This window comes from Empidonax traillii, unplaced genomic scaffold, assembly GCF_003031625.1.
Source record: "Empidonax traillii isolate 1590-97213 ecotype Southwest subspecies unplaced genomic scaffold, ASM303162v1 scaffold513:size879593, whole genome shotgun sequence".
NCBI lineage: Eukaryota > Metazoa > Chordata > Aves > Passeriformes > Tyrannidae > Empidonax > Empidonax traillii.
This window is the reverse complement of record NW_020955706.1, coordinates 303,961-375,795: the sequence shown is the minus strand read 5'-3', so window position 1 is coordinate 375,795 and position 71,835 is coordinate 303,961. Positions and strand designations below refer to the sequence as shown.

Sequence of the window (71,835 nt, the reverse complement as noted above, 5' to 3'; positions counted from 1 at the left end):
TAAAGAATCCTTTGCTTCCTTGAAAAATGGAAAAGTAGAAACTATTTTTTCAAAACTCTTCATTGAGTTGCAAGGTTTAAACAGAAGAAAACACCTCCTTGAATAAGGGGTGTTTCGGATGTTCTTGCTTTCTCCAGTTCAGCTACTATTCAGATGTGATTGACGCTAATGTATGAGCACACCTTTTTGCTCTGTGCCCCTGTACAAAGAGCCACCACCTACAGAAGAGGTGGAGTTTTGGCTGCCCTAGGTAAAGAATGGGTGTGGGACATCCACAGCTGAATCATGAACTCAGAACAAGCTGTTGAGGCAACAAAAGGGGGAAAAGGCATAAGCCCTTTCAATAACCTTTGGATTAGTCATTTCTTTTCACCAGAGGGGGAAAAAAAAAAAAAAAAGAAAACCTACACGCATTCACAAACATGTCATTCAACGCCAAGTAATTCGTGCTTTGGGAGGAGTTTTGTTGATATTTGAGTGGGCCAAGATGTTTTTCTGAAGTAGCCAGTTTCTCTAAGGTCTACTTAGGCATTGTGCCAATTTTATAGCATCAGACCGTGGGGTAAAGGCACTGCATCCATCCATCAGTCCATCCATACACTACCAGCCTATGAGCTCAGCTTGTAGGCAGCCTCAGTGCCATGCCACAGAAGAAGAAAGGCCCAGGTCTCAGAGCTTAGAGCTGGGGAGAAGCCTGCAGGACCTCAAGCCATTGGCAAGGATCAGCCTGGATTTGAAAGGTTACACGAGGATAGGAGTGAAACTAGGAAAAAAGATGATAAAAGCATTCAGAGCATGGATCATGACTGAAACCTCCTTTCTAGGGATCTCCAATTAGAAGCTGGCCTTTTTTATATGGAAAAGGTAGAGGGCAGCATGTTCTCTCTTTAAATATAAATAAATTGCAGATGTTTTTGAACATAGTGGTCAGCTCTCTCCTGTTAAAGAGAGAAAGCATAAAAGATGATCAACTATTTCACCTTTCAGTCAATAAGGTAACCTGAAGAGCTTAGAAAAGCTAGAGCTTAAAAGTGAGTCTGTAAACAAGAGCTGATCGCTGAGAATCAAGTATTAAATCCTTGTCCATAATATATTTTAAAATGTATATAGACTCCTCTGTGAAATTGTTGTGACTTCACTAAGCCTTCCACTGGTGGGCCAAGGCAGAGTTATTAGTAATATAGTACTATTATCTATGTACTAGTAACTCCAGACCCAACTTTTCTGTATACCACATTTTGCATGAAAGAAAAGTACTTACTAAGTTGTTATCTGTATGCATGGATAAGTTTATGCATCTGTCAGTTCAAGGTTGGCCTTTGCAAATAGAATGAGATACATCTCTGTTCGTTTCTTCTGATTACTTCTGATAGTAAAACCAGTTATGCCCTGTCACTGGTAGCAAGTGGAAGATATGTTTATCAATGTACATATTTGCAGGTTCCCAGTGAATTCATTTCACCTTCTTCATTCTACTGTAATGACAGTCGTGCTGCATCCAAATAACTGAAGGGAAGACAAGCAAGCTTCTTAGAAAACTCTGCATAGAAATGTATATCCCTGCCCAGTTTCCACTATTCTGCAACTTACGTCAAAAGCCTTTCAAGAGAAAAACTTTAATATTTATTTATTGAGGCAACTCTGTGAAACCAAACATAGTTACCACATATGGCTTCTCGCAGTGTGGTTGGTGAAATTAAGCATAATGTGACATTTACAGACGGTTAGCTTTCAAGGTGCATATCCCACAGGAGCTCCAGTGTGGATTGCACACTCTTATACAGTGCCACAAGTCTTTCATTTCCTTCCCTTTTTTTAAGAGAGCTGTCAGTTAAATTGATATGTATCTACCCAGCATGACAAGGGAGCTTCTGTAGAAACTATTTGCCTCTACACTTTTCTGGCTGTTGCAGCTCCTGTATACCTGCATTTTGTCATAGTGACTTCATCTCATGACTATTCTCAGTTCTCTTTTTTTACTTTCAGAACGCCCATGTTTTCATTCCAGCTTTATGCCCTCCTGCAGAAGAGTCTGGCAGGAAGTGTTGCAACACTGAAGATCCCCATTTGGGAAGGAGCATTGCCTTTCTTAGCCAACTTTATGAATTTATGAATAGAGTTGGTAGTTTCCTTTTGAGAAATTTAATTCATATAATTATGACACTGTTCTAATTTGGATAGTTACATATGGTTGAAAAGATTCCCTTCTATATTTTCCAAAAATACATTGCTTTAATACCCAGCAGACAGTAGGGAAGCCTTCAGTGGGGAATTGAGGTAGAAGAAGCTGGATGTAGTAAACACTAATCAAGTTCAACAATTTGTGCTGATAGTCCTATATCCTGTCAATTTCCTGTCCCCTGTGCTGTAATGTGTATGGAATGTGAGATCAATTCAGGATCCTGCTAGGATTTCTGTGGACATCCAATCCCCTGGGGAGATCTTAGAATCACAGAATCACAGAACAGTTGAAAGGGACCTTAAAGGTCATCTAGTTCCAAAACTCCTGCTGTGGTCAGGGACACCTTTCATTAGGCCAGGCTGCTCAAAGCTCGGCCTAGCCTGGCCTTGAACGCTTCCAGGGGTGGGGCAGCTTCTCTGGGTAGCATGTTCGAGTATCTCACCAGCCTGACAGTAAAGAATTTCTTCCTAGTGTTTAATCTAAACTCTTTCATTTCAAAGCCATTACCCCTTGTCCTGTCACTACAATCCCTTGAAAGAAGTCTCTCTCCATAATGGAAAATAGAATATATTACAGCATTTTGTTAAATAATCCAGTCTAATCCTGTAGTTTGATGCACTAAAATGTTTACACTACAATTCTCCCAATCTGCTGCAATTTCTCTGAATTTAGAGGAGGAAGAAGAAATTACCTAATAATGGAATTTGCTTAATTCTGTGTTTTCCTTGTTTATGTCCCTAGATATATTGGTTCTAATAACCATTGTTACTCCTAAGGGTATATAACATATAAACTGTGTTGTGGAAGAGAATGCTGCATGTGTTTTACTTAGAAACTCAATCCTTGTACATTCTTTTGAGAAGATTATAGGTATGACAAGAGCTCTACAACTTCTGGGTGAGAATAGCATCTCAAGAGGAGGAGAAACACAAGGGTGTGAAGAGTGCTTGAATGTAGTTTAAGTCAGTTGGATTTTTACTTGCTTAAATAAAATATGAAAAGTGTGTTGATGAAAATCCTAGTGTATTTGTGCAGTTCTTGACTGAATCTTATTAGAGAGTTCTTTACTGCTGGAAAAGGACATCAGATAACTTGGCAGAAACATTTGACATATTTCAGTTAAAATTGTAACACTTCAGTGTTGTGGCTAACTCACAAGAACCCTTTCCTGGATCAGATAGCAAGGCAGCCAAGGCAGCTTAACAAACAAATAAGCTATTGCAAATCCTTCCTCAGAGTTTAATGAGAAGGAACAATTTCTTCTAGTGTTTATTACATTTTAAGACAATTCCCTAAGTATGCTCTGGGGAATACCAAGGTATGCAACATCAGACACAAAATTAAGCAATATAAGTGTGTAAACACCATGTTTGGGGGAGGCAGAGTGTTTGAACAGACCATGCAAAAACTGTTCCCAAATGGACAAATAACTATGAGACTCTTTAAAATGAACAAACCACACCTTAAATATGCATTGCATTGGATTCTATTTCTAGGGTCCCCTTCACAGTGCCATTGGTTTGGTCACTTTTCACGTGAAACAATTTACTTTTCCTTTCTTAAAATGATAGGTTTTTCGTGATCGTGAGGGAACTAGATGTCAAAGCAGAACAAAACATCTATAGCTTAGATTAACTCTGTCCCAATAATTTTTATATCATCTTATATTACTCCATAATTATCTCCCACACAATAATACTATTGTCCTGTAAAGGTAGCTACTAGTGGAAAGGTAAGATTTTATGAGAGAATATTATTAAACATCTGAATTTCCAGTGCTTTGTGAAAATGGAAGGCAGTGTACAACTACTCTGAGACATCTGCATTTGTTCTGATATATTCAGGCAGCCATATCTTTTTATAAGTCAGTTTCACAGTCTTTCAATACACAGCTTAGCGTGAAGACTATTGCTGTCATTTAAGGTCTGATGGGGAAATAGGTTAAGATCAGTCCTGATATCCTGCAGCAGATTTGCAGTTTATGCACTAAGCTACATACAGTCTTACACAAACAGCCACTTTCTCCCAATTCCCTGTACTTGTATTTTTTTCAGCCCTCAGTGATATTCAGTCCCTTCTTAGTCTGTTCTCTCAAAGTTTCCTGCAATGCCATATTATTCCTTGTAGTATGGCCCACCTTCCCTCTGACAAAAAGTGTCCCTTCCCTCTGACAAATCAGAAGCGCTTTCTGACAAATCCTTGTATGTGCCAAGGAGATAGAGTGGACTTACTCAATTTTTCAGAATGAAGATATTCAAGAATACATTCAAAGATGATGAGAAAAGATTGGATGAGAATCAGGCAGACTGTAAACAAAAAAACCATAGTGATATTAGGCATTTAATGGTTTCTTCCTGTGCTGTGCTAAGGGGGGATTGAGCACCCAATTACACGGCAAGACAGTGGAGGCAAACTGAACATTCAGCAGTGGTTTTTTTGAGCTTGTACCACAGAAATCTTCAGCAGGAGACTGCCAATGCCATGAGCATAAGATGTTCTGTGTCATTGTACCATGTTTCTATTGTACCTCTACTGTTCCTCAAGGAATGGAGAAACAGGAAGGAGGAATCACAGTCAGCAAAAGAGGAACCAGAGTCTCAGAGCCGTGAACAGGGAACTTAACCACAAGCTGATGAGCACCATCCACTGTGTGGTGTTGCGCTGGTAGCCAGCCACAGCAGAAAGGGAGTGATTTGATGGTTTACATGCAGCTAAATTATCATTATGCCAGTACTGTACCATTTGCATTTTGTTTGGGGCAGAAGCATGAAGCTGGCATGCCTCGTTCTCATTTTCCTTGGAACTGGAGCTAAAAGTTCTTCAGTTTTGTCCCTTCTGAGAAAGAAAATACAGAGGGAGGAGACATACTGAAGTCTGAATAATGAGATCAGGTAGTAAATCAAGGAAGTTTGAACAAATGTAGCTAATTCTGTCATTATGTGAAACAAAACAAATGTTGATTCAACTCTAATTTAGGCTGGGGCAGTCAGAGACAGCTGAACAGAATATTTGTACAAGTAAAAGAGATATTTCTGCTCAGATGCAAATGTGTTGCAGTTTTTAAAACACAGTTTTAGCACCAGAAATGCTGGTAAAAAGGGTTAATTTTCAGCATTTTTCAAATTACAGCGCAGTATATTAAGAGAAATGAGTGGCAATTTATCTGAATATGCAAGGCTGTAAACTGGAGCAGTTCAGCAGCTGCTCCACAGGCAGCTAAACTGTCTTTGTGAGGAGAGAAAGACCCTCCCAGAGAAGGGTAAAGTGGACAGTAATGGGTAGGAACCACTAAAAAGCAACCTTGCCTATAAGTAAGCAAGCACTGCTAGAGCAGACTGAATGGTGGGAGTCACTAGCAGGCAGCCTGGCAGTCTCTCTCCCTTTCATTTTCAGAAATACTGGTTATTTGTTGAATTTGACTTTTAAAAATGTTGTTTCCTTCCTGATGATGATGTGATTTGAATTCATCTGCGTATTTGATTTTCTTCTTGTACAAGTTTAATTAAGTATATACAACTAAAGACTGGTGTCAGTTTATCTTGTGTAATTTGCACCAGCAGGACACCTTAAATGCTCCTACTACTGCTGCCTTGCCAGACCTGAGGACTCCAGTCTCGGGCACTGTCAGGCCAATGCCGTTCACCAGTGCTTTGTTTCAGTAGAGAAATGTGGCACATAAAAGGGACAACAAAGGCAGCTCCTTTTTTGAAGAACACAAAATAGATTAAGCTGGTCTCAGCTGAAAAGGATGCCATCAATTTAGACAGCAGCCTGCTCTTTCAGCTGAAAACACGGGAAATGGAGCAGCACAAATGGGTGAACTGCTTGATTCTCCAAAATATTTGTGAGATAATTAATCTCTGCTGCTTGCTTTGTTTGATAGGGGACCAGCTTACTGCTCCATTACATGCAGTGATGTCGCTGAGGAAGGTAGGCATTTTCAAATGAGAGAAAAACAGAATTTATTTTCTCTTTAACACAACATTCTTTGTGTGTTGAGAAGTGAAAAAACAAGCTGTCCTTGTGTTCATGGCTCCTCAGCACTGCAGCACTGGAAGTTTAGAGGCAAAGGAACAGTTGTAAAACAGAAAGTGGGGGCAAAGAAAGCAGTGCCAGACTTTGTTGGAGAAAGTACTACTGTAAATATACCTAATGACTAGGCATAAAAAGAGGTGCTGAGTGATTCCTCATGCTCTTGTGAGCTGAAAGCAGCTTGGTGAGAAACCTCAGGGCAATCATTCCCAAGCTTGCTGGAACATCAGGACTGTGGGATAATAGTGTTGGCTCCCCTGCTAGAGCACTCCCTCCTGGCCAGTATATGCATTAGTTTTAAGAGGGCAGTTAAGGAAAATAGTACAACCTTGTGACTGAAGGAAGAATAAAACCATGATAATAAATTCAGCAGAGGGATTGTCAGGACAATTGTCTTGCTGTGACAGTGGTAGCACTTACCTTGGACATTTTGGTACAAGGCAGCTCAGGCCAAGGGCATTAAGACTGCCTTACTCCCATTAAAATATCAACTTTCAGTTGGAATGGAGAGGGTGAGACTCCTGGTGCATAGGAAAGTAAGAAAGACAGAGCTGGAATTCCTGTTCTTGATTCCATAATTTGAGTTTTTCTCCTGTGTTTGAATTTTTCCTTAAATGGCTAGAGATCATTTCTTTTATTCCTCCAGTAAGTTGTTTAAATTCCTCATTTACTGCTCAATACATCATTCAAATTCTCCAGCTCTTAGAGCAGAAAGCACTGGGTTTGGATCTTTAGTGGCTTTTACAGAAAGCTTTTTAGCAATTATTTTGTAGTCAACTAAAGTGTATATTTATATATCAGCAGAGTATTTTCTAAACATTTTTGTTATAGTGTCTAAATATACTTCATTGCAGCTTCTAACCAGTTTCTAAAAAACATTAGAAATTAAAAAGGGAAAATTATTTGCCTCATATTCATTTTCCTGGTGATACCATGTATCCCAGAATTGCCAAGTGTTCCTGCCTTCCATAGCTCTTACTTGACTTGTGTGGCACTGTTGGCTATGTTAAAACAGTCACACTTAATCCTTATGCCTTGTCAGTCTTACTTGAGATTCCAGTCAGTTATGTTTTGACTGAATTTAAAAGAAAAGATTTCCAATTTTCTATTTTTTTGCCCTGTCAACCCTTCAGATCTCACCCCATCTTACCCTGTACATGCTCCCAGGACTCTTCAAAATGTACTAAGTAATGGAGCAAGACTCCAGAGGCAGCAGCCCAGCTGCTCAAGCATCTCTCAGACTTTTGGAGTGCTGACCTGTGATGAGCTGATTCAATTCAATGCCTCTTTAGCAAAGTAGTCACAGCACAGGCCAGACAGGGTCAGTGGTGGGTCCAAGAGTCCTCACCTAGTGCAGACACCCCTGCCTCATGGCCTGGAACACAGAGGCTGAAGCTGTACTCTGAAACCTGGTGACATCATCTCATTTGACTGACATCATTTGGGGGCAGCAAAAATCTTACATAGACAGCATCTCTGTGTGAAAGCCGTTTGAAATTGCACAATACTGAGTTCTGATCTAAGGAGAGCTGGTAAACTAAGCTGGGTGGATTAACAAAGCACTTCCCGATCTGACACAGCCTAAACGTGTCATTGGCTGTTTGTGACCTTTGCTTCCAAATGCACCAAAGAACAGCCTTCCTTTTACCCAGCAGATGGCCAACTGTTCTTGCTAACACAAAATAAACCTAAGCAGAGGCTTTCTCACTATCATTTATAACCCTGCAGATGGACACTTGAAAGGAAAGGCAGCTTGGTTAAAACATAAAACATAAACCTATGAAACTTTACATTCAAGGCCTGTTGTTTTGTGCTCCATTGTGGATCTTCTTTTTCTTCAGGCAAGTATCCTTGAGTAGTAAAATACATGGAAGGCCTCTGGGAAGTTTAGCCTGTGCTCCAGGGATATAGGGTAGTTTACTTCTACCAGGAGTGCGAAAGGATGCAATAACAAAAATGGTAGGCTTTGTATCCCTCGAAAAGCTTAGAAATATTGAGCTGAATTACAGGAGAAAACATAAATAAATGCTTTGAAGTTTTGTTCAATTGAACTCTATTTGTCATTCCCTGATGCTTTCCTTTCTCTAAAAGTTCTTTGATGTTCCCAAGGGCACTGCTGGTTTAGCTGGACCCAGCTGTGCCCAGTGGTTGCAATTTTGCCTAATGCCTGTGACTTCAGGCACCCCTAGTTGGGAATGTGAAAGTCGAAACTTGAGCTAGTACTTTCTCCAAAGTTCACATTCAGGATTAACCCAGCAGCTCACATGTGGTGCTGCTGTAACATGGTCTAACTCATCCAGAGGGGATAGGTTCAACTCACATGCTTAGAACTATTCCTAGTGGTTTGTCTCCCACCATTAACTTTCAGATGGTAGTTAGTTACCAGCATGGGCAGGCTGATGGACAGGCATCTTCTAGCATCAGTAAAGGTCCCACAATGACCAAATGAACTAGGTAATGGAGAACAAACTGGGGATGGAAACAACAAACTTTCATCCGTTGCTAGGACATTATGCAGTCTAACTCAGTATGGCAACTCTTGGCAGGTGTTCAAAAGCTGGAGCATGGGGTGCTTGAGAGGCTCAGACTGATCAGTCACAGACTTTGTCAGCTGACATCTCCAGGAACTGAGGACACAAAAGACATCAGTTCTCGTCCCAGACCTGCTCTGTTTGCTGTAGTTTTTCCTCTTCTGCTTTTGTTGTAACTATTACAGCCAGTGTTATTCAATCGCTAGAGAGGTACAAGTACACCCCCTCAGAGGTTACAGTAGAACAGAGATTACAGAAAACAGTTTCCTGCTTTATTTTGCATAACTTCTATCATGATTTGAGTTACTGTTTTATTATTCCTCATATGTAGCCAGTTAGCTTTTTCTGTCTGAAAATCTCTTGGATAATAAAACAGGAAAGAATATAAATTAAGAAAGTACCATTCTCTACTAGAAAACTAAAAAAACTGGCATGAATCTTAGGGGCAGATAAAGTAAATAAAATAGCATTAACAATCTTAGCAAAGCATTCCAGATTTTGAAATGACAAAGCCTTTTTTAAGTAAGCTTTTCCCATTACTTAAACATTGACTGCAATGTGTTGTGCAAACAGTTTTAATGTTTTCCTCTTACTGAACAGGAGGTTATGCAACCAGACCACAATGCACACGTTACTTTTTGAAGACAAGTTTAAAAAGCAGTAAAGTATTATACAAGTATTGTTACAGAAGCAAAGGCCCTTTCAAATCATTCTAACTGCTCATTTCACAAGAAAGGGAGGTTGCTTAAACTCTGTGTCATGGTATATTATGCATGTAAGGCATTAAAAAATAACCTTGGGAGACAGAAGGCCTGCCTGCACCAGACAATAATGGGTGCCAAAAGTGTTTGCCTTTCAGAGATGGCAAATAATACTATAAGTTCATGTACAAAAGTATGTGCAAGTGGGCTAACAAATGCCAAACAGGTGGAAAGAAAAGTTTCTGGCATGGAAAGCAACTAACCTGAGGGAAATTTCTGAAAGAGTAAGGCCGAGTGTGCTTCTCTCCCCTGCTAACGTTCTCTACCATTCTACCTTGGCATCTGTTACCTTGATATGCTTTTACTATTTCCTGCCCTGCCCGAGGTGTCTCTAAGCTTAGTATTTGAGTTTTGGCACCCTTTTCCCTATCTTGCTTATGCTTGTTTCAGGCAACAACAGCTGCATGGAATAAATCCTTTGGGGTTTTATAGAGCCGTTGTTCCTAACTCTGTTTGAGAGTGCTCCTACACATTTGCAATATTAAACAATCAAAGAAAGAAGCTAAAATTAATAAAAACATAATAAAAAGGCAGAGCTAAATACTGTTATACAGTGAAAGCAGTTGGAAGTATGCAGGTACAAAAATACTTCTTTGATTACCATGTTAAGAAGGAATGATCATTTTCAGAGGAAAAACATGCAGTACTTATTTCATCTGCCAAGATCAGTTATTGTTTGGGGTTTTTTAATCCAATTTTGAATAAACACCGTGGATCAGGTATGTTAGATTCACTTTCTTCATTTTGCAAGTAAATGTCATTTTAGGTCATCTTGCAACCAAGTCACCAATCCTCTGGTGCGTACTGGAACAGCCTCAGCAATGATCTAGTTATGCTCAGTTGATAGTTGCTCCAAAGGGAGAGATTCCAGCTAAAAAAACAAGTCCTCACCCTTTTCTATCACACTCCGTTTTTGCAGAGGAGAAGCATTTGGCATACAACTTATTTGGCAACTCCACACCAGCTCAGAGGCTGCCTTGCAATGGAGCTATACCTTGGAATCCATATAGGGCCTTATTACTGTGAAAAAAAAAAAAAAAAAGATAATGGCTTGTTACCCATAAATCACTAACTAAAAGGAATAGGTTCTTAGAACAGATGAATTCAGAGTTCAAACTTGCTATTTTAAGAACTATTTTAAATTTTATAAGAAAGAAAATAAAATTACAGTAAACATCGTTTGATAACCTTGCAGATTCCACTCGTATAGCCAACTCCTATTTTGTGAAAAGCTGTATGTAGAGTGCGCATTTTTATATTATCTAGAACTTCAGAACACAAGATGGCAGTGTACTTTCTAGTGATTCAGAATTCAGTTTGAATGCTCTTGCTATTCAAACTGAACACATAACATTTTATTCAGGCCTATATTAATCTGGTCATGTAATTTTGCTATTAGAAATAAACGTAAAAGTATTTATCAACAGCAGAAACAAATGCAATTTGCCAATAAACGAGTATTGCATGAACAAGTGTTAGGTAAAGCTTAATTCAAGATTTTATTGTACACAACAACACTCTGGAGACATTAAAAGCCTCTTATGGAACTCCTCAATTGCAATAACAAGAGGGTCTCCCTTTATGAAGGAATGGAAGTTGGCTCAGTTGTAAGAGCTTCCGCACAAAATTGGCTGCTGGGGAAAAGCACATAAGAGAGCTGGCAGCCTGAAATATGTGATGAGCTGAGGGCTCTCGGAGGGATAGTGCAGACCACTGATGTGGAACAGGCTGAACAGTAGCTGAAATAGAACAGGTGCCTTTCTGGGAAAAAACCAACAAAGCGGACAACTGTTTGGCATGACAATTCAAAAAAAAAAAAAGTGTCCATCGAGAGGCATCAAATTAGAGGATAGGTCTGTGGCTGAGGAGGAAATTGCTAAAGAACTACAAGGAGTTGAGCCTTTCTGTGTGTAACTTCTGAGGAAGTTCATTCAGAGCCTCCCTGGGTACCAGTGGGCAAAGAGAACTGCAGTTTCTTTTGTTGGGTTGAGTTGAATATTAGAATAGTAAGTGTAGCTGAAAAGTTGTCTGTCTTTCTGCTATTGGTTACACAAATGTGGCCTTACTACAGAGTAAAAATAGCCCTAGGAAAAATAGTAATATTTCAGAGTATAAATAATCCTAGAAGTCATTATCCCTGTGGGGTTCCTAATGCTGACAGAATTCCAGGCAGTCCTGCTTTCTCCCTGGAGAATGTTCAGGTGACATTGCCTCCCTGTACCTAAGCTCATGGCACTAAAGGGCAAGTCAGACTGACCCAGGAGATCAAAACTCAGCATCAGGGTTCATAATTTCTGGATACAGCTCTCAATTTGACATAGTTATTTGGAATTAGATCATGAAAATATATATATTTCTCTCAGACAGGTGTGATAATAAGTACTTTCTATTTTTATCTCCAGAATGGGAATATTTTTCATCCTCTGTTACTGTACAATGGAGATCCTCACGGCAGTGTCAGTGGAGCATGACATACAGACCCTGACTAGTGTTTCTGATAGAAGGTGGAATTTTGGGAATCCTGGTCCTCAAGTCTACTTTTCTTGTAGTCATTATCTGTGTGAAAAAACATCTCCCCGTTCCCAACCCCTCAGTCACAGTAGCTCCAATGAAAAGTTGTCAAATTTTTCATGGTGGTCCACTCCTGTCGCTACAATTGGATCAATTGCTGCTTGTTATTGCATTATGTTCCCACGCATAAATCACTGGGTTAATACCAAGACTTCTTTTCCCTCTCTCTTTCTGAGTTTGCATAAGATTGAATTTGGCATTGATTCAAATCAAATAATTCAAATGCCTGGTATTTAAACTAAGGCTGGGTGTGGGTTCGTGACTAAAATAAAGTGTATTACCTAGCAGTTTCAGTCATTTGGTCTATTTGTCACAGTAGATTATAAAAAGTGCACAGAATTATGCATGCACTTTTCAACCATCTAAAATGGAGGATAAATTGAACATGTCATGGTTCTAGGACAGTAATTTATATTAAGTACAAACTAGGAAGAGACCAGAGCCAAGACCTCAAATCTAAATTAACTTGAATTCCAGGGAAATTTTAATCCAAATAAAAGCTTCCGACTGTTCATTATATAATTAAGTGAAGCAACAAGAGACCATGTCTCAGAACTCACTCCCAAGCTAAAGAATTTACAGCACACTTGAAGCTGTATGGCTCAATCCACAGATGCCCTATACTGACTATGATCACCAAAGTTCTCTGTTTGAAATTATTGCCAACTGTCTGTTGTAACCACCCCACATATCTCTTTTGGCTTTGCATGTATCCCTGTTCATCGAAAAAGAATTTTTCCAGTAGTGTAATAGTTCCTTGCTGAGAGTGTGTTATGAGAATTCACAAACTCAAGGTTTTTCATACGTGGACTATCAAAGTTTGTATCATTGCCTGCTTTTCATTACAGGTGCTTATTCAATATTTGACTTGCAAGGTTTCCTCTTCCCCTTGGCAATCCTGGAAATTACCTGCATTTCAAATTTCTGCGAATAAAGATACCGCTAGTAATGTCCAGGGTTGAGATGAGAAAGGAAGACTTTTTCTTTTCTTTTCATGGTCTTCCCTACAGTCTGTTCCATCTTCTTTTGCCTCTAATCAGAACCCAACTATTTCTTTTATGGCAGTAGCCAGCTCATATAGACATTCAGTGAAACCCCTTCTTAGTTCTTACTTTTCTATTCAGAATCATTCCTAATCCAATCCTCTTTTACCACATATAACCAATTTCCCTCAAATCAAAGATAATCTACCCTTTTTTTGCAATAGAATGTAGTTGTAACAGCCCATCCCAAGATTAGGCCCTCCCTCCCCAGTGTTTCGCAAAAGCACCTCTTTGACCTGACCCCACATAAATCAAAATTAATTTCTTTCCCATAGTCCAAAACAACTTCTTCTCACCGAAATAAACTCTTCTCTTGACATTAAATTGTAATGACCCTTGCAAATTCAGAAAGTCATGGTGCAGCAGAATGATAGTAGTCCTAGAGACACTTTAACCTTTTCATTTGCTGCAAGCGTCATCCTTCTGCCTGTCACCAACCCATAATGTAAAAGGTGAGGTCTGGACTATTGGGGGATGGAGTAGGAGATGTCAGCAGACTGGAGATTGCTACCTTGTGGTCCAGCAGAGGCACACAGGCTCCAGCTGGGGCTTCAGAGCTGTTCAGAGCAGGGAGTTACGGTGGAAAAGGATATTGGTGGTTACACTACCACTGATACATGCCCCAAGCAAGCACTGATGGTAATAATGAAAGCAAAATTTAAAACTGGCAAAAGTAGTACTTCTGTGAAACATGCTGGCAAGTAGTATCTTTGAAGCCAAGCGCTTAGCAGGATTCAGGAAAAGGTTATACATACATATTCATACATTTGTGCAGGGAATTAGATTGTACCGATAAAAATTCATAATGGATATAAATGTTCACAGTTCAAGGCATAAATCAACCACCAGCCTGAGGTTACAAAATAACTTCCCCTACAGTCAGGCTGTTACATAATTATCCATTATAGTTGCAGAGGGGTGAAAGGAGGTTGAAGAATAGGGCAATTTTTTTCAGAGACATCTGGGAATTACTATTGGCAGACAACTAATTTAGATTTTATCTGGTAGGGAAGTTCTTATTACATCAAACAATGTAATTTAGAATTAAAGCATGTGATTTATTTTGTATTTTTTACTATTAATGTAATCAAGTTCATGCCTGGGGGTAAGTACAGGCCTTTCCATTATAAGCCAGCCAGAGTTAGTGAAATTCACTGTGCTGTGCTTTCTCACTGAGTCTCCTTAAAAACAGCTTCAAATTTTGAAAGGAAGTCAGGCAGAGTCTCAGGAATTTAATTTGTCAAAGCTAGCCAACTAATACAGCCAAGTAACTGTCTGTATTAGCAGAGAAAAAAATTGTATGTATGAACTGCAAAAAAAAAATCTTGTTTTCAAAAGTTCTCATTTTGGTTAAGTTTGCATAACAACCTATTAAGACTTGCAGAGGTCCTGAACATCACAAATTATAGCACAGGGGCTACTCCAGGCCTACTGGAGTTATCAACTCACCTAAGCAAAACATACACATTCAGTGGACTTGTTTCCATCAAGCAACACACCTCCATCTTTTGTTGCACTTGCAAACAGTCTGTGAGCTAATGTAACAAACACACCCTGCACACTAGGAAAAAAAGCTTTTGTGACCTTGAAAACAGAGAGCTTGATTGAAAATCAGATTCTTAATCAATTAATTAAGAAACTGCAAAGGAATACAGGCAACCATTTACATTTACTGCACTGGTATAGCATCTGCATTCTGCTATAGTTTCTAGAGCATGTGTGATACACTTCAATTACAACAGAAATTATCATCACAATAGATGTGGGAAACTGAGAAACATCTATTAACCAAATTTTCACAAGAAAAAGGAGTGGTTCTTGGCCGCAGTCTCTCTTAAGCATAATTTCTCTTCCTAGTGAGTAGTACTAGAAACATTGCACAGTGATTGCTCAATATCTGGAATATTCTAGGGCTACAATCAACAAACACTAAGGTCTAATTAAAAAAATCTTACTGTGTAAACTTGAATGATTTGTTCAGACAGACTTATAAAAGGAACGGCTGAAGAGAAGACAGCAGATGTATTGCATTTTTTTAAAGGTTTCAAGTCATATTTTATAAAGATTTAACTTGAAAAATTAATTCAAGCTGGCTTTGCTGGGAAAGCTGTGAGTTGCTATGGACACCCGTTCCCTGACAGCAGGCAGTGACTGCCCAGCTCCATGCCCAGTGCTGTAGGTGTTGGAGGCAGGATGCTTTGCAGCCTCTGGTTACCAGGCTGCCCTCGTGTAACACAGGGTTTGCAGATGTAATGCCACTGTTTTATGGCTTGCTAGGAACAAACAGGGAGACTCCTTTAAGCACAATTACCTCTTAACAGCGGCAACAGTTATCAGCCCTACAGTTGAATCCCAAGCGAGGATTGGGATTGGTTGGGGTGGGTTGTGTTGGGACCATTTGACACCAGTCTTCCGCCAATCACAAATGCAGTTCTGTTGTATCTCCTGCTTCCTTATGTCCTGCTGCTGCTACTACTGACAGCCTGCCAACAACAAGCCATTTCTCTGGGAAGCTCTCTCAGGCTGCTTACAGCCCAGCTGCCTCATTCTGCCAGCTACCGAGCTGCTGCTCCAGCTACCGTTCAGGCTTCTCACTCTCAAACACCGTTTACAGTATGCTGGAAACCCTGGTATATACAGGGACCCTCAATTCAATGTTGCAAAGACATAAGATATATTGAACTTACTGAACTGTGAGGAGATGTTTGGGGTGTGATAGATTTGGTTGTGAGGACTGATTTTTTTTTTTTTTTATCATTTTCATCAGGATAATAAAGTAAACTTCAAAATGCTGCTGACGTTTACAATTGTACGTCTCAAAAAGCTGCAAATACCAATGAAAAAGAATTGTAGATGGGGTGTAAAGAAATGTTGCACTCAAAAGTAGTGGTTTAGATCTAGAACAAGGAAAATTGATAAATAGTGAACAAATAATCCAAATAATACTTCAATGGAAGAAATAGCCTGAAAAGTATGAACTGGAAAACAGAGTGATGGGACTGTCCTTCTCCACCCCTGGCAATTAGATGCAAGTTTGCACAGGATATGGCAAAGCAAAAGAGCAATGTCATTTCAGACTCCACATAAGCTGTAACAGCATCAGGTTAAGTAATTTTCTTTTTCATTTTGGCCTAAAATATTCAGTTCTATTCACAACACTGTCAAAAAAACCAAAAGATAAATGAGAAAGAGTTCTGAAAAAAAGCCAGAAAAACAATCATTGACTGGAGACCAGATTTATTTGGAAATATATATAGATGTTTAACTTGCCCAAAACTTTAAGGGTGATTAAGGGGAACCCATAATGGATGACTTCTTCTGGAGCAAGGTACTTAAAAATAAAAAGTAGAAAAAAAGGATTATCAGGTCATGGGCTGCCAGAGATACCAACACTGCTTTGTTAGCTGCTGCTTCTGCTGAGCAGGTCCCAAAAGAGTGCATGAAAATGATAGTAGCATTTATATTCTGAGAATCCAGCTTATGTTTTGTTTTGTCAGAAACTCACTCACAGAGGTTTGTTTCTACCACATAATTACATAAAAAGTAAGCACACAGTCCAGAGCAGTGCTAGGGATCACAGCAACTGTCTGATATTGCTTCCTATTCAAATATAGTCATTGTTCCCTAGGCCTATGTGTTACCCTCTCACTATCACACACCAGTGGGGATGAGACAAGGAATGAGGCTCATGGGTGGCAACACCATGTACATAATGACATATTTAGAAGAGGAGAAAGAGATGCAAAATGGGGGAAAAAAACAAAACAAAACAAAACCAACACAAAAACACAACAGGCAAAAAACAACAGAAACATTGGGACTTCAGGGTTTCTGCATTGCTGACTCTTGCCTTCATACTGAGGCATAGAGGACACGCTGACATTGGAAGCCAGGCTGTAAACTTGGCCAAGTGTTGGCTCTGCTGCCTGGCCAGCAGTGAGGCTGCACAACCATTCTGACACAGCATGGGTGTCTGCCCTCTTGCCTGATCCCATCCTCACAACCCGGAGCACCCCTGAAGTTAGCACCCCCCAGACAGATCAGGACAGAGCTAACAGGCTGCCTGCATCACAGCCCTGCGGAGGAGACGCAGAGCATCCCACGGGTGTGAACTCGCGCAGAATTGCGTGAATAGACACAGCAGGTTGCTTGGATTTTAAACGTGGTAAGGGCAAACTGCCTGCTGCATTAGCAAAATATATGGGGCATGACAAGAGGCTGAAGGAGTAAACAACATATTATATTCTCATGTCATGGGACTACCAGGATGAAAATGTCAAAAAAGAAAGAAGGCAAGAAAAAATAAGGGGCAGTAAAGCAGCCATCTTGTCCCATTCTCTTTGAAAATCAGAACAGTAAATAACATGGGGTCTCCCCTGTTTAGCTAACACTTTTGTTACAGCAGAGGACATAAAGAATGAGGAGTTAGAAGATAAGGAAGGTATTTCCTAGAAGAAATTATGAATAGACCATAGCTTAAACCCAATTTCAGCTATATGTTCTATTTGTATAGATACTGCTAAAACACTTCGATAGGACAGATATTAAAATGGAAGTCAAAGAGACCTCAGTATTATTGTTGCTTTCACACTTTCTGGATTTTTTTGGGTATGGAAAATCCATGAACAAATTATAGTGTGCATTTGAGAAATGTCTAGGCTGTCAGAGCTCCTGCAAATGCTTAAGAATTTAAAGGGAAAGACAGGCAGGAGGTGTGTCAGCTTACCTAAGGCATAACTCTATTCCAACACTTAGAGGATGGTGGGGAGTTCAATGGCATACCAAACATGGTGTTCTGCCAGGGGAGGTTTAGGTTAGACATTAGGAAGAAGTTCTTTACAAAGAGAGTGATTGGGCATTGGAATGGGCTGCCCAGGGAGGTGGTGAAATTACCATCCCTGGAGGTGTTTAAGAAGAGACTGGATGTGGTACTTAGTGCCATGGTCTAGTAAACAAAGTGGTGTTGGGTCAAAGGTGGCACTCGATGATCTCAGAGGTCTTTTCCAGCCTGGTTGATTCTGTGATTCTAAAGCACATGATGCACTTTAGACTCTTTGTAGTATGTTTATTTATAATTAGTCTGGCATCAGCGGAATCACAAAATTAAGTCTTTTAAAACTCTTCCCAATATATCCAGTGTAATGCAGGCTGCAAACATTTCTATTCACACAATTTAACTTGTAATTTAAATAGTTATATATACATGGTCATTAATTCTGGAACAAGCTCTTTCATCTATTTTAACTTATTTTATTCTAGTTACTCTATTCTAGACTTATTCCAGAATTGTCTTGGCTCCAGAAGGTCATAGAAGTATCTTCCACCAGACATACAGATATTGCAGTATGCCCTAAGTGAATCAAGGTTTAGGATTCTAGTTGGGTTAGGAGCACAGCTCATATCATTTATTATTGGCAGATGCCAGGACATTAGAACTTTCAACTGTTTTCCCACCAAACTGAATTAGGCAGTTTGTAATACAATTACCTCTGTATAATTGGAAACTAAATCAATGATGACTGTGTGATTTGAATGCTACTTTAAATAATTTCATTTTTATGATGCTATTTTGTTGCACATGGTATCACCAAAGAGTTTATTCATTTTCTTGATGACTGTAATTTGAGTTTCTGTCTTTCTCTGTGATGGAAGAACCACATTTTCAACCTTTGTAGTTTTCTTAGATACAGTGTGCATTGCTTTTAATTATTTAGGCTGACACACATTAACACTAGAAGTCCATAGTCCATGGTGAGTGAATCAAGAGGGAAGGACTGGGTAGATTATAACTGCCCTCAAAAAAGGAGTAGGCAGTAGAGGTCTTTGGCAAGGTCCTTAAAGGAAAACAAGAATGTGGGGTAGACGACCAACACAGAACTGAAGTGTTGTGAAGAACTTACCCTACTCCTTTCAGAAGAGCATCCCTAGTCACTGCTCATTTGCTTTTGGTTTTAAATATTTAGACAGGTAAGAGAGAGAAGGGCTACAGACTACTCACTCTGTCATGGTCTGTTTGAATCTTTCAAAATCACAGGACAATGTACTTTACAAATTAAACTTTGTTTTATAAGCTCATTAGGAAAGAAAACAAACATGATGAAGAAGGGCTCAGTCCCCTTTGTACAGGCTAGTCTAGTACATGAATTCACTAATTCATCACTTCAGTCATGAGGTTTCTAACCCACAAGTTCTCTAATTCATAACTTGCAATTCATTAACTTCTCATGCACATATAAGCAAAATATTTATCCAAGTGTAAAAGTGCTTATCCTTCCTCCTCTGTCACTATGCAAGCATTCCCTGTTATCACACGGGAAGCACAAACATTAGTGTTTTATCAACACTGTTTTCATCACAAATCCAAAGCACAGCACCCTACATGCTACTATCCCAGAAAAAGCCAGTACAATCTCCACACCTTATTCCATACCATTTACATCATGCTCAGATCCCACTCTATCCAACAGATCCTCATAAGTACCTTCGCCTTTCTCATCCTTTGATGTAGACACAGATATTATTTCCTCAGTCTATGGACCACCCCTGTAAAATGTCCATAAAATATTCATGAAATGAGTTCATTAGTCCAAGACACTGGACTCCAGCTGTTCTGGTGGTCACTCAGGACAGGAGAGGTGGTGTGTTGTGTGGAGTTACTGGGCACCAAAGCCAGCTCAGGTTGGGTCACTGCTGCACATGCACCATACTCCAATATACTCCTACCCTTGCCTCTGCTCCAGTGTGGACTTATCCATAGACACCAGTCCCTTAAGGGTGGATCTGCTCCAGCGTGGACTCACTCATGGGCCACAGTCTTTTAAGGGGTGTACCAGCTGTGTTGTGGACTTACCCATGGCCCCAGATGCTTCAAGGTGTTTCTTCTCCAGTGTGTCCTTGTCCCCAGGTCACAATCACCTCAGGGTACACCCTGCTGCGGGATAGACATATCCGTGGCCACAGACACATCTGCTCTAATATGGTCTTATCCACAGCCATCAATACTTCAGGTTGTCCTGCTCCTGCACTTATCCACTTCAAATTCAAATCCCTTCAATTCAAACTGACGCTGGAGCTGCAGCCTGTCCAGCCCAGCAGCATAGAAACAGCAGTGAAGCCCAGGCCATGAACCAGCCCGGGCGCATCACCACGGCTGTTATCAAAATGCTCCCAGGCGCAGCTGGGTACGAAGATAAGCCCTACAGCAAAGAACAAGAGCCAAAAAAAAAAAAAAAAAAAAAAAAAAAAAAAAAAAAAAAAAAAAAAAAAAAAAAAAAAAGGCACTAACAAGCACTAGATTAATGCACAGCAGGGCAAGCCCCATGGCAAGCACAGCACCCTGCAAATTAATAGCTAAATAGCACTAACAGATATAAATTCAGTCTAGCAAACTCCAACCAAACCTGTTGTTACCTCAAACCTTTTAAACCCCAAGTTGGGCAGCAAAAAGGACTGTCACTGTTTAACTCTGGTAGACAGCTCAGCCCCACACAGCCACACGTCCTCTTACCCCATTGGGATGGGGGAGATAATTAGAAGGGTATAAGTGAGAAAATTTGTGGGTTGAGATAAAGACATTTTAACAGGGAAAGCAAAAGCCCTGCACACAAACAAAGTGGAACAAAGAATTAATTCACTGCTTCCCATCGGCAGGCAGCCGTTAAGCCATCTCCAGGAAAGCCTTGTTTCGTTGCATGTAATGGTGACTTGGGAAGAGAAACACTCCAAATGTCCTCCCTTCCCTTCTTCTTCTCCCAGCTCTCTATGCTGAGCACAACATCGTATGATCTGGAATATCCCTGTAGTCGGTTGGGGTCAACTGTCCAGGTGTGTCCCCTCCCAAGTCCGTGTGCACCCCCAGCCAGCTCTCTGTCAGGGCAGCCTGAGAAACAGAGAAGGCCGTGACACTGTGCAAGCACTGCTCAGCAACAGCGAAAACATCCCTGTGTTATCTTTTATCTGTCTTAATGCATTGTTCTCAAGAACTTTTCGACTTGAAAGGAAATTATTTCTGAGGTTGTCATTGAGCCAGAGCAAGACAGAAACTCTGACAATCATGCATTCAAAGCATATCAATGTCAGTTTATTCTACAGGATGAGACAAGTAGCAGCAGAAGATAAACCGTTCCTGATTCCTCTGAGTCAAATTTAAAGTTGAACTTTCCTCAGGAAGATTAAGGGTCTATAATCTTCTTGTTCATACTCATGTACAAAGTCTTACCAATTCTTGTATTTCCATGGGTCCTGGGAATAAGATCATAACCAATACTTAACGTCTGGGATGCGGGGAAAGGTTGTGGGTATATGCTTACTAGCACTCTAGTACTAGAGACAGGGTTTTCTCCATGAAGAGAAGAAAGAACCAGTTACTCTACTTTTGACTGTATGTTAACCTCATCCAACTTTTAGATGGTAAGGGTTAGAGCAGATGAATTCCTGCCATCATGGATTAGAACATACCACCTTATGCCAACAACTAAGCAAGGATCTATGGTCTATCTTAAGAGTCTGAGATGTAAGAAGAGAACAGAGCTTGTGTCACATGTGATGCAGATTCTGGGGTGCTTGGTCTACATCTCCTGCAGAGCTCTCTGCAAAACAGAGGAAATGTTTCACACCACCGAGTGAAACATAAATTTTGTTTCACTAATGCTTTTCACCAGTGTTTTTCTAGTGACATCGCAGGGATAAATTTTAAAATTAAATTCCTTATTAAAAATGTAACATCAAAGAAACTTTAGTCAAAATCTCAGATCCTCAGAGTCACTTCTCATTGGAGTCACTGATTGAAAGTTCAGAAATTCAGTGACTGAAATTAACTTGGCAAGTCAGGACTTGTTACTGACATTTTTCAGAAGTTGGAAAGTTGTTATTCCAACAGATATTTTCTTCCATTGCCTTTTTATTTGAAGGTACGCAGACTAGCAATGTTTTAAAAAGGTTTATTTTCAGCAGTAGGTGGCACTATGAAGTTTCATAATTATCCCAATATAAAATAAAATGCTAAGCACATACATTATTTTAAAAAGAACAGGAAAATATATCAGAATAAATTCTGATAATAAAATAAATACTTTCCTAAATATTACAATTGACCAAAAGTCTAAAGCAGGAATAAAAAGTTCTCTATATTCTTTATAAAGTACCACCATAGATTGTTCTTGAATATACTATTTAATCTTCTTTGAGTTTCCTGAAAATTATTATATCAATCTCATTTGCATATAAGATGTAATATTGTAATAATGACTATCAATACATATAGACTAGGTATGTATGTTTCATAAGGTAAATGAATGTATACCAACAGGAATACACCAAATCAAAATGAATTTTTTATTTTTCTTGCTTGGTCAAAAGCTCATATTTACAAGCAGAGACTAAAGCATTACCTGTGGGGCCATATCCCTCTGTGTATGCAATATGGAGATGTTACTATACCCCAAATAATCTCCAGGATTAGAAAGATGTTCTCTTCAAACTTTTTCTTCAAAACGTTTTCTTCAAAACTTTACTACACAAAAATCTCTAAAGGGCAACTAACAAACAAACCTGTGCTTTCAGGTATTTCAGGTTGTCTAATGAAACAAAATAACAATATTGCACAAGTGTTGTGGGTATTTTGTTTCAGAAAGCTCTCAACACAATACACCTTGTTCCTCAGTGGTGTATGGCAGGAATAATGAGATGCAGCATTTTTATTAAGCTCATTTTTGGATGACTGCCTTCTCATTAAAAATCAAGTGCTGGTCTACCTGAGCACAAGGGGTGAAGATAAGGAAAGGAAAAAAGAAATTAAGCAAGGAACACAAATGAAATATACAGTCAATATTCTTTTATCTGGCCTGACCAGGAAGTGTCCTTGCCTTTTTTTTTTTTTTTTTTTTTTTTTTTTTTTTTTGCACTCCAGGCTCCAAGGAAACTACTTGGCTTTGCATACTATTTCTGCACTACAATACAACCTAACACCTAAGATTCATACTTGCTTTTATTTTGCTTTCTATTAAGTAAAGCATGTAGAAAAGACACTTTTATAGCTTCAGGACAATTTTTCAGGGACTGACATTGTGTATTACTCATTTTGTGCTAATGTGGTCTGCTTCCTGTTTCTTTTATAAGACTGAAAAAAGTCAAATGCTGGTACTTAATAAAAACATATTTTGCAAGGAGCTGGCAGCAAAAGGTTTTTTAACTTGTAACAGCCTGCTTCGATTTCTCCAGAATCTCCAACAAGAGTCCTTTCAGTTGGATTCAGTTGGGGTTCACTTTTAGACCACAGAATAAAGTGGTACTACAAAGATAATACGCGGGAAGATACTTTAAATTTTCCTGCTTGTTCTCCATTGCAAATGATTCATTGTCACCATGCACTCCATGGAATCAAAGCCATAGAATCATAACAGCTACTTCAATATACTTACCTCATTCAGCACATCTCCTGCTTAGACCTCTGTAATACGTTTAGTGGCTCTCTGGAAGGCCAGCGCTCCCACTATATCTAGTACAGTTATCATATATGCATATGAGAAATCTTAAATTTCTTTTTCCTTCCAAGGGATATATCAATTTCATAGACATCCACCTCCAACATGAAGGTGCAAAGAATGTAATTATTAGAGATTTGTCAAATTTATACACTTGTGCTATTTTTTTAAGTTATAAAGTCACACTTTTGTACCTTGAAGGGCAAAACTGAAAATGAGATTTTTCACTGCAGCTGTGTTTAAATTGCGTGGTGCACCAACAGCTGTGTTGTTGTACATACCCAAAGCAGGTCCAGTGCATCAGTGTTAGAAACCTGCAAAGCACCTGAAAAAGTAGATCTATCAGGGACAGTAAGTGTTCTAATTCCACTCTATTTGGCTTTATTAGATCTTTGAAAGTAGCCCCAAAAATGTGCTCCAGAAGTGACCAAAGGATCATCTGAAAGGTATATACTGACATATACTGTCAGCCAGGCTGAATACACAATGGCAGTGGTCAGACCCTTTTCAAAGCTATATTCAGTGCACTGAATTGATGAACTATTTGACTGCTGCTTATATTTTCAAGAAGAATCCAACTAGCTCTCTGAATAATGTAATTTATTAAATACCAACAGGTGCTCTAAGATAAGACACTCCAGTTATTTGGCAACTGACACTGGGGTAGGGATCTTGGCCTGTCCAATCTAAAGCCTTCCCCCCTACTTTTAGGCGTGTTCTGGTACATGCTGTCTGTTACCCCTGAGGAGTAGGACGTGTTGGTGGATGTGATGTGCTGTATATTAAATAGCTCGAAAAGCCAAAAGGTTGACAAAACGTTATCAGGACCAGTGACATTGCTGCTCTGAGCGAGACCTCGCCCGGGGCTACCAATTCCGAACAACTCGTGTGTGCCGAGCCCCAGACCCCCTGATTTCTGTTTTGGCCGGTCGATGGCTCGCTCGGGTTCCCCGGCCCAGCGCACGCGGGGCTGATCCCGGGGCTCTGCTGTCCCTCTGGGTCCTGCCGTCCCGGCCGTCCTCCTGCTCCAGCGCCGAGCTCGCACCGAGCACGGGGCTCCCGCACCCACTGGGGACAGACACCCCGATCAGGGGCTCCCCGCGGACCGGGGCACCGGGGCTCGCCCGGCGGGGCTGAGTGCGGACGAAGTTCCCGACGCCACCGCCGCCGCTGCCGGGAAAGCCGCCGCCTCCGCGGGCCCCGCGGGCGCTGAGTGGCTGTGCGGCCGGGCCAGGGCGGAGCGCGGGGGCGGCCGCCGGTCCGGCGCGGCCCCGTCCCCAAACGGCGCCGGAGTGAAGCGGCGGGCGGTGCCAGGCCAGCCGCCGCCGCGCCGTGCCGGCCTCCCCGTGCTTCGCGGCCCCGCGCCATGGAGATCGAGCTGCCACCCGCCGCACAGGTGAGCGCGGCCCGGAGGTACCGGAGGTGTCCCGATCCCACCGCCCCCCGCGGGCAGAGCGGCCCCAGCCCCGCCGGTGCCGGGCGGGGGCGGGGCCGCATCACGCGCCCGGCGGAGCACGTGCGGCCGCCCCGCCCCCGCGGCCGTGCTGAGTCACGGTAGGGGCGGGGCCGCGCGGGCCGGGCCGGGCCGGGCCGGGGTCAGGCGGGGCCGTCGCAGCCGCAGGAGCGGAGGGGTCGGGTGGGCGACAGGGGCTGGAGCCGCCCCCGAGGGAGCGGCTGGGGCGGCGCCGGAGGGGCTGCCCGGGCTGGGCGCAGCCGCGTGTCGTTGCCCCCGCGGGCCCGGGCGCTCCCACTCCGCACTCGGGTGAGTTACCGCGGGGTCCCGCTGCTGCTGCCCGGGCTCGCCCGGGGCTGTTGCACAACAACGCAGCGCCCCGGGACGGCTTCGGGTTGGGGTCAGCCCCGCATAGGCAGCCCGAGGAGCCCGGTCCGGGGGTCGGCGCGGGGCTGCGGCCGGTGCGCCCCTCGAGGGGCTCGGGCACGGCGGGGCGCTCTGTCAGGGCACTTCTCCTGGAGGCTCGGGGGTGTTCGTGGTTTGTACTTACGTGCTCAGAAAGCTCTTCTCTCGAAGCCCGGGGAAGTTGTGAACCGTTGTGTTGCAAACTAGTTGCACAAGAGCGGGGTGAATAACTGAAAACATAATTGAACTCCATTTTAATTTTATGTAATCATGTTTTTCTTGGGCTTTTAAGTGGAAACCTTATCAACAGAGTGTTAGCTTTAAAGAAGTAATACTTAAAACTTCATCTCGATATGTTTTAATTCTTTTAATACTCTAAAACTAAAACTCCAGTCTTCTGGTGATCTTCCAGTGTATGTTGGTACAATATATGCTATGTAGTGGAGTTCCTTTTAACATTGTTCAGGATATGTAAGTTGGTGCTTCCTACAGGTAATATCACTTTAGCAGTATTGGATATACCTTTCTCTGTTCAGTGGATACAGTTGCTTTTCCGTGTTAGGCTCTGCTTGGCCCATCTGTTTTTCTAGCTGTTTTTCACGGCTGTGACCTCCATTTTGCCTCCTTCTCGGTTTCTTGGAAAATACTGTAACAAAAATCAATTTCTTGGCCTGCGCTATACAAATACCCTATGAATTTGGTTTTGCTTATATTATCGAGATACTTTTGCTCTCATTCCTGAGAGACCATTGACAGACCAATTTTCACATACCTGCTTTTCTACTTTCTTCCTCCATCCCCTGTGATTTCTCTTCCCCAAACCTTACTTTTGTTACTCATTTGCCCACTTTGCCAAACCCTTTCTACCAAGCTGTCTGTTGCAGTTTTCCTATCTGAGCTCAGCAGCTGCTGGCTTCTTCTCTTACAGACCTAGCCTCAAAAGGCACTGTGCTCTTTAGATAGGAAATAATCATCATCTTTGAGAAATAGTTTTAAATTTATTTATTAAGTGGAAAATTCATGTATCCTTTCCCATAAAATGTTCACTCAAAATGAGCAACGGGGAGCACAGTCTTCATTTAGCTCCTCAGATTTTGCAAGCCAGCAGATGGGGAAGGGTGTGTGCCCTTGTGCAAGTACAGTACAAGCTCCTAGTTTCTATGTGCCTGGTAGCAATTGTCACAGCAGTAAAGGAGAATGTGAAGGACTGGGACTGATCTAACTCCTTAACTGGAATGTAAAATTGCCATCTTCTGGTACACACTTCTGTTGGAGTTAGCAGTGCTATTGCCTGCAATATTCTTGAAAAAGGTATTCCCTTATTGTACAGCTCTGCCTGGAAATAGGATGTGCCTCTGTATGCAGAGGTGAAATAGAATGTTACCTATTACATGTGAGCAACATGGACCTGAGACCATCCAAGAAAAAAGATTGCAATGGAACAAGTGTCAAGATGTTTCAAATCACACATGCAAAGGCAGGATGTAGTAGCTGTAAATTTGAAGTTATTGAAATGGTTGCTTGTAACCTTGTAAAAAAAGCTCAGCAAGTTCCTCAGTTACCAAGTTTTAAGCCTCCCAACAATAAGAGAGCAAAAAAAATTTCCTTTCCAACACAAAAATGAAATTATGGGTTGCACTTAGGCTGAAGTAAGACTGCAACAACTGGCAAAACAGACAATAACTGAGTGTCCACCTAAGTGCATCTGTTAGGGTTTTTCTACCTAGAGAACTGTCATGAAGAGTGTCCAGCTCAATTAACTGTGATCTCTTCAGTCTAAAGGGCTTTGATGAGGACCTGCACCTACTTTTTTTCTTGACATGTTGCATTAGATTGTCAAGTGAGTAGATTTATCTTCTATTCCCCATAGCCTATAATTTCCACATGAGGTAGATTCTGCAGGCAAGTCAAAGAAGTACACCACTCAGGACTGGCAACAAGTCATTGCTTTTTGAGTTGGTTGGTTTTTTTGTTTTGTGTCTTGATAATGAGGTTTAATAACCTTGTTGAATAGGAATATCTGATCAAGGTATCTGTAAAAGTATCTATTTATGTATCTATATGGATAAATTTCAATATAAAAAAATCCACATTTCTGAGCATATTGTTATCCATCAAAATGATGGACAAGTTTGGAGGAAGTAGATGAGAGTATCACAAACACTTTCTTAAGTAAAAGTGATTTATTTTTGACACTCCCAGTTGTTCTGTGTTCACCTTGTGATATCAAGCTGTACTGGCAGAGCTTTATTTCCTTCAAAACTCACAAAAGAATATCTTTTTTTAAGCTAGTGTTAGATGTAATGCAATGTAGTATGTTTGGTTGAAATGAATGTAGTGTAGTAGGAGTTGATCATGTCAATCCGTTCAGGAAAACAGCTAATTGGATGTTATTGTTAGTGTAGTAAATATCCATCATATGAATGCTGTTCTGTAGTGTCTCTTTCAAATGTGCTAAAAATTTACAATTGTATTGGAAATTGATGGAAGTGCAAGTTAATTGTCTCAGAAAATCTGATTTGTAGAAGTTTGTTGCTAGCACTCGAAGTTGGAGAAGAGTTTGGCTTTGAAAGTTTGTTGGGAAATGTTTGAAAGAGACTAAACTGAAACAAAAAAGAACATCCAGTGTAAGCAGAGGGCAGCTGGATGCTCTCTGTGCTTTAAAGAACTTGAGACATTTTTATAGCACAGTGTGGGTGGTTAGGAAAGTTTTGAACGCTTCCCAATAACGTTCATGGGCAAGAATAAATTTTGGCTTTGTCTCTTACTTTTTTCTTTTTCTTTTTTAGTTGAAAAAATAGATACAGTACCATACTCATCCTGAATAAGAATGCAACAGGTTATGTATAGTCCTGAAAAACAAGGAAAATATTGAAAAGGTGTCTGATTATTGTATCTGTTGTTGCACCTGAATAGCCTTTTGTTTCTTTTACTTTCTTTACCTCTTAAATTTGCAAATCAGAAAAATACTTGTTTGATAGATATTGCTGTTTCTGTGATCCTGACTGAAATGAATGTAGCAATAGCATCTTGAACATACTTTGTTAAAAAATTCTTGGATATCTTTGTGGAACTAGCTGGGCTTTGTGAGGTGATGTTGAGGAAAGCTACAAGTGGAAAGACCTACAGGAAATATTTGTTCTAAGTAAAATCAATTTGTACTATTCTTTACTTGAATTTTTCATATATAGCTATAAAATTTTGTTATATTTTGTCCTTTAATAGAACCAAGAAAAACCCAAACAGCAGAAGCTGTTGTAATTTATCATTGAAAATTTTTGCAATGCAGTAGACTTTCTAAGGAGAGTGAAAATAGTTGATTGCAGGTTCAAAAAAGGGTGAGCTTAGGGGAGAAAGAGATAATACAGAAAGTTCAGCTGAAGACGCCAGTAAATGGTGCCAAGTGTACCCATGCCTGTAACGCTTGATGTGTGGTTCACTGGGAAGAAGGAATCAGATTGATTCTTGTATCTAGAACACTACTTTCTTTTTTTCTTTTCCCCATGCAATTATAAAAATACACTTTAAAATGACTAAACCATTCACTAAAATTAGGCCACTTTGTGTGGTGTATTTGCAGTGATTGTCTTGGCTGAGGCCAGTGCAGTACAAGTCCAGGCAGTAACCTGTTGGGCATGAATTAAATATTAATCCCCTACTGCTTGAGTTGCAGTGCTTGAGTTGCAGCCAGCAAGAAGTCCTGCAAAGTCTCCAGGTTAATTACCTGGTTAAAGTTTGCCTTGGCCTCCATCTCATTCCAATTCTAAGTAACCTATTATTTTAATATAGCACAGTCCTAGAGAACTTGAAAGAGTTTGAAGTCTGTTCAGTTTTCTGATACAGTATATTATATCAAAGTTAGACTTTGTGCCACAGAATACAGCTTTAGATGAAGGGGAAAGAATATGACACAGCGGTCAGATTAGTCCTTTTCCAGCAATAAACTAGTTTAATTGCTTTTGAAAACACTTCATCTGCTACCTATGCAAGTCTTGTAATATAGACCAGTGAAAAGTCATGGAGGAGGAATTGGAAGTCATGGCTTTGAATTTGTGCTATCCAAGGGTGACTGATATACAGTGAACTGAAATGCCGCTCAGGATTGCTCAACTGTAATACTTTTATGGCATATTTGTTTTATTAAGGTAAACAATTAAACCAGACGGTAAGAACTGAAGCCAGCAATGCTATCTGTGGTGGATAAAACTGCTGAAAACCATGGAAGGCTTATCTGAAACAGATACTGGCAAATACATTTCAAGTAAAGATAGGCATTGTGTACTTTCAGCTTTCCTAGCCCGTAACTGCCTTCTGTACGGGAGAAATAAAGCTAGTGACAGTCACGTATTAATTGGCAGCAGCAAGAAGTTAATTGCTCTTATAGCACTCAAGTTTTTCCTAATTATAAGAGTAATTTACTGCTCTGTGAAACAAGTGCAGGAACAGCTCTGTCTCTGGGTATTTTTTTGTTTCAGTGATTTTTATATATGTATTTCTTAATTTTTCTTTACAGCTTTTAAAATAAGGAAATGAAAAAATACATGCTCTAGCAGATTGTCTTCTTTTAATATTAGTTTAGTTTTACCTTGACATGTATATGCCAACATTTCAAATAGAAGCAGAGTCTCTCAGAACCATCCATTTAAATTAAATATTAATTTGGCACCATACATTTATCTTTACTTGATGTTGTTATAGATTGCTTGGTTACTCAAATTAATATTTAATTTAAAAGTGTTTAATTATTGCTTTGGAGAAGTGCATTTGTCGTCATCCTATGAAGGATCTTCTGTTATCTGTCTTTTGCAATTTTGAATTCTTGGTGAAGTATTTGCTCTGCTTTCTTTAACTGACACATTGATTTTTTGAATGTTATGTATCGATACATGAGCTTTGTATTTGCCTTTTAATTTCTACGTTAATATTCGCTCTAAAATAAGTGTATTGATATGTTGTTCACAGAGATCTTAGAAAGCTATTAGGAGATAATAGTAGTGCTAGTTACTCAAGTTAGCATTATTTTACCAGTAGAACATAACTGCTGCTCAGTAGTATGTTACTAAACCTTAGCACAAGTACTAATTGGCAAAGCTCCAGTAGTATGGACATAGCTGAGAAATACTACTTATATGAGAACACTTACATTTATACACTACAGATCCACTTGAAGTTTTTCATTATGTCAGTTCAGATTTCTGATGTTGGCCTGATCAGTTACAGTTTTTATACTGGGAAGAAGGAATATAAAATAGAGTTTATTTTTAGCGAAGTTATTTTTTAAGTTATTATAAATGACTATTGACAGGTTAACTAAACCATTTCAAGAAATATACCTTTGATGCTATTACAGTACTGAGGGAATTGACACCACCCAACTTTATACGTGTCTTGCAATCTTAAGACTTATAGTCTCACTTCTGCAGTATTATTATGAGCAATTTTATTAAAAAAGAGAAGAGAAAGGAAAAGAAAGTTCCTTTAAGATTGATGTTGCAGCAACAAGTTATGTAAGACCAGTCTGAAACCATCTCTTTAAAACCTATTAAGGAAGTATCTTCTGCTTTGCTAAGAAATGTAAAGATATCAACTTTTCCCTCCTTGTCCCCACCTCTCTTGCAGTTTCAAAGTTTTATTGCTGTTTGCTGTATTGATTTTACATGCCGTCTCTTGTAATTATAACAAAAATTCCACTCCTGGAGACAGGTTGCAAAACAAAGTTTGCATACTTGGGAAATTGACTCAGAAGGAGCTTGGTTGATAGCGTGCCTGTAAGAGGAGGTTTGTTTTATGATTAAGGGTGTGTCTATTTGCTGTGTTTGAAATTAATACCTACAAAATGTTGAAGCAGTGACTTTTCAACAGCTGAGTTGTGTGAAAAGTTGCTGTGACTTTGATTTGCTTCCTGGTCAAGTCATGACCACCGTTTAGTTGCAAAGAGCTATGATAGAAAGATCCTGGGGGGGCTTGTTTGTTTGAACCCTTGTGGTAAAATTAGTATCTTCCTACTTACTGCTGTAATTGGAGTGGAGCAATTCCTGTGCTGCTTGGGCTGTTGGAGGATTCCCATTCAGAATTCCCAGGCAGCATGTGGTCAGTGCAGGTCTGCTCCCATGTAAGATGGCCAGTTTTTCTGTCTGCTCTGCAGCTGAGCACCTGGGCTCAGACACTTGATCATTTCTTCTTTCTGCCCTTAGGAACTGTTTGTTTGGGTTATGTGCTGTTGGGTAAGAAGACTAAATTTTGTTATAAATCGGGGTACTCCCAGTTAGATTGCGTGCAGTTATGTGACCAGATGACACAATCATCTGGGTAGCAGAACAATGGGCAGGAGAGGGTGGCAGGGATGAGTGGGTGGATCTGAAGGTTGGTGCAACTCAGCTCAGATGGGTGAGCTTTTCAGATGCTTCATGGCCGGAAGGAGAACAGAGAGACTGCAGTGGCAGAGGTCATACAAGACGTGTCAGTACGAGTATAACATCCCAGCTTATTATACTAATGCTTGTCTTCACCACTATGACAGAAGTAGTCACTGATAAATCTGCACCAGTGCAGATAATACAGTCATTAAGTCTTCTTGAAACAAATGTACTGTAGACCCTGATGCAATCTGCTGTGAATTATTTGACATGAGATGCATGGACTTATTTTCTGTTTCATAATACTGAATTTTATTCACACTTGATTTTGTTTTTTCTACTGTAGATGAGTCTTGAGCAGATCTGTGTCAGCTAAGGAGTTTCTGGAAGATTGTCCTGCTGATATTTGTAAAATAAATTGAAAAAATCTGAGTAGACTTTTGAAGCAAGTAGGATTTAAGATACCTAAGGATGAAAATGGAAGTCTGTAAAAAAAAAAAAAAAAAAGGTGCTAGTAAAATAGCATAATATGAAAAACAGAACTTATATTTGAAACTAAACTATGACTTCTAACAGCTGGTCTTCCAAATTATTTAAATTGAATTCTTTGATTATGGAAATGCACATCATATTTATGTATCTCATAGCTTGTAGGTTGTAACAGAGAATTACAGCACAGTGACTTCTGATACTGTGCTTTCTGTTTGGTTTTAGTATTTGAAATAGAATATTATCAGGTCAGTTCTTCAATTAGTATGAGTTGTTGTGAGTCAGTGAAATTTTGTAGTGCCATGGAATGTTTTATGGCTTGATTTGTGATCCTTTATCATCTGCCACTTCAGGAATCTAGTCTGCACTGACCACTCTTGGGAATCCTTGCTCGGCTGATAAACAGTGTGTACATGTCTAGACATCGCTCAAAGTTTCTTTTTGTTGGCAGAATGAAGAATGGAAGCCACTTAAGGCACTCAACTGTTTCATTATTTAAATTATTCTGAAAAACTGATTCTAAGGTCAGAGCCATTGAATTATGTGAAATTCAAAATGAAGCTTGGGATGAGAGTTTTTGATAAATTGTGGGTGTATGTGGCAGAGATGATGAACACGGTCTTATAAAATGCAACTAGTAATAACAATTAACAGTTCATAGCTGAGTCTCTGGGTAGTGATTTACCCCAACAGGATCTTTCTTTCCTTGACTGAATTAACTGTGTTATAGAGAAACTTTGGAATCTTGCAATTTTTTTACTGATAATTTGCTCTAATCTCATTTTTTCCTAAGTATTTACTGAGGCATGAGGAGGAAAAGTGTTTTGGTCAACAGAAAACTGTAAAATCCAAAGCTAACATTTTCTTTGCATTCTATATTTTTCTTATTTTACAAGTGATCTTAACATTTTTGCTCAACAAATTGATTCTAATTATGTCTGGGAAACAATAAAATATTCTGTAATGTCTTCTACTAGAAAAATCAGCTATAAATGCTGATTTTAGAAATGGTCTGCTAGATATAGTGTACTGTAATGTACTTGCAAACTGGATGCCCCTCCTCCCCACATATTTAATATTATCATGCCTGCAGTATGTTTACTGCTTGTGGATAAAAAAGGTATAGTGACATGCTTATTATTTGTGGCAAATATTTGTGTTTTGGCTGTCATAGGTGCTGGTAAAGTGCGTCAGGGGACACATGTCAGGCCTCTGCCTTGATTTCTTAGGTCCATCTACCCACTTAATCAGAAGGCTGAAAGAGATATCCCTGTGATAATCAGGTGTGTGGGCTATGAGTGTCCTGTATACTCCAAGGGGACAGGCATAGAAGAAGCCCCAAGGGAAGTGGTGGGCAGTGGAGGCTTTTGATTTGGATGGAAGGACGTAATTACTGATGGTTGAGTTTTGCAGGTTTGTTGTTTTGAGGATATTGACAATTACTTTGGTAAGAGGTATAAAACCATTTCCCTACTCTGATTTATGCCTTGGAAGATGAATTAGATCCTTTTGCTTTCAGAATATATAAATTTAAAAATGAGGACTGGATTGCGTCACACAGATAAAGCTTTAGTTTTGTACCCAGTAGTTCCTCAGTGGGTTTACCTTTCTTAAGTAAAAGCTGTCACTGTGTACAGAAATGATAACTTACATGTGGATGCCTGACATGCTGGCCCTTCTTGAACTTTCTGATTTAGTTGTTTAACCTTGCAGGACCTCCACATGGAAGAGCTTCTTGAAACCTTTGTGGGGGGTGATGACTTTTAGAGGGTTGCTTTCTGCTGAGAAATGTGTGAATTACAAGTGCCAAAGAAAATGAGTAAAATCTACCCTTGCCTCGTTCTATGGAAAGACAACTCACATACATCTTGGTGTGGCTAGAGGAAGGGGAAAAGCTATACAAAGTCCTTTCATGCAAATTAAATAACGATTTCTGTGATGTTTCATGTCATCTTACGGAGAGTGTTTTTGGTCATCAGTGCACAGTTGAATGGTATTATTATTGACTGAAGCTTTTTTGTAGTATGTCACTAATGAAGGCTGTTCACATTGTCAAATGAACCATTTAACCATGGATTACTCGTTTGGAAAGATACTGTCACCACAGTGAAAATGTGCCCCTGGGTCTCCCTTTCTGTAGTCTGTTATGATCCTGTACTGCCTGGTGGTGAGCAGTTGAACAGCAATGTAATTTTGGCCTTATTTCTGGGTCAGGGGTTTTTTTTCCCCTTTTAGAAACTAAATAATTTTCCTAATTATATTAGAAGTTGAACACTAAAAAAAAAAAAAATTGACCCTGCTTATTTAGTCAGAACTATGCACTGACACTGAATTCCCAGCATTATCTATATGAATTATGTATGTGAAAAGAGCACATTAATTGCAAGACTGACTCAAAGTGTTTTAATACCTATGCCCCACAGACTGCAGTGGGAACTGAGTATCTACATACTCTGCCAGATGTGGGCACATCACAGATCTGCCCACATCTGGAGCAAACACTATTCCCTGCAGTATAACTGTGTTCTTAAAGTTTTAGTTTTAAGATGGTGCTCTAGGCTGATTTGTGTGGAATTTCCTTGATGAGGCCTTACCAGGTCTGTGCTTCTGAAGGGGAGCTCTGGATGTGTGCTGGCAGGACATGTGGTGAACCTCACTGCTTTCTAAACCACCCAGACACGCTAGTTGCTTACTCCTGTAGTTTGTCCATAAACAACAAAACCAAAGGAAGTTGCTTGTGAGATCAGTGAGGTGGAACTTGTGGAGACGTGCTTCTTGTGGTACTAGAACACAACAGTTTCCACGTCCAGGCTGTGATGATCCACCTGGTGCCTGTCCCTGTAACTTGTCCAGCCATCAGCAAAACGACAGCTAGAAATGGGGGCTTTACAGTAATATCCCAGTGTGGTGAAAATGTGTGGTACAAGAAAGATTCCAAATAATCCTGGAGAATATTTTTACCCTTAAATACCCGGGTTTTGTGTTTGGTTTGAAACATGCTTTTCTAAAAAGTGTGAAATCAAAATAGTGGCTATAATAGGTTATAACCCAAGGTTAACACAACCTAATAGATGTTATTTGCAGTTTTGTTACGTTCTTTCCTCTTTTCCCATGTTCATCTTTTCTTGCTTCCTGATTTGTTTCATTGGACATACAAATGTGCTGTAATTTGACTGGATCATGTTTCCCAGATGACTGAGCCATTATTATAAACAAGTCCGCTTGTGAATAAACTAATGAGTAATCTGTGGCAATATCCACACAGAGGACATGCCTGGCTGACTGCTACAGGATAGCTTGAAGATACTTATTTAACAGGTAACTGTTTTCCAAGTACTGTAGATTCAATATAGAAAATAAATTGGGGCACAAAGGCTTTTGTATTCCTACAGTTAAAAGATCAGTATTTTACTTACACTACTTGTTTACATATGGGTTTTTTTAATTGCATAAATGATGAAATACAATAAATGCCCATTGTACTATGATGCAGTTTTAACTTGGGAGGAAAAAAATCAAAAACAGATAAAGCCATTAAGAAGTCAGCTTCATTTCAGGAAAAGATGGTCTATCTGAGATGGCTGCTATTTGAATACCTTTCAAAATGGAGTTATGTGGTGCAGCACATGGAGATTAGACAACAGCTAGAAAGTCAGCCGCAACAGAATCACCCACTTTACTTGCTGAGGCAACACAGCAGTATTTTGTTGATATATCAAGCATGTAAAAACAAACAGACAGACTAACTCTCTCATAGAAAACAATCCTGTGTTTTTGCCAGCCTCCTAATTTCATTATGCAACTTGTGTAATAGATTGTAACTTGAATATATATTAACCTTGTGCACTTATTGACTTAGTAATTTTGTAGTGCTGCTGATGCAAGGGTAAAGAGTAAATAGCTCTGTTAAGCTGGAACAGGGAAATCAGACTTTGAGTAGAAGGGACCACAACACTACAACCCAAATATACTGTGGAAAAGTGAAAATTTGATTTACACAATATAATTAAGACTGAAAAGGGAAGAACAGACCCATCTAAGTGACACAGCAAAGTTCTGAAAACATGTACGATTCATTGCTTTAGATACTGGTGTTCCAGAAAGCACTACAGGATGTCAAGAGATTTAGGACTAAGTTTGATGAAGTGAGATGACACCCTTGGCCATTTTTGTTTTGTGCTTAGCAGTCAGGGTAGCACTTGAAAATATGGGCATAGTTCAATATATTTAAGAAAAATTAATTGTCAGCAGGTCACCATATTAGACTTTACCCTGTCTTTTCCTTTCAGCTAAAGGAGAAATAGGAGAACTTGCAGCTGATACAATGCATGATAGACCTAGTCCTCAATACTAGAGGATAACTTTGGAAAAATTAAATCTTGGGCAAAGAAAATAAGTACCAGTGTCAGAATAAAGATTCTGCTTTCTGTAAGCCATGCAGATGAGACAGTGGGGTTTTTTGTTTGTTTGTTTTAAATATGTTGAGGCACAATGAGTCCTGGGCCCATTCAGCCCCTTTATATTAAACTGTATTATTATTTTAAAGCTACCATCTACAGTATGTATTGATTAAACAATTTAGAAAGCACAGCTACTTCTGGAGTGTCTGAGAGTGTTTCTTGTTCTCTCTTCTGTGAAAAGATCTGCAGCACTGAGCAAGAATCCCCTGATCTGTTGTACCATAAATGGTCACCTCAAGGCAGACCAGATGTGGTGGGAAAAGGATATATATATGTATTCCTAACTCCAGAGATTAATGAGCCAGAGAGGAGAATGTCTCTCCTGCTGCTATGCCCCAGGCTGGAAGGGAGTGCTGTGAGGCTCTTGCACACATTCCGTGTTTTAAGAAGTAGTAGGGAAGTGGCGATTGATTGATTTTGCAGAAAAAGAGAAAACTCGCCAAGGTGAAAAAGTAAGCTGCTCTATGTCCTGCCTTTTTCTTTTCTTTGCTGTCTTTCTGATGAAGGTGTTTTTCGCTACCTGCTATGGTCTTGCTTTACTGTTAGCATTAGGATTTTGCAGCTTTTGGAATTGAAATAAAGTTAGTACATTAATGACCATAAACAGCCTACAACAGCTATTTTTTATTGCAGTTACACTCCTGCTCATTTTATGTTCTTCAGGCTTAAAGAAACTTCTCTTTTCACTGTTATTGGAGAAATATACAAAGTGTATGTTTTCCCTGGCAGTTTGGAGAGTTTGCTTGCCATAGGCTGTATATAAGAAAACCATCATGTTGAGAGTTTTACGTATCTTACAGACATAGCCTTTGTTGATACCATTCCTGGAAGGTGCTACTTCAGGTGAAAGAGATAAATCATCCCCCTCTCAGAGGAGATATTTCTGGTTGTGAGGGTTGGGAGAGTGGGTGCCTAGTATCCAGAATTGTACTTCCGGCCAGGCAGAGCCTCTCCCCATCTTTGTCAGAGTAATGACCGGACAAGGCTTGTAGCGAAACTTTAAGAATGCTGGACAATCCGGCCAAGGAATTTTTCAACTAATCTAATTTATAAGAGTAGATCCTGACAATTTGGCATTTATTAGGAGGGCATGCTGGAATACAGTGGGAGGTGCAATCTGAAATATGAGATGTATGTTAGGAGAAAATAGAAATTTGCTTACACACACTTAACATTTCCGGAACTGATCTTATCTGATCTGTCTCTCTTGAGGCAGCAGAATGTCCCAAGACACATGGTCAGCATGGACAGCATATTTTAACAGTCTTATTTATGTAGACATGGAGTGGAAATTCTCTTGCAACATCAGTTCTTTAAAGCTAGGGCTTTTCAATTCTAAGACTCCTTTCTTAGGTAAGTTAGCCTACCAGGGCTTAAAAAGTGTTTCCTGATGCAGGCATCCAAAGACTTTAGGGCCAGGAAGGGCAAATGGGCATCAAGGAGCAGAAGCAGGCTGGTGTAGTGTCAAAACATACTGGTTTAGTGTCAGTCCAGTCACACCAGTAGTAAGTGGCACAGATATGAAAGACAGAAAAAAGACACCCTGTTAAACTCAAAAGCACCCTGTTTCCTCCCTGATTGCCTGGAAGGTCTTGGTGAAGAATGTGGGACAGCAGACAGCTCTTCAGGACAGTCGAGGATTTGACCTTGTGTATTCACAAATCTCAGGTTGCTGTCACGTGGCTTTGTTTGACAGCTGTCTGTTCTGTCATGCTTCCAAACCCTAGATTCAGGCATCTAAATTTCCTATGGTAACCCTCTGCCCTGCAGTGTAAATAACTTCTGCCATTCCCTGTTCTCTATTCTTCTCAATTGTTTTTAAAAAGTTTTGATGTTGGGCTAACTTTGCCTGCTTTTTATGCTTTCTCTCAAGCATGAGACTTATGTGTCCAGGATTTTTTTCTGTAATTATAAACTGTAATTAAGTAACTTACCTTGAAAAAGATTAAGAAAACCAGCCACTAGTTATGGTGGTGCCAGAGATCATCTGAAAACATTAATGATTTGTAAATAATTCTTTAAAACTATTTGAACAAAATTGGTTCCTCCAGAGAATAATTAAGGGAAGACATTCAGCTGTTGCTTCCATTGTGCTTTTCTTAAATGGTGAGATGCTTCCACCTCCTCTTGCACTTGCTTTATTACGATATGGCCTCCTTTTCATTCTTGCCTTCAAGTATCTCAGGTCCTTGATCCTCACTTCCTACACCTTTTTTTCTAAATAAAGCAAAAATGTAAGGTGCTGCTTGTTCATTGCTTTTGCTTTCTGGAAAACAAGAGTTGAGGGATACTTTGCCATGTCTGTTTCTGTGAGTAAGGTATGGGAGTGCCTTCCTGCTCCTCATGGGATGCTGGTCTGAGCTCCTTGCTGGATGCAATAGCCATTGTTTCTGTTCCTCTTTCACTGACTCATGCTGGCATGTGAAATCATCTGTCTCCTTGGGGTTAGATGCTAATGGATCATGGGAGAAGAAAATAAATCCTTGTCTGGTGAGAGACTGCTAGTGTTATCCCAATTTATGTTGCAAAAGGAACAACTTTAAAAAGTGAATGCACAAACCCCACAATGTGCTCTTTATCAAGGGGGTAGCTGATAACGGGTTGAAGGTGCTGTCTGAGATAGCAGATTGTTTCTCTGCTGACACTTGAGCTGCTGCATTGGTTCCATTCTACCAATGCTACCTGTAAATGGCTTATATTCCAAACATCACAAAAGCCAGTCAGATAAACCAGACAGGAATAAAACAAAAGATCAACATTTTGTTTAATTCAAAAGTCAGTCTATGGAAGTAACGTGAAAACAAGACCGCATTCTTTTGTTTACCCTTCTGCAAATGTTTGCTTAGGAGCAATAAGAGTTAATTGTCAAACTTTACAGTGTAGTCAGAGACTTTCTCATAAAATGTATAACAGACTCTGCCCAGATGGCAAATGCTGATATGTAAATCCAAAACATGAAAATTTCCATTGGGGGCCAGATGGTGGCTTAATGTGAATTGTTTAACATTTATGTTTATCTTATTAAAAGTGCCATTATATGTCCAAAGTAAGCTATCAATGTGATTGGAAGTCACTAAATGAACAGAAAAATCGAACCACCAGTACAGGGCACCTCCTGCTTACATGGATCATGGGAAAGCAAAGCATGTCATCTGTTGAAAAGTTCTTTTTCTGTTGACAAAGTTATGAAGAAAATATAACCAAAATTAAATCAATCTTTGTCTGCTTGGGGAAAATATTAAACCCATATTATATTCCCAGAAGTTAAAAATGTTGGACAGCAGTAATACCCATGTTGAATACCGTGATGTATTTCCCCTCAGTGTTGGTGTTGGTGTTCAGCTCTAGAGGCCAGGGGGAAGCATTGTGGCTGCAGTCCCTCCTGGGCGCGGGCCCTTCGTTCTCCAGGAGAGGCCTGGCTCCTCCTGCGGACTCTTGGCTCTGCCAAAGCCATCGTTTCCTCTGATGCAATTCAAGGAGTTGCACAACGGAGGAAAGAACAAGTGGGCGCTTGTGGAGTCTGTCACATGAGGCTGGTGCCTTTGCAGTAAATGTGTGATATTAAGGGAAGTGGTTAGCATGGCTCTGAAGGGCAGCAACAAGCCCTGGGTCAGATGAGTCTTTCACAGGACTCTCTGTGCACGTGTTTGAGTTTAGATGCCAATCTGTGCTCACTTGTCCCTTCAAATGAGTCTTTCTGAAAACACCACATCATGTTGAGGCAACTAAAAATCAGCAGGTAGCTCTTGCACAGGCAAGAAGAAAAACACCCTTTAATAGCTTTAGTTTAAATGCTGCAGACATAAAATACACAGTTACTTTTGGGATGCTTTCCCAGTAGAAGGGGAAAAATGCTTCAGCGATAAACTTAAAATAGAGTGCCTGCCTGTGTGGGTACCTGTGTGTATGTGTGTGATGGTGTTCAACAATGCAGAGAAATAATTTAAAGAGGAAGGTTGTGGGGAGACTGAAGGAACAAAATTGCAAAATGTTTGCTTTAGACTAAAGGTTTTTTTAAGAGTTACTTGCCATTACCTTGTGCTGGTGGTTGTGACTCACTCCTTAATGAATCACTGGTCAGTATTGACTCCATTAACGTTGACCTGAGGCTTTGGAGTTATGGCCAGAATATTTTTTTCTTGAAAAGGGCAGTATTACTAAAATCATTGGCTGAAATTATAGGTAAGTGTTAAATGGCAGGTTAATATTGAAATCAGTCTGCTGTTTGATACTACATATCAGCATACTGACCTGAAGAACACTTCCTCCATGTAGCCTATTTAAGGCTAAGATGTAATTACTTGAGTTGTTATTCAAAGTTAAGGCTAATATTGCTATATTTATATAGAACTTTTCAAACTGAAAATAGGAGGGCTTCCATTTACATGGTGATAATAAAAACCTCAAAACAACAAACAATGAAACAAGCCATGCTTTTGGTTTTTAGTGCCGCAAATACAACAACTAAATAGAATAAAAAATGATGCTCCCTACAAGCATCGCTCTCCAGAGTAGAGCACATCGCTGTTTGGCAAAGCTCAGCCTTTTGCCAGAGATAAGACATTGCCCTAAATATGGTCCCTTGAAAAATAGTGTCAGGAGCCAATTAGTGCTGTCACAGTTGTCAAACAACAGCTCAAGATCCTGACAATCCTAATAAGCATGAAAACATATTCATTCAAAAAAGAATCCTGCTTGCTGAACTGACTGCTGCGCACACACAGAGACAGAGCTGTACAGCCACAGCAATTTCTTTGGTCAGCTGGTGTCTTTGGAGAGATCTCATCTCACAGCTGAGGCAGCACCAAAAGCTACTTAACTTTGATAATGAATATTGCCAGTAGAATGGCTGAAAGAAGTAATAGCTGTGCCGTAAGTTTTTGCACCAAGGCTACATGAATTTTCTTCTTGAGGAAAATGTGTTTTGCCTTCTGGAGCTCTTTTTTCCTGTTCACTTTTGTTTTACATGATTTAAAGTGAAATTGAGCACCAGTTCTGATATTTTTGTGCTGCAGTCTGTTACAACTCAAGGAGAAAAACAGCTCTCTTAATTCACAGCTTTGTGCGTTATACACACACATCTTTGGATTCACATTTTTAATGTTGCTTTGTAAATGAATAATTCAGAAGTGAGCCCTAAAATCCAGATCCTGCAGTTTTATCCAGAACATATTGCAAATGCTCAGAGACTAGGAAACAGTTTTGGATCTGCTGCTGCAGGAGACAGTGAGCAGCTGGTAAACTACTGGCCCTTAATGAAGCTATACCATATTGCAATATCTCAAATTACTGCAGAACTTAATTAGTTCATTTTACCCTGCCAATCTGGAAAGACCAAACATTGTCTTGGGCAGCCACTGTAATTATTTCAGCTTCTTCATTGCTGGCCATTAAAGCTGAGTTTGGTCTCTCCCAGTAAAGTATTTAATTGTTGTGTTTTTTTTAGATTTGGGAATGCCTGCATTGTGCTACACACATATATTTTATGTAACTACCCAATTTTAGTAAAAAGTAATTTTTTTAGTTATTAGTATAAGTCATTCCTGCCCTATGTAAATATGAGTGCTAATGTTACAGAATTTTTAAAAAAGAAATGAGAACACTGAATTGATTTGTTCAAATGTGGACTTGTCCTAAAGCTTTTTGCCATAACTGTTGTGCATAAGTGATTGTTTTGAATGGCAGCATGAGTTGGCATTCAGGTTATTTTGCTTCTCTATTTGAAAATAACCTTTAGAGATAAGTAAATGTTTTAATTTGATATGGTGGCAAAAAAAATTGTATCTTGGGTGTAGAGCTGCTAAGTGAATCAGAAAGGTTCTGTTTAAATGAAATGCACTGTGTGATGTATTATTTGTAGTGTGGATGCCCAACACTGAACATTATTTTTACATGCTGCCCCAAAGGGTAATTTTCAGCATAATGAAACAGGACATAAAATCCAAACTTCCAGGCACCAGGCACTTACCGTCTGAGAAATCTGGCTACCAAGCATTAAAATTCTGTATCAACAGACACACATATTGATAAGTTTTGAGTGTTATAAAGAAAATAGTCTAGACTTCAGCCCTTCAGACTGTTGAATATTTGAACAGTAAAAAACCAAAACAGTCCACTAACCCCCTTAGAATCGTAGAATCAGATGGGTTGGAAAGGACCTCTGAGATCATCAAGTCCAACCCTTGATCCGCTATCACCAAAGTTACTAGACTATGGCACTAAGTGCCACACCCAGTTTCTTCTTAAAAACCTCCAGGGACAGATAATCCACCACCTCCCTGGGCAGCCCATTCCAATGCCTGATTATCCCCCAGCCTCCAAAAACCCCCTGATGCAATAAATTAAAAGTAATTGTAGCCAAAGCAAATATTAACCTATTGCTTTTCCCTAAATAGCAGGGTTTAATTTGTCTTCTGAAACACTACAGGTGCAAGGGGTAGCTGATTTCCAAGAAATTTAGGTCATTGTTAGCTGTCTGATAACGATGGACTCTGTAATGAAACAGAGGCCAACTGATTAACTGTATTTGAAACCCTTTGAGCACTGTTTATATTCAGCTACACCAAACCAACCACATTTAGAACATCTAAGCTTTAAATTACAATTTTTTGATAATAGTCTTAATAACTGTGTTTAGTGCTACAGTGATGTTTTATCACTTGGTGTCTTTGAAACCACATTATCCTCTAACTCTGAAGCTCTGTTCTGCTGATCTTTAAGATTAATACCAGGATGGAACATAAATATTTTGAAATAAATTTTGCACTATGGCCATTCTAGTTACTTCAGAAAGCTGTCATCGTGTTTTTAGTCAGCTTTTGCAGTTTTACAAGATCACGTGAAAAAAAATTTACATGGTCAAACATTTCAATTTCTCTTCTTTCCTCTAAAATGACTTCCTTAATGTGACACAATTCATTCTATAGCTTCATGTTTTCTGTAAGTTAAAAAAGAATAATATATTTATTCTCTGGCTAGTTCCTGTAATACCTTACCAATTGTGATAAATTCTTGGTTTCCATGGGCCTGTGTGTGGGCCACAGAAACCAAACCATCAGTTCACACACTTCAGAAAGGTCATACAGGGCCATATTTTATTTCAGTAATTTTGTAGGCTTAAGAGAATAGGACTCAGTTACATGAGTCTACCCATTTGACACAGAGATTAGAAGCTTTGCTAGTGTTCCAAGCCAGTTCTGCTGGGGAGGACACTTGCTTAAAAAAAGCATTTCTGTTACAGGACATGAACTTGATTGACATCCTTTGGAGGCAAGATATAGACCTTGGGGCAAGACGTGAAGTTTTTGATTTTAGTCAACGACAGAAGGAGTATGAGCTTGAAAAACAGAAGAAACTTGAAAAGGAAAGACAAGAACAGCTGCAAAAAGAGCGGGAGAAAGCCTTGCTGGCTCAGCTGGAGTTAGATGAAGAGACAGGTGAATTTGTTCCTGTGCAGCCAGCTCAGTGCATTCAGTCAGAAAATACTGAGCCACCAGTTGTTTTTTCACAGGTAAATTCCAATATGTGTTTGTGAGCGTGTTTAACCCTTTTTCCATTCACAGGAAGGCATAATGCTAGTGGCTGCCTAAAATTAATTTGCATGTGTTACTGTAATGGAAGATTCTTCAGTTATTCAAAGATGCAATGACCTTTTTTTTCACGACTTTCCTATTTAGACCACAGAGCCTTCAAAACCAGAAGCAGAGGCCTTGTCCTTTGATGACTGCATGCAGCTCTTGGCAGAAGCATTCCTGTTTATAGATGAGAATGAGGTAAAAATGATCAATATAGCAGTTTCATGGGTGGTCTTCCATGGGGTCAGTCTCATGTCTTTTCTGAGTGAGATTTGTCTTCAGCATGATAGTAATTTGTGGTCTGACTGGAGTTTCTCCTCAAGCTGGCTCCAGCTGGAATAAAGCAGTGCGGTAGGCTTGAACTAGGGCTGTGTTTGGAGGGAGTGGAGTGGTTGGTACCCCCGTGTTCCTCCCACTTCTAAGTCCTGCAGCCAGGGCTCAGTCTGTCAGGCCAGCTCGTGAAGCCACGCCAGGTACTGCACACCATGGTCGTGGGCTGCCCTGTTTCTGGCAGTGAGCTTGGCACAGCTCTCTGGATTATGCCTTCGAGGTGATTTATTTCTATCTGTTGACCCAGACTATATGATGTGTAAGGCCCTTCACCAGCCAGTTTCATGATGCTCGCCCTCCCTCCATTTCTTTCCTTAATATGAAAACACCTTTCATGGGGATATTTTGATATTATCCTGTTGTTTACAAAAAATGCTTTTCTTAAGAAATACCTGTCTGTTTGTTTGCAGAAATGGTAAAACTCTAAAAACTAGATTTTTTTTTGCTTTGGAAATGCAAATCTATTTTTTTGAGTGGGGTTTTTATGTGGTGGCATTTTTTGTTATTGTTGTTTTGTTTGGCTTTTTAATTATATTTAATTTTATTTTATTTAATTTCAGGTTTCTTCAGCTGCATTTCAGTCATCGGTTCCTGCTCAGATTGATAGCAACACAGCCTTCGTTTCCTCTGATCAGACTCAGCCACCTGAATCACCTGATCTAGTTCCACCCACTGATGCAGAGAATATGCAGAACATAGAGCAAGTTTGGGAAGAATTATTGTCCCTTCCAGAGTTACAGGTTAGTGTGATAAGCACTTGAAAAACAAAGCATGGTAGTTTGGAGGACTGTGGTGTTTTGGAGAAGGCAGTACAATAGCATCTGAACAGATGGTGACTATGACTGTTGTGTTGGATTCTACACTGTAGGGTGCCTATAACTCAATATAAGTTTTAACTTTTTCAAAAATAATATCTTGAAAAACTGTAGAAAGAAGGAAATGAGTTGTTTATGGATAGGCCTTAGTAAAACACACTCTAACTTCTCAAACAGAACTTCCTCATTTTTAGCAAGTCGTCCTTTGCCTCTATATGCAACTTATTGCAGCAATATTACATCATTAAAATTTCAGCTGCTTAAAAATTGACACTTCTGAATTACGGATCTAGAACAGGAATTGTTTTCACAAGCCTTGTAAATATTTTTTTGCAGTGTCTGTGTGAATCATTTATGGTTACTTTTGCATTCAGTTTTTATCTAAGGAAAAGTTTTTAAAGCTGGTAATAGAATTTGTATTTACGTACATAGAAGAGTCAGGTATGTTCATAAAAATGCTGCTTATATATGTTTAGTAGGAACCACTTACGTAATGTACAAAACAGGATATTCCTAAGGAACGAAAAGTCACTTTGCTAATACAGAGGATATTTAGGGGTTTTTTAATCCCATGCTTATATTTTTATTTATATTTTCCTTAGATTTGACTATAAAATAGAATAAATTTATTCTCAAATACATTACTGTAGAATGTCATCATGCTCCAGCGTTATGCTGCTCTACTTTATGCTGTTAATATAAGAGATGATTGCTAGGTGGAATGCCTGTAAATCCAAATCATATTTCAAAAAAATAAAGTGAAAATTTGCAGGAATTTTGGGGGTTTTTTGCCACTCCACCTTTTCCCTTCATCTTTTTATATTTTTCAAATTTTTTTCTAGTTTCCTAACCTTATTACTGTGGTAGGCCTAAAGGCCCCACATAAGTGACAAAGGCTTCTTCTGACTATGAAGAGGGAGCAGTAATGGTGAAAATACATTAAAAAACCAAAACCAAAGAACCTTGCAGTAATTCTGAATAGTAACTGAATAATTTTCAGGGGAAAAAAGTGAGATAATTAAATTGAGGGCGGCATTGTCTTTTACAAATTCAGTTTAGAGAAGTGGAAAAACAGAGGTCTCACACTGAAAACCTTAGCTTAAGCCGTGAACAACCTCTGGTTAAATAATCAGTGAGTGGGTCCTTTCTCTTAAGAGAAACAGAATCATTTTGGTAATTGCCTAATTCCCTGGGTACAGCAGGCCTGCTTCTTTCAGCTTCAGTTAAGAAATTTCTACCCCACTGGAAAGAACGTTGATCTTGTAGCCAGTGAAGGCCCATCAGTGCAGCAGTATGATGCTCACACTGGTGTTAGCCAGCTTAACTAAAAGTATGTGGGGCAAGTTAATGTTTGCCAGGTTTCATGTTAGTACTCTTAGTTCACCAAGAATTACATTTCTCTGAGCTGAACAGCTGCTTTATTCAGTAAGTACTAAAAGAATCTTGGTTTTGAGGAAACATAACATGAAATTAAGAGTCCTAAAAGTAATTGCTTGCTAGTAATACTCATTAAATCTCATTCAGGAATTTCACATTTACTGTACTGGTGCCATTCCTAGCTGTGGTGCTTGTGAGAAGTTCAGACCTGGCAGCTCCAGGATCTGCACTAGCAATTACCAGAACTGCAGGGCTCCATGCAGCTTCCCTAAAGCATTGGAATGGGTCTCTTCAGCATCTTGCTCTGAGTTTGAGACACTCTTTATTGAAATAGCTTTGTCCAGAACAAGTTGCTTTGTACTCGTTTTGATATCTGTCATGTTCCTAGATTGCCTCTCCATAGTACAAGTGTGCTGTAGTCATCTAGATTACAGCAGTGTTGTAATACCCCTTTTATGTGCGTGCTGATTGCTAAAATATTTAATGTTTGGGGGTTATAGAAAAGGGGTTTATCAATTGGAGATGTGTTTCTAAACTTCTCCCTTGCATTTCCCATCTAGTGTCTTAACATTGAAAATGATAACCTGGCTGAGGTGAGCACAATCACCAGCCCTGAAGCCAAGCCAGCAGAGATGCACAACAGCTATAATTACTGCAGCTCATTACCCATGATGAAAAAGGATGTTAACTGTGGTCCAGATTTCTTGGATAGTATTGAGGGCCCCTTTTCTGGCATTTTGCCACCAGAAGACACCAGCCAGCTGAGTGTGAACTCTTTAAATGACACGTCCCCTTCAAACTCTGATTTCTGTGAGGATTTCTATACCACTTTTATCGATACAAAGGCAAACGGTGACGCAGCAACGACAAACACTATCAGTCAATCCCTTGCGGAGGTTCTGAGTGAACCTATTGATCTTTCTGACTTCTCACTGTGTAAAGCTTTTAATGGCAACCTCTCAGGGACCGGACCAGAATGTAATGACTCCGACTCTGGTATTTCACTGAATGCAAGTTCTAGTATAGCATCACCTGAACACTCTGTGGAATCATCTGCCTATGGAGATAAGACTTTGGGTTGTAGTGATTCTGAAATGGAAGACACGGATAGTGCTCCTGGAAGTGTGCTGCAGAGCAATGCTAGTGTGCACTCTATGCAATTCCAGGATCAGGTGTTTTCATCCATGGGGCCAAACACTCAAACACCAAGTTTGCCATGTATAAACACACCAAAGAAAGAACCCCCTGCTGCTCCCGGCCACCCCAAAGCTCCTTTCACAAAAGATAAACCTTCAAGCCGCCTTGAAGCTCACCTCACTAGAGATGAGCAAAGAGCAAAAGCTCTGCAGATCCCTTTTCCTGTTGAAAAAATTATCAATCTCCCTGTTGAGGACTTCAATGAAATGATGTCTAAGGAGCAGTTCAATGAAGCCCAGCTCACACTTATTCGAGATATACGGAGGAGAGGCAAGAACAAAGTGGCTGCTCAAAATTGCCGTAAAAGAAAACTGGAAAATATAGTGGAACTGACACAAGACTTGACTCACTTGAAAGATGAGAAAGAGAAATTGCTTAAGGAGAAAGGAGAGCATGACAGGAGCCTCCGTCAAATAAAAAAGCAACTAACCACCTTATACCTCGAGGTCTTCAGCATGCTGCGTGATGAGGATGGAAAGCCTTACTCTCCTAGTGAATATTCACTGCAGCAAACTAGAGATGGCAATGTCTTTCTTGTTCCTAAGAGCAAGAAGTCAGGGACTAAACTCTGAAGGGCAGTACAGCTGGCTACTGTTCTTTACTATTTTTGTATCGTTATCCTGATAGTTTTTACTGTGAGGTAGAACGCAGAATTAGGTAATATTTTTCAACTAAGTCTATGCAATGATAATTTTAAAGTTGTTAATTAGTTTATGGAAGATGCAAGTGGAAAATTAGTAGTGTAATGCAGATGGATGTACGCAAAATTTGGAATCTCACTTTTATAACAGACGTTTCCTTCTTATAGCACCACTTTTGACTAGTTTCCATATATATGTAAATATTTAAAGATGGCATATTTATATACTGTTCCTATCTATTGTTATATTCATAGATTTATTTGATATATATATAAATGATTTTAGCCTTCTAAATATAATTTCTTGCAAGACAAACAGGTTGGCTTCTGGTACTTTTTTATAAATATGCAAGTGTGTTTCACACTTTTCTTACACATTTATACTTGCTTTATATTTAATATTTCAATTTAGTATAAAAGTTGACACAGTGTTTGATTTTGCTTTATCAGTTCATTAAACTTTTTAAACTCTACTTCATGCATGTTTATTTCCCTAAAAGAAGAGAAATCCTCACTAGTTTTCCAAGGGTAAGTCTTCATGTAGCAGATATGCATAATAACCAATGGCACAGCCTTGTCAGCATTACTAATGCTTCATTCAGCATAATTTTAACTGTCATTTGGAAAGATCATGTAACACAAAGTTTCAAGTCTCCGCTAAGTTTACATTTTTGTTTTGCTCTTTGAACACTACTTAAATTTGTGAAATCTTCCCTCCAAAGGCGTTTAAAATCTGTTAAGACATTGTCAGCATTATGCCTTTTTCCAGCTGAAATTTCTGTATACTTTAGAGTAATTCTTCTAGAAATATTGTGTCTCCAATCAACGAGCATCACTTGTCCCTGCTGTTACTTTGGTGCTTTAGTAAAACACCATACTAGCTGCCAGGCAACTGCACTGTTTGGAATCTGCTCAATGAATTGAAAAGTGTTGTGGAGTTTAAATTATGATTTATAAAAGAATAAAAATTGGGCAAACGAATAGCATTGTTTTATTTACTCTTCAAAGGAATTCACTGCAGTTAATCATTGTGGATTTTTTCAGTACAGAAAATGCATGATTTGTAAGACACATTGATGTGAACATTAAAAACCATATCTTCTTACAAAACTTCTAAAAGGCATGCTTAATCTGAAGCGAGTTTTTTCCTGCTATTATTGCTCTATATCATTTTAGGAATATTTTGTCTATTGCAATATTATGCATGACTTCATTTAAGTAATCATAAAACCCAAGTGGTTTTGCAAGACCTCATGGCACATATATTTAAAAGAGGGAAATGGAGATGCTGAGATGGGGTAGAGTAGGATCCACAAAAATTGTTCAATAATACTGTAAGAGAAAGGTTATAGAGACATCAGATAGGAATTCAGCCTTCCATTAGCTCATTTCTATTCACAAAGTTAGAGTAATGCTAAGTAAAATGATACAGTTGCTGGTGAATTAGTCTTGAGATTTTTATTTCCCAAAGTTTTTAACCGTGCTGGATTTGCTTATCTTTCAGAAAGCATCACATGACTGGACATGAAAGCTAAATAAAGAAATTTAGATTATCCCAATTCCATACTATATCATGTTTTTTGAACCTTCTGAGTGTCCTCAACCCCCCACGCAATTAGGAAGTACAGAAAGCCATAGTTCCGACAAGTATTATTGTGCCCCAGGATGCTGGGGAAGGGCTCCTGTTTTCCAACTCTTCTATGCTGTTCACTGCTTTCATGCAACTCTCCAGTAACTCCAAGCCCTCTCACCTCAACAGCAGTACTAATTTGGAGCCAACAATTATGTTTTTTTGTTTTCCACTGGATGCACAGAATTTCAGATGCTCCTTTAGTGTCGGGCTGGTCACAGTAGCATCACTCAGTCTAACCCTTCACAATCAGCTTTTATTTTTATTACCCCACAACCTTTGTCACCTTGTCATTCAGCTTCCTGTCAACTCACCGATTCTAAATAGCAGAGGCCTCCCCAGTACCTGGTGCAAACACACACACATGCTATCCCTCTGCAGCGCAGTCTTGGCTCAGTAGAGCAGGAGTAGGAAAAGCAGAGCAGTAACAGCTTCCCTACAAAGCTGGGTTTGCTTCGGGGCAGTGTAATGCCAGGAACCATGATCCTATTAACTGTATCCAAAAAGGCACATGTACTGCCAAGTGCTAGTACCAGAAGAAAGCCTTTAGTAAGCCTTAAACCTCGGACTACCAGCTGTTCCAGCCCTACCTACCGTAAGAGAAAAGTAACATAAAAGTTTCACAGTTCTCATACTGTGTTACTTGCTGCAAACTTTCAAGTGAGGCTCTGCCCCACAAAATGTCTGTATTTGACACTGCAGATACAGTGAAGTCATGAAAAAAATTCATCTCAGATTTGCAGCATCCCTGCAGTGATAGGAACCATTCCTGTTACAGCAAGTACTAAGATATGCAGTTTTGCAGAAGACAGTAGGAAATACAAATCTAAGTGACCCAGCTTGCATCTTGAGGCTGCTTACCTTGGTTATACTGACCTTCCTTGTTAACTGTGTGCCAGGCCATCCCCCTGCCCAGTCCTTATGTGCTCTGAACATGGGAATGCTCCTCTGCTTGGAGCAAATGGTCAGTAACAACGGTTGATAACTTGGGAGGCTTGATTTTATGGATAAAGCAGATCTATTTGCTCTAGATAGGGCAGCCAGGCACCAGCTAAAATCAAAGCTACTGCTGTTCAAATGTGCCTCTTGACTTTGCCACCTTCACTGCTTAGGAAGAAAAACACTCCTAACAGTTGCCAAACCTGGGCGAGCACTAGGGGAATACCAGACACTGCTGCCATTTAAAGCAAGAGAGCTAATCCGTATTTGAGGATGGCTGTTTTAGAGCATAGCCATTAAGGAGAAAACACACTGAGCCTTGGCCTGGAGAGTCTTTCAGCACTGATACACAGTAGCTCTAATACACAGGCAGGTCTGATGGCAAAGCACAGAGAACCTAAAGAGCTTCTGTGTTCCCCCTGCCACTAATTAGGCTATCAGATGTCTGACTTACAAAGAAAATGTTCTCCCTAGCTGCAATATAGATACTTTAATTACAAATTGGCTATAAAATAGACACCTCAGCAAACCCTTGCCCTGAACTTCAATTTGTTCCTTAATTTGTTCATTAATGTGAGAGCCAAAGGCAAACAGCATCCTTAAAGCCTTCACAGGGGCTGTTGCATTTGTACTACCCATATGTCTAAAACATAATACAAGGATACCATTTCCAAGACAAAAAGTGCAACAACAAAAAACCTGCAGTTAATACAGACACCTTGTTTGAATTTCACCAGGCAAAGAATCAGGTTAAAGGAACTCAGACTGTGACAACCTGCATTCCATCTAAACCAGTATTCACATCGTGAACACAGTGAATGCTGCACTCGCATTGAAACACCCAACATCATTAAGGGAAAAAATTCCACATCACTCAGGTATGGAAAAGCTTCATATTGCAACTATAACCTTTATTATTATTACTGAGGTACAGATTATGTTCCCAAACCTGAGAGTGGCTAGAGACACTGACAAGTCTAAAGCATCACAATGCTGACCTTACATGCTGACAATTTTCCACATGAAGACCATTTATTTCTTGATCAAAACATCAAGTTTTAAAACCGTTAAAAGTACAGCTGAAAAGATGGGCTGAACCAAGGTTTTCTGACTTGCAGTCCCCAAGTTGGAAAGATGATCCTGTAAGAAAACGCGTTGCAATAATTCAAGACCGCTTTGTGTTCATCACAGCACTAAAAAAAGGTGATGGCAACGCCTTTTAGATTGTAAGTCATTTGACAATATACACTTTATTCTGATACAAAATTGAAATATTTTAAACAAATTTCAATCCATTATGGACTATACTGAAATTTTTAATTTCCATGCTATTTTAACTTGTTTAGCCACAAGTTCTGAGATTTCAGCACACTAGCACCATTACTGTTGAAGTCTTTGCCAGTTATTATACCATTTTATTCTGCTTCCAATCTTGCGATATTATCTTCTACATGAAGGCCATTTTTCTTCTACGGAGGTACTTGGATTACTTTAGCTCAGGAAAAAGCTAACAGATAGAGATGGCAACCTGTAGCACCCACAGCAGAAAAAGAATCATCCATCAGATATCTGAATTTCAGTGACACTCAAGATCTTACATGCTCCACACAATTTAAGATACAGACACTTGTCAGAGACCACAGACTCATGTTTAAGAGAACATTCCACCCCAGTGCAGACAGTATATGAAAACATGTTAATGTCTTAAACACAGGAATCAAAGACAGCACATCAGTACATCACACAGTCAACACTTGAAAGACTAGGAGCTATAAATATTAAAAGGATATAAAAGATGCTGTGTTCAATTTACATGTTATGTAACAACATACTTACCACATCTGCATCAATACGGGCTCCTTTTGGGGAAACCCTCTTTACTACCTGGAAGTACCATTTTTGTTTTCAAATAAACTTCTGTGCAACTGCAGCTTAGGGACCAATGCTGTGTTAACTTTGCATCTTTAGATCTCTATTTACAGCTGCTATTTTCAACAACAGGCAGTAAGGTAAAAAAGGTGGCCATAAAACAAATGCTCTTAACTCTTTGAAGTGCCTCTTAGACAAAGCTACACTCGACCAAATACTCCCTTTAAGAATGTGTTTATCTTTGACAAAGTTATTTCTGAACGAAATAGGGTATGAATAATTGAACTTAAGCAAATTAGTCAAATAAGAGTGTTATGAATCAGTGTGAAAATAATTCCAACAGTGAATATCTCGTTCTTTATGTGGTACCAAAAGACCTGTCCAGGGCACAGAACCAGTCTGCAGCAACGTGGAATCCTCTCACGTTAAGGAAAGGTAGACTTTTGCTGTATACACAGGATAGTAGAAAAATGCAAACTAGAAAGTTTTTGTTAAAAATTACTTTTGTTGAAATATTTCAAGATTTCACTGTTAAAAAGCACAACAGCATTTTCCCTCACCTGAGTAATTGTGAAAGACGAATGCTGTGCCTTGTTACCTGTTGCTACACAAATGCCTGGGGTAAGCAAGCAAGCTTGTCACCTCTGCAACAAGCTGTCTGGTACAACACACTAAGGCTACTGTGACTACTGCTGCAGTTTCAGATTTTGGCTAAGCAAAAACTTTTGTCAATGTTTTTTTAAAAAATATACAGTCATTCAGAGATTTTTCCGTTAAGTAGCTCCTGATTTTATGAAAATCTCTTAAAATTACTTCCAAATTAACTTTTAATTTTACATTACAAAGTCATGAACTGCTTTCTGGAAATTTACAGATGGCAGACAGTCAAGTTGAAATACTTGAACCGGTTTGTGAATATGCCTTGGCCTCTGGTAGACTGAAATGTAGGTTCCACTTGACTATTTTCACAATAACTGAAGTAGAACCAAGATTATTAAAATAGACTTCATAAAAATAATGCACAGGCTCAGAAATGTATCAGAAGTTTAAAAAGATGATGGACTACTATATAAAAGGACCTTTAACTATCAAAGATGCAGAAAAGGAAATGTTCCAAGAGTTAAGAACCAATGTGCATAAAATCCAATTCCATGAGTTTTCACGTGTACAAATGCTGTTGGGGTTTCAGGATATCACGTGCCAGTATTGGCCTCCACTCACATACTGTGCCTGAAAGCACACAAAACCTGAAAGGGAGCTCTCTGATTTGCCCAGGTAATACAACCCCACCTGGTAAGCCAAGCTCCACTCACGAGGAGGGAAGTCCCAGCTCCTGAAGGGTGCAGAATGAGTGCAGCAGGTCACACGCTGCTGAGAATTGAAGAACTGCTTCAGCATTGCCACCTTTCTGGGCTTCTGTGGGGCTCTTTCCATTACACGGCACTGAACGCCTTCCCCCCACCCCCAACCCCAGCACACCCCCTGCAGTAACCAGAGCGCGCATTTCCAAACATTTACAATTTGTATAGTTGATCTGGAACACACAGCAACTTTGTATCTGCCAGGAGCAGAAGATTCTTGGATAGGAAATGGATGACATATACTGGAACACTTGCTCCTTATTACTTATGGCTTTCCTTGATATTAAAAGGCTGGCAAAGGAAAGCCCTAGAAGGAAAGAAGGGTTAAACAGATGTTTTACTATACACTACATATCTTACCCAGTCAGAAACCTTCAATTGAAGAGGATGTGCAAGACATTCCCCATTTTGTCAAGCAGCAGCTTCTCATTCAACCTGAAAATTAAAGACATTACTCTTACCTTGTTTAAAAACCTCCCACTACTCTTTATAATTCATGAAAAATTTTAAAGGCAAACCTTACCTATGCTCATTGCCCTTCCTTTCAGGTCTAAATGCTAGACCTATTGATTTTGAGTCAACTCAAGTAGCTATCACTCAAGGAGGTTCCAAAAGGTGAAGAACTCTTGCTAGACTTTCTTCGATATTTCAGCTGTGATAAGCAGATTAACTAGCCTTGGGGAAGCTGCTCACTATCAGCACAGTATCTTATGCCTTCACTTTTCTGGAAGTTGAAGCTGTTGCTCCTGCTGCCTTGTCATTCTTTTATTAGGCTGACTTCTCCATACTCAATAGGCTGCTGAAGTCCTGTCTTACGAGTCTCCTTAGCAATGTATGGATCAAAGAAGTACATCCTAGGTTCTGAAAAGCTGGTGAATCACTGTCCTCAGGGCTTACACTTTTCCACATCACAAACAACAGCTAAGCTACCCCACCCACCTACAAAGCGGTCACTTACATCCATCTCTTAAAAGGTTGCATACAGATCTTGTTCATAAAGTTTATTATGACACTATTTTTCAAAGTTAACATTGTTGTCACAGTACAGCTACAAGAGGCCCTGTTAAAAAGAACACTGTCAATACATTCTAAAAAAATTTAGAAATACCAGGATCAATTGTCAGAAGGGACATCAACCCCATCCTCCAGTTGTCCCTGCAATCAGTTGCAAGCCCCAGGTGCAAGTCTACACATCTTCTAGAGCATAGTAACGTACAAAGCAAGTTGGTAGGTGTCTCACTCCCTAGTGAGCTGTGGTTTAGTTTCCCATGTTTTCAAACTCCAAATGGGTTGTTTAAAAAATGCCTTTATTGAAGTACAGCCTCCCCTCCCACCCCAAGCCCAAATGAATATGTACAACAGAAGCGTTCACTAAACCATCAATTCTTGCTTTAACTTTTGAAATCTTTGAAAACTCCACAGAAAATAAGCAGCAGACTTTGAAATCCATTTAGGAGGCTACCATCTTGACACTGGTTCCTTGTTTTAGTGTACTGCAGTCTAAATACACTCAAATAACAGTGTTTAAATAACATGTTTAATTTTTTTTTTCAAACAACACACTCATTTTTCTACCACTTTTTAAAAATTATAACTCATTATTAATATGACTGATTATGCCTTGAGTCATTTCATACATCATTCCTATACTGGAATTGCATTTACCTTATACTGCACATTGACCCAGAAGTGAAACAGGTGTGAGTAATTCCAATACATATTGCCAAGTGTCTGAGTATTTCTTTTATTGACTGGGTCCCTACTCTTCTGAGTCTGAATTGACAGCAAGCACTGGCCTGGCAATAGTCAAGAGAATTCACATCAGATGAGGATAGGACAGACTGCAGTGCCTTAATTTGGAGGTTAGAAGTGAGAATGAAGTACCATTTCTAGCCATATGCGCTGGTAACATTTGCTACTCCAGTGCATCGAATCCAGTTGTAGCACACTATCCCTCTACCTGTGGGAACTTGAGACCATGCCATTCTACATTGTGGGAAGTGTTTCTAATTGGAAAAATTCAACTAGATGGTGTTATGTTTTGAAGCTCTCAGCTGAGCGCAGACATCTGCAATGGAAACAGCTTACAAACTATACTACTTCAGAGCCCACGGGGAATGGGCTTTTGGAACGCATTACCTGGGACTGTCAGTGATTACACCTGCGCTACCCTTGGCTCCCAGTCAGAAGAATGTGTCCAGAAAATTGCCTAGGGTGCATGCAAGAAAGTATACAGCCATTAAATTATTGAGGAACATACCTATTACTCTCACTATGACACCTCATTTAATTGAAACAGTGCAGTCTGGTGTAAGGGAGAAGGAAATGGGGATAAAGGAAGGGGATGAAAATTCCAAGCCACCCTCCCCAAAGTATAGTTTTATTGAAACAGATTCATTGTATATCCCAAGGAAACAGGCACTTGATTCCCCCCACCTTAACTTCTCGGGAATTACAATAAATATAAAGGTAAAAAGCAAGTTTCTTTTTCTCTTAACCCAAGATTTAAACAACTTCAGTTATCCCTTATGCATCTCAAATGAGACGGGAGACAGCTTTCACGTGTCTAAAGTTGGTCTTGTTAAAATATTTATCATGCCTTATTTTCTTGAAGCGCTAGTACTAATACAGAACTACAAATTAAAAAAATATGCACAAACCAAAAAGTAATTTTAAATTTTCATTAAGGTAAAGCTTAGTTCTATGATTCACAAACACTAATTTGAGTAACTCAATCCTAGTTATACATCTAAACAAACTATAATGCAACATACAGATTTTTCCCTCTGTATGCCTATGTAAGTCATGTCAATGACAGTTACGTATATACACTGAGACTAGACCCTTTAAGACTGCAAATCAATAGGTGTTTCTATTGTTAACTTTAAATTAATACAAAATTGTAATTGAGAAATGCATTAATCTTCTCTATTAACTAACAAGGAAACACCCTAAACTACATTTTATTTCTGTTATAGTTCTCTGTACTAAATGTGGAAAAACTGAACTACACAAATATTGAAAAGTTAAAAAATCATTGATTTGTTTATTCCTGGTACCACTACCACAATTTACAGGGCAATATACCTGATGTAATGGGAAAATAAAAAGAAAAAAGAAAGACAAAGCTACAACAGAGAAAGACCTCAGGAATGTACATCTAATCGACACTACATAGCATTAATCAATAGCTGCACTTTTTGCAAACTGTGGCTATGACAGTCCTGATCAAGAAGGGTTTCCTGTTTAAGCTGCAGTAACTTTTCTGACTATGGATCATCGTTCCTTCTGTGGCAGATTTTACAGTTCCTCTAATTCATTTGGGACGACTGTCTCAAAGTAACCTGCAGCTTTCCTGACAACTCCTCGCTCTCTCTCCTGCTAAGAACTGTAGCCTGTTGAATACAGGATAAGAAAATTATTACTCTCAGTGAACAGTTGCACATTATTAATCATCATTATAAATATGCATTACACCTACCCTTTTTCTGGTAGCATTTTTAGAATCTTCTACCACCATAGCCCCCGCTTCCACTTCCAGATCCATAACCACCTACAAAAATAGGACGTATATTGAAATACAAGAGTAAAAAGGGGTATTAACTCAAAACCAACATTTTCTCTACAAAATCATGCTTACCACCATAGGGACTGCCTGAACTTCTGCCACCAAAGCTGCCACCACCTTTCATGGGACCATAGTTAGACTGCTGTTGTCCACTGTAATTGCCAAAATCATTGTAGTTTCCACTACCACCATAATTACCTGAAACAAACGCGAATTTACAAAGTCATGTTTGATCAATACTTAGGGCATGAAGCTTGCCAAATTCTGATATTCAGTGTAAAAGTAATAGTTTAAAATTATTTAAAATGAAGTTCAAGCATTTTGCACGCTACCTCTATGCAAAATGTATGAGTAAGAAAAAACCCTTAACACTGGAAAATTTATCTATTTGAGTAGGCAATTTGATGTTTACACAATTTAAGACCCTAAAGTAGGAAAAGCACGAGTTTCACCACCATTCTTCCACTGCCCAACACTCTGCATGTATGACAACGTTAATTACATACTAATTATTTGCTCCAAAAAGTGATAGAAGTGTAACAGGCACGCTGCAAATGTACATCAGAAAGTATAATGAAGTACGTAGCAGCTTTTGCAGCTTGGTTCCCCAAATTTGAGACTTATATTCACAGTCCTTGGAAAGGAGGACATGATCTACATGATGTGAACTGATGTCTGAGGAAAACAGCATATTTAAAATGGTCAACACCTTTAATACTCTACGTCCACACAGAAGAGTTATAGCTGAAACTTTCTGAAAAATACATCCCAGGCAACGTAATGTTATAATGTATCAAAGTTGATCCATACAGAAAAATATTTTTCTTATTTAACATGGCATTTTATGTAAAAATCTACTTGAACAACTCATTTTATATATATTCCACTATCATATTTCAGGCATTGTAAAATGAGACCTGACTAAAAAATATGGATGTCTAATTGAAGTTGGCATCTTACCACCACCAAAATTTCCTCCTTCATTGTAGCCATCATATCCTCCTCCGCCACCTCCATATCCACCACCTGGGTTTCCGTATCCTGGTCCTCCACCACCACCATAACCTCCTCTGCTGCCATAGCCAGGACCACCTCCGTAGTTGCCACCTTTGAATAAAAAAGTCAAACTAAATTCACCAAAGCAAAATACTGGTAAGAAAAGGTCCATTTAACAAAAAACCCCAAACCAACAGCATTGCTCAATAAAAAGCTCCCACAGCATTGTCCCTGTATTGTACTCATTGTGGTTGCAAAATTTATCTAAGCTATTTAATGGAAAAAAGCCCCATGTTTATAAAATCAGGACCCAAGTAATCATATACTACTTCCCTTGTCCCTTTTTGACTTTTGATAATTGCCCTTTTTGGTAATGTACACATCTCTCTTCAGATGCATTCTGGATACTCATCCAAACTTCATCATGAAAAAGATACTACTGAGCCATGAAAAGTCTTTCAGTTGACTGAAAACATTTCTGGTATGATAGCTGGCCATTGCTTTATTCAGTTTTCGTCATCTCAACTGACAGCAGAATCTTCATTCAGTTCTCAATAATCTTTAAAAGCTGTCTCATGACCTCACGATATGAGATTATTTACAGGGTAAACACGACGCAGTATTTTTTTTCCATCATTATTTTGTGGGGAAAACAAAAAACCCACTAATTCTTCACAGGTCTACAATGCAGACATTAAACTTCCATTATCACATTATCAAAAAAGTAGCCTTTGTTTCGAAGGTGAACTCAAGACTTACAGCTCGTTTTATCAGTGCAGGGGAAAAACAAAGTGAACTATTCACTTACCATCACCAAATCCATTGTATCCGTCACCACCCCCAAAGCTTCCTCTGCTCCCACCACCGCCACCACCACCCCCGTAGCCTCCTAGAACACAAAACAGATGAGAATGTTTTCCTGAACACACATGTTAAATGTTTAAGCCAACTGACACAGGAAATAAATAATAATAATAAAAAAGCCACACCAGAGATCACATTGTATATAAATATTCCCATCATTTACCTCTCCCACCAAAGTTTCCTCCTCGGCCAAAGTTCCCTCCACCGCCTCCAAAGTTTCCACGGCCCATGAAGTTGCCGGAGCCACCCCCACGACCTACAAAATATTTCACTTGAATTACATTAATTGAAAACCCGTTACATAAAATAACTATGCACAACTACAACTCACCTCTCTGAGAGCTAGCAGTCTGCATCTCTTGTTTTGAGAGTGCTTTTTTCACTTCACAGTTATGTCCATTTATAGTATGGTATTTCTGAACTACAGAAAATTGTGAAACAGGAAAGTTAGAAAATCGCATCACCATAATATGCTGTAAAACTCTTAAAAGCTACTGTAAAGCATGAGCAGACTTTTAAAAGGAAAATGAAACTGACCCCACTCTTACAACAGTAAAACCGCTGACTATGCATACACTTCATCACACGCTGCTGTTCTGAAGTCTTACGTTAACACTTTTATCCTGTAAAAGTAGTATTCTCACTTAAGAGTTACATACCAACAATTTTATCAACTGTATCATGATCATCGAAAGTTACAAAAGCGAAGCCTCTTTTCTTTCCACTCTGCCTGTCTTCCATGACTTCTATGGTTTCAATCTTGCCATATTTTTCAAAGTACTCCCTTAAATTATATTCCTCTGTATCTTCTTTAATTCCACCAACAAATATTTTCTTTACTGTGAGATGTGCCCCAGGCTTTACAGAATCCTGAAATGCCAAAAATGACATTTAGTGCTTTACATGATTAGGTAAACATTAGGAAAAAAGGTTAACTGAAACACTAACTCACCTCCCTTGAAACCGCTCTCTTTGGTTCAACCACGCGCCCATCAACCTTATGTGGTCGAGCACTCATGGCAGCATCCACCTCCTCCACACAAGAGTAAGTCACAAAGCCAAAGCCTCTGGAACGTTTTGTTTGGGGGTCTCTCATCACCTGCAAGAACACAGGAGGTATCTGCACCTCTGTCCTAGATTAAGTACCTATACCCTTTCAAAACCACCATTATTAGACACTTTACCACACAGTCCGTGAGTGTGCCCCATTTTTCAAAGTGCTCTCTCAAGCTATCATCTGTTGTTTCAAAGCTGAGACCTCCAATGAACAGCTTTCTCAACTGCTCTGGCTCCTTCGGCTCATGGCCCTACAAAATCAAAAATTGAAAACATATTTTGAATACAAATCACAGAATTAAAATTTCACAGAATTACTAAAAAGTATCTGTGCACATTATACCTACAAATAGGTGGAATACATTTACATAAAAACAATGACTTCTAATGGGCATAGACAGCAGCATAGTAAACAATTAATGAGGTATAATTTTAATTAAAACACTAACTAACCAACAACTTAAAAGGAGTGCTCCAATTCAAACAGTAAAACGATTTCAATACACTAAATAATTTGGTTGCTCCCCATCCCTTAAAGTGCATTCATTCTATGCCTATCTTTGGGTTGCAGGTTGCTTTGTAGGGACTAGGGATGAAGCCCTGCTGGATGAAGTTCTAACACTTCATGAAGCATAATCACAAAGAACTATAAAAGAATTAAGCATACAGTATTCAAGAAAAAACGGTTGTTGTTAAAACTGAGTGCCTACTTTTTGGGTATATCCATTTTGAAATTATTTTATTATTTTTTGAAATTATTTACTGTTTTTATGCATTTTGAAAAAATGTATCAGTTTGTAATTCCTTAAAATTTTAAATTTTGTACTTGGATAATTTTCTAATTGGAGTACATGAAAGCAAGAAATTAGAAGTACTTATGTGGGTTTCCGTGTTATGAGAAGTAACTCTCAAATGGGAAGCAACATGGACTTACATCTTACAGATAAAACAATATCTTGAAAAACTTATTAATGACTAATAGGGGGTACAACTACTGAAATTAGATTGGTAACTTAAAAACCATTATAGAACAAATGAGTTTAACTGAAGCTTTTGACAACATTGCCTATATATGACCAGTCCCATTTTAAAATGAAGTTTCAGAGCCCAGTTTCCTACAGAACAATTAAAGTGGGCTTGCAAGTATAATTGCATTTCTGCTTTCAGTGCTGCACTTTTTTAAGTGGGCAGGGAACTTCCCCATACCTTTGACAGGAGTTTATGAAAAATTATTTTAAAACTTTCTCCCGCTGTAAGGGAAGTCTTATCAAAAGGCAACCAGATTAAAATCTTGTTTTGCAATCATGAGCTTTTGTGCATGTGAAATACTCCACACAACAAGGTGCTGGCCAGCTATGCTTCTGTTCTGCAGCATGAATGTGCAACAGGCTTCACTGGTTCTGCTGCAGTGCGCTGAACCAGACTAGATGGAGCATTATTGTGAGAACTGAACTACATAAAATTCAGCCACAGACTTCTACGTGTAGACATCTTGCTTCAAATCTGAGGTGCTTTAACCTCTGCCAAGGTGCTAGGGGTAGCCAAGAAAGCGTACATCCCTTTGAGTGAGTTTTTCTGATTAACACAGTGCTTCTGCAAATTGTTGGTTTATAACATTCAGGTCGTACTACAGGAAACAACACCTTTGATTACAAAAAGCTAACTGAGAAGCAAATCCCTGCCCTCATACCCGTGAGAAACAGCCCCAGCACTCTCAGTTACAGTTTTCTATTTATGGCTTTGTTACTGCAGGAACATTATATAAATGATTAGCAATCACTGATCCTGTGACTACAAAGTCAAACTTCTTTTCTACTGTCTTTTAAGTGGTTTGAACTACAAAAGTTAAAAAAAAAAAAAAATCTCCCTTTTAACTACACGTGGACCTAAAATTTTATAGGGTAACACACTTACTGCATGTAGAAACTGCTTTAGGCCAAGTGTTGTTTTCTGTTGCTGTGGGTTTTTTTTTAATCTACAGACAGTATGTAATTTTTTTCTGCATGTTAAACCTGGGGACACCGAGTGTTTTAAAATCTCTTACATATATTAAAGGAAATTTATTTTGTGAAACAGCAGAGTTTTGACTCCTCCAAAACAAAAAAGGAAAGAAAAAACTAGACAAACTTTTTACAGTTTTCTAACATCCCTCAAGGTTATGATGGTTTTCAGGTAAAAACTCAGACTGCTTTTACTTTAAAAGAATGACCACGTAACTTTTCAGGTCACTCCTCAAAGGAAAAGTGAAGTCCTTCTCAGCTTACCGTTATTATGTGCACATGAACTGCTGTTCTCATACAGGAGGAAAACCACCTGCTTTTACAGTTTCTCTCTTTCATTAGGGAGAAATTATCTTGAGGACACATCTATGTTATAGTAACTCTACACAGAAATAAAATGCAGCATTTTATTAGGGAATTATTTTTTTTCCTGGTAGTTTGTTCTCTCAGTGCTGTTCTCTTATGACAAGGAGGTGTTTTCTCAGTCGTTCTGCTGGAGGATGCTCATAACAGCAGTCTCTCCTGGACAGCAAATGCTGTGCAACACCTCTCTCCCTTCCTCCTTAGCGTGAACTACCCCAATGCTCCAACAAAATCAGCAGGCTGCCTCCTACTCAGCTGACACGGCAGGCCAGCACGCCATTTTGCAGCGCTCCTCTGGTCAGGGACAGGGAATGCAGCTGTAAGAATGCACAGCCTGCCTTTAGCCGGCAAGAAATCTTTGCTTCTCCCTCAACACTGTTTAAGGGGTCTCCAAGCACATTAATAAGCTCTGAGCAGGCAGGAAATTTTCTTTCCTGCCTCGACTATGGTCTTCCTCCCTAAAGCCAAGGCTCTGCGCAGCCCCGACCGCCTCCATTTTGTGAGCGGCCGCATCTCCTCCGCCGTCAATATGGAGCCGGGGGCGGGGCCGCGCCGCCAGTGCCAGCGCCGCAGTGGCGCCATGGGCGGGGCCCGCCGGCCCGGCAGGAGGACACGGACAGGCCGGCGCTGAGGGGACTGCGCGGTCCCCTCTGCTCACCTCCTCCCACCAGCAACGTCGAAACACTGCTTCCTAGCTCCTACTTAAACCCTTAAAGCTCAGCACAATTAACTGTACCTCTCATCAGAGGGGAAGAAAACATGGCAGCTAGAATCCCCTGGGATTCCTGCAAAAAGTCCTAATCTTTGCAGAAATCCTGACATCTTTTGGCAATGCTGCAGATACATACTGTCTCTATCCCGAGGTTGCTAACAACTGAAATTTTCTATGGCAGGAATTTGGAATAATCGACCTTTTGGAGCTGCAGTATTTCTCTCTAAAGGCACAGGCTTCAGGTGGAGCCCTCCCAAGCATTACGCCTTTAAGAGCAGCACCAGGTGTCCACAAAATGCCTGGCACCACACCTACATGCAGCTGTGGCTAAACCTGAGACCACCCTCTCCCCCGGGCAGTACAATCCTAGACTGTCTTCTGAAAGGAGAAAGCTGACAGGCAACTGTGGCCTCAGCATCTTTCTCCGTGAAACAAGGTCTCTACAAACTCTACAGGTTTTAAAGCAATTCCAGGGCAAGCTACTTTTGTGAACTGAAAGAGCTTTTTTAGTATGCAGCTGAGCAACCCCAGATACATTCTATCCAAAGTCCAAATCAGCGAGAGTTTCAATATTCCTTCCAGAAGGACTTTACACACATACCCTACCAATCGCATGCAACTCTAACAAGGTTTGTTCTCAAGTGTGTAGGCCCTCCCACATTGCCGCAGTATGTAATTCCGAAAAAAGTTGGTTTCAACTAGCTATTCAGGCATCCTGAAAAAATGTTAGAAAGCAAGCAAATCCAAATGAACAAACAGAAAGTGCCTCAGTTATTAACTATACAGGCATATTTAACACTCTTTTTGCCGATCTTAAAATTACCTTCTGAATGGTATAAAGAACTTCCCCCCCCCATTTCCACACCCTGCCCCAAAATAACTAGCTCCCATCCTCCCAGAAACAGCCCCAACATCTTCTCTATACTACGCACCTTATTCAGTCTACGGTATTTCTGCTAGAAGCAAAAGAAAACAGTTATTTTTACTTAGTACAGCTCGCTTTCATTTGCAGTGACTATCAGGCAACCATTTTTTCATTAAAAAAAAAAAGAAAAAAAAAACCTGTCTTCATTCCCACTAAAACCAGGACTTTGAAGATATGAAGTAAACAAGTTCCTGCTGATACTCTGAAGATACATGAATTTCTTAATATTATTACACCTTGCTTTAATCAGAAACATACATTTAATCGGTTTTGTCTTAACAGAAAACTAGAAAAGCAGAAGTTCCCCATTATGCTTAACACCCCACCCCTTAAAACTGTAAGCAATAAACTGCAGTTTAAAGTTACTCTGCTAACACGGGGATGAAGAAGGTAGAAAAAAAGCGCCATTTATTAATATATCAGATAGAAACAGGTAAGGGTTTTTTTTCCCCTCAAAACTTCTTTTTTTAAGTAAAGAAAGCAATCCTCTCACCTGTGAGGATCGTCTTCCTTTCCTCTTGTAGTCTTCCACCTCTCTCTCTTCCTTAATAGCAGCCATTTTGGAAGGGTATTTTAACTCAGCCTTTCTTTTTAGATCTAGGAAACCTAGAAAACAGGTTGGATAAGTCAGTACTTACCCCAATTCCTGTGACATAGGGCCTTCTCTGGCTGAAATGCACAGGATCAAACAGGTGAAAGCAGGAAAAAAAAAATCCAAGTATTTAAAAGGGTAAAAATCCTCAGCCTATTTTGCTGATGTTTATAAAGAGCTGCAGAAGGAACATCTGCTGTCCTAGTAAAGCTTGTTTTACAACTGATGGAATACCTAAGTACAATGCTAAAATCTGCAGAAAACCTGTAGGTATTACTGTCTTACATAACTATCATGGATACAACTGATACAGGGCAAGCAAATTCCACCTCTGATACCCAGACCCACTACATAAATCCTATGTCTCTGGATTTTAAACCCCAAAACACTCAACATTTTTCAAATAGTGCTTGTAAGAACTATCTGATGGCACCTTACTGTAATCAGCAACCCAGCAACGTCGAACACTAAAGGATGTGTTGAATGTTTTCTGTACTGAAAAGCATTTTCCACTATCAGCAGTGGAATTTACTGATTCTCCCTGGCAACATCAGGTAATTTCAACATCTGATCCTCAGCTATATGTAGCACTAGACATTTGCATTACCTTTGTTTCCCAATTATGTACTTAATTACTGTACTATATAAAGTTATGTATGTATCATTACAAAAATTACATCTTTTACAAGAGAAGCTCAGTGGATGAACCCATACCTACACATTAAAAAAAAAAGTTCAAGTTATTTGCCTTAGTATTAGTGTATTGGTATCCTGGCCATCATCAGTACTTTGGATGTTTCCTGAAACTTTATTACAGCTGCCAAAATGCAATACCGTACATTTTGTAACATACTTCAGTAAACTATTCTTGTGCTGTGTTAAAATCACAGATATTTACAAGATTAGGTGTGTGTCTATGCGGGTTGTTTGTTTGGGTTGGGGATTTTTAAAAGTTTTCTTCACGCAAACACTGCGTAGGGAAAAGCGGACGGGTCTCTATTAATGACCAATATGTGCTGTTATTCATAGTGGAAATTACTGTTTAATATAATTTCATGTTAAAATAAAGCTTTACATTAAACTCAACTGTGAAATCTTGAGTATGATGATTTAAGGCATTAACAATTTTAAAGGTTTTATTAAGTAACATCCAAGCGTTTGTATTATCTTTAATTCCTTTCTACATAATATTAAACCTTCTCTTGAAATCCTTTAAATCAAATACCACTCTGACTTAGGATATTACGTGCTTTAACTGAGCTGTTCAGTTCTTGAAGTCATACAGAGCAGGTATGAAACAGACCATGAACAGTTCAAAGGCTTTTTATAAACTGACTGTATGGGAAAATAAAACTTTGCAAATAGTTAAGGAGTAAAGGGATAAACTTATTTAAATACTTTTTGTCAGTAATGGAAAGTATGCAATCCCTCTCTAATTTTGTCACCTGCTGCTTCCCCCAGTGAGGCTCAATGCTGGCCAACATAAAGCTCCCGGGCATGGTTTCTTCAGACCATGACGGTCAGAACAGCATTGTCTCCTTGCTAATGCCACACCATCAGCTCAGTTGGAATACAGCTATCATTAAATGCTAGTTAAACTAGCACTGAACAGTTATATACTGCAACTTCACTACAGAACCGAAAGTAGTCTCAGAGCAAACCTGTTAGCTTATAATGAGAAAAAAGTCACTAGGAGATGTCTCACTACTCAAAGGAACTTACAATGCTGTTGTATCTCTTACAGGAGACAAGAAGCTAACAGAGGCAAAACAGACATTCCCAAGATGGAAGATTCCCTGTCCAATCAGAGAATACTATGGAGATGTATCAGTCTTTTCTGTAAACAGCTGAAGTTGGACCTAAAGTGCATATGCTTAGTATACTGTATTAAACCTAAAAGTTAATGCGGGAAAACAATTATTTTCAGCTTTAGGTGTGTCGGTAGTTTATTCTCAATGCCAACAGGAATGTCTACCTGGAAGAAAGCCCACCAAGATAAAAGCTTAATATCTTATGTGATGAATTTTCAAGCTTTACGGAAGCATGTTCAAATGCTCTGAACACACCAACACCTCCAATTAAACCCTGAAGCTGCTAAAACAACTGCTTACATGGAAAAGTTATTTATAGCTGTTTTGCTAAGGGATCCAGTTTCTTCTCTGCTTTTAACGTAGGAACAGAAACTAGTGTCACCTGTTGGTTTCTGATCCTAATTTTATACGATTTCATCTTGCAATGAAGGGAATAAACACCACACAAGAGAATCTGCACTATTTTTCTCATCACACTCTAAAATACTTGGGAAAAAAACCCCTTAGGTTTCGAGGAAAAAAAAGCAAAGGGAGAATATAATGACTATTTCCCTCCAGGTAGGGTAGAGATGATTGTTCCAGTCTGTATTTGATCTCAGCTTCAGTGAAGTTTAGAGTATCTGAACCAAGGTTTGTACAGGGCTACCTCTTCGTGCTGCACACCAAGATCATGGCTGGATGCCACTGAATGTCATATTGTGCACGTGTGGTTGGGGGAGTGAAAAAAGAGAAGAGAGCTCTATACTTTGCTTTCCTCCACCTCTCCGGGCAGCAGAGGTTCGCTACAGATGTTAACTCCCCCTGAGAATGGGTAAGGAATATTAGGGAGGTGTCTCAACGTGTACCAGCATTCCTCTAGGAAAGGCGGCGTACTGCACCAAATGATCTTAATGCTTTAAAAGCCTGTTCCGAGGAAAATGCGTGTGGAAAGCGCACTACTCCGAGTAACTTACGTGGGGGGAGGGGGGAGAGAGAACGCAGGGAGGGCAGAACAATGGCACAGGCACGCGTGGGGCTCGCCTCTCCCTACTCCTGCCCGAATCTGCGCCCAGGTGTTTCGGTGTGCCCAGGACTGCTGCGGAGGGCTCTGCTGCCCACAGTCCTGCCCTGGGCCGAGGGCCGGCCAGCTCTCGCCCACGCGCCGGAGCGCTGCAAAATGGCGGCGGCAGCAGCGCGCGGGGACGCGCGGCGGAAGCGCCGCTCTCCTGCTCCCTCCCTCTTCCTGTCCCCGCCATTGCAGAATAACGCGCCGCCTCGTAGGGGAAAGGGGGTCTGGAGCGCGCCACGAACGCTACAAGGAGGAGGCAGCCGCGAAACGGCGAAGGGCTCCGTGACGTGCCCCCCACCCTCCTGCCCGCCTGCGCCCGGGGGCTGGGGCAGAGATCGAGCTGCTCCAGCTTAGCTCGACGAGTCGCGTCGCCTAGCCCGGTCTAAGCTAACCTAGCCTAGCCTAGCCTGGCCTTCCCTTCGAACCCCGCCTCGGCCGAGCCTGGCGAGGCCCGCTCCCCGTTACCTCCATTTTGTGCCCGGGATCGCCTCGCGCCGCACCAATATGGAGCCGGGCGGGAAGGGGAGGAGGGCGCGGGGGCGTCACGTGGCGGGAAGGCGGGCTCGGGCGGCGCGCGCGCGCGCTCCGGCCGTTACCGCTTTTCTTCTCAGGGCCCGCCGCCCCTCTACCCCCCCCCCGCCCGCGCGCCCCGCCGGGAGGGGGCGGAAAGGGCCGGGAGGGAAGGAATATGGGGAGAAGGAAGATGGGGAGAGGGGTCAAGAAGCGCGAAAAGATAAGATATCACCGTGCCGGGCGTTCAGCGAAAGCGCCTTCTCGCTCCCGTCGGTCCCACGCCGGCCCCGCGCACGAACCTCCGCCCGCCTGCTGTGGGGGTGGCGGCGCCGGCGCAGCCGCGACTGGCGCGCGGGACGGCCTCGCCCCCCGGACGTGGCCCCGCCCCGCGGGCGGTGCGGCGCGCGTAGGGCGGTGTCCGCGCGCCTCAGGGCTCGGCGGGGAGGGGCGGCGAGGGGGGATCGAGAGCTTTGTGAAAAAGAGAAGGAAGGAGGCGATGCGGGGTTCGCAGGGCGCTTTTGCAGGAGTATCAGGATGTGCGTGAGGCGCCCAGGACCTTCCAGAAGTTGCTTCTCTCCACGTATTGTTTTTTTCCTGGAGATGCTACAAGGACGCAGCTAAAGATTGGCTCTGCAGAGCCTGTTCGGCGCTCACCCTTTAAACTGGTGTTCCGGATGAATACCGAAACAAATCGAAGCAATAAGTTTCACGAACTTTCCCATGCAGACACATTGCCTATCTCTTTTAATGGCGTTTTTCATCATAAACTAGCATAGAGAGCTCAAAAGAGGGTATTCTGCAAGAATTTTTTGTAGAATAAAGCACAGTTAAGCACATACATTAAATTTTTTTTCTTATCTGAAAGATGATGTCAGGAGAAGCAGCATTATAAAAACCTACCATTAAAGTCAACGTTTCTTTAGCCTTAGTTATCTCTATCCTCTCACAGTATTAGTAACTTATTTTAGTATGATGACCTAACCTAAGCAGCAGGAGTTGGCACTTAGCCATTTTAAAAATATCTTTATGCTATGTAAAGGAGTACACCAGTTGATATGGTTTTACTGAATCATTGGAAGTTTAGTATTAGCTGCTAATTTAATTTCTTTATTTTACCCTGCAGTTTCTAAAAAAAAAACCACCAAAACAAACCCCAATCCCCAAAAAAACCCGAGTTTCAGACTGGCATCTTTTATTTATGCAAAGGTTTAAAAACCTATTTGATTCACTATGGGGAATTTTCCTAATACATAGAGAAATTGCCAGCAGGTCTGGAAATGTTCTCACTCCTATTGTGCACAGAAGTTGAAACAAGTTTTTAGATCATTCCTGCATCTCTGTGAGAAGGTAGATGCCTTTATAGAAAATAAAACTCACTGAAAATTTCAGCAGTCTCCAGATATTCTTTGCACTGAGGTCAAACCCCAAAATTTCTCATCTTTCTTCTCTTAATCAAGTAAACCATCCAATTTCATTTTTTATTTACAATAAAATTCTTCATATATGGTGTTTATTCTCTTGCCCATTACCCACAGGGTGAAAGTATCGAGACAGACCATGGTACTGGCTAAATACATATCTTAGTTTCAAAGGTTCCTGTAGTTTACATGGGAGCTGCCTCCGTGATTTGGAAGAATTCCATGCCTTTATTAGTTTGATTGTCATTCATTTCACATTTAACTGTTACTCATGAAGGCTGATTGTCTTGCAGTTTCATTTGGTTGCACAGCCATAGGCAGATCACATTTGAATTCTACAGTTTCAGTTCACGATCATCCTCCTCTATCTGCAATCAACTGTACAGAATGTAATAGTTTTATAATACCATACTCACTGCGCTGTCATAAAAGACAAACCAGTTAATGAAGGAGATGCACATTTTATAAAGATTCACAGTTGCAAGTGAAAATTATCCACAAGTTTGGGGGCTTAGATAAAAAAAAATAAATTTTGATTTCAGGCAAACAATTTTCTGCTACTGAAGTGTTTTCAGGTTGGTTATCAGGTTACCTAGTAGAATTACTTACCATTTTGGGTCACCCATTTCCATAAGTAAAAATTTAGCATTAAAACACCTGTATCTATTCTTGCTGATGTAGTGTCAGAGTCAGATGAAGTTTCACATTATCTAACAGATGTGGTATTGGTCATCTATACGCATGGCTTACATGCTTTTCTTTTTACTGGCAGTGTTTGCAAACATACACTCTCCTCTTTGTAAGCCAAGGAAACAGCAGTATGTATCTAGTTCAAGTAAAACAACCCCCCAAAAAAAACAGCGGGAAGGCTTTTTAATTTTATATATTTCTGTGGCTGAAACGTCAGTTTCTCTTCATTGCCCTTTTTTGTTGTGGGTTTGCTGGATGTTTTTATTGCTCGATTCTTATACAGCATTTGTTGTGAAGTGAATCCTTGCATAGGTAAATATTGTTGGTGAAATTGTTCAAAATGTATTTTAGTGTTACATGGAGTTTAAGATTTGAATATGAAATTGCTCTTGAACTCTAGTCTCTAGAATAGTAATGTTAATGAAGCCAATTCCCTGAACTAAATATGTTTTCTATAAACCTCTGGGATTACAGAAAAAATGGACTCATTATTAATTAAATGTTAGTATCATCGTGATAGTTTTGCAAATGTAGTTGATTTAGATTTATTTAAGTTTCATAGTTTAAGAAGGATGCAAACTACAATTTTGATAAGAAGGCCTGAGTGCTATATAGCAAAGCATTTGCATGAGCTTCAGGACGAAAGTTTGTTTAACATTTTTTCTGGGTTATAGAAATACGGTATATTTAAACATAGGCAAATGTTACTGCAGACACTTGACTGCAGTGCAAGCTTCCTTGCACAATAAGACAACCAGACTGCAGCTTCTGCTATCTTCTTCA

At 39.9% G+C, this 71,835-nt stretch overlaps 2 protein-coding genes across 17 annotated transcripts; one reads left to right on the top strand and one right to left on the bottom strand.

Annotated features, from left to right (window-relative positions):
* Positions 1 to 24,932: 24,932 nt before the first annotated feature.
* NFE2L2 (nuclear factor, erythroid 2 like 2) lies at positions 24,933 to 49,802 on the top strand. Of its 5 annotated transcripts, none has more exons than XM_027896703.1 (5): positions 24,933 to 24,997; positions 44,005 to 44,274; positions 44,441 to 44,536; positions 45,229 to 45,408; positions 47,421 to 49,802. In XM_027896703.1, the coding sequence occupies exons 1-5, from the start codon at positions 24,968 to 24,970 to the stop codon at positions 48,627 to 48,629; spliced, it is 1,785 nt and encodes a 594-aa protein (XP_027752504.1). In that variant the 5' UTR covers positions 24,933 to 24,967; the 3' UTR covers positions 48,630 to 49,802. The 5 variants fall into 5 exon arrangements, with proteins under 5 accessions (XP_027752504.1, XP_027752506.1, XP_027752508.1 ...); XM_027896705.1 differs by lacking the exon at positions 24,933 to 24,997 and adding an exon at positions 25,284 to 25,363; XM_027896707.1 differs by lacking the exon at positions 24,933 to 24,997 and adding an exon at positions 25,789 to 25,934.
* A 2,343-nt stretch (positions 49,803 to 52,145) lies between these two features.
* Positions 52,146 to 69,276, bottom strand: HNRNPA3 (heterogeneous nuclear ribonucleoprotein A3). Of its 12 annotated transcripts, none has more exons than XM_027896728.1 (15): positions 69,177 to 69,276; positions 65,474 to 65,586; positions 64,988 to 65,011; positions 61,109 to 61,231; positions 60,877 to 61,023; positions 60,584 to 60,794; positions 60,256 to 60,345; positions 60,088 to 60,195; positions 59,869 to 59,949; positions 59,025 to 59,171; positions 58,137 to 58,262; positions 57,978 to 58,049; positions 56,636 to 56,705; positions 54,857 to 54,931; positions 52,146 to 52,406 (listed from the first exon to the last, which is right to left on the bottom strand). In XM_027896728.1, the coding sequence occupies exons 2-12, from the start codon at positions 65,537 to 65,539 to the stop codon at positions 57,997 to 57,999; spliced, it is 1,176 nt and encodes a 391-aa protein (XP_027752529.1). In that variant the 5' UTR covers positions 65,540 to 65,586; positions 69,177 to 69,276; the 3' UTR covers positions 52,146 to 52,406; positions 54,857 to 54,931; positions 56,636 to 56,705; positions 57,978 to 57,996. The 12 variants fall into 12 exon arrangements, with proteins under 12 accessions (XP_027752529.1, XP_027752526.1, XP_027752528.1 ...); XM_027896727.1 differs by having other exon boundaries at positions 52,157 to 52,794; XM_027896724.1 differs by lacking the exon at positions 52,146 to 52,406 and adding an exon at positions 52,490 to 52,794 and having other exon boundaries at positions 55,455 to 56,705.
* Between the last annotated feature and the right edge of the window lie 2,559 nt (positions 69,277 to 71,835).

Coding starts and splice junctions, on each gene's coding strand:
- NFE2L2 (XM_027896703.1), top strand. CDS start 24,968: ATGGAGATCGAGCTGCCACCCGCCGCACAG. Junction 44,275..44,440: donor CACCAGTTGTTTTTTCACAG/GTAAATTCCAAT, acceptor TTTCCTATTTAG/ACCACAGAGCCTTCAAAACC. Junction 44,537..45,228: donor TGTTTATAGATGAGAATGAG/GTAAAAATGATC, acceptor ATTTAATTTCAG/GTTTCTTCAGCTGCATTTCA.
- HNRNPA3 (XM_027896728.1), bottom strand. CDS start 65,539: ATGGCTGCTATTAAGGAAGAGAGAGAGGTGGAAGACTACAAGAGGAAA. Junction 61,024..61,108: donor GCACACTCACGGACTGTGTG/GTAAAGTGTCTA, acceptor GTGTTCTTGCAG/GTGATGAGAGACCCCCAAAC. Junction 58,050..58,136: donor TTCAGGCAGTCCCTATGGTG/GTAAGCATGATT, acceptor CTATTTTTGTAG/GTGGTTATGGATCTGGAAGT.